We start from the raw sequence: 72089 nt of genomic DNA, 5'->3' as shown, positions 1-72089 counted from the left end.
TGAATGAACACCCAAGTGAAGAATGGAATATGTGTGGTAAATGGGGTAGAATATGCCTCTGACATGACTCAGGAAATAGTTAGGATAACTACTAAACAAAAATCTCAATGGACTTGATCATTCATGGGAATGTTTTTCTGTCCTGCACAAAGAGTTTTCCTTTAAGAGGATCAGGAGGGAGAGGTCCTCAGCATCCTTTTTGATGGTGCCACAGTATCGGAGAGATTTTCAGGCCTCTAGCATTTTCTGGGCTTGGTGAGGCCTCAAAGTGCCCTGTATCACCATCAGAACAACTCATGCAGCTGCTAGAGCTTTGAAGGCACTGTCTGCCACCAACACATCTAAACACCATCACTCCTGATATGGATTAAATGTAAAAATGACAGGCACGTGACTCTTGGCGTCATTAGCACCGGCATTTGGTTTGGGTTTTGTTCAGTGGCATTTATTTTCCCTGCTCAGTTAGATTTTGTTGTTATTGTTTCCTGCAGACAAACTGAAATTTATTTAACATTTACTATAAACTAAGAAATAATCTATATTTGGAATTTGTAGGGTCCTCAGAGGATAAACGCAAAGTGATAGGAATATTTTCACACTGTAGATTTGTACCCTATGCCATTTGAAGATCGAATAAACTGGGACACAAAGGACACGCTGGGGGAGTTTAGTGGAGAACTACTGAGTAAGTGGACGTGTTTTAGGGTTTATAGTAAGGGTCAAGGAACCATCATAGACTGTGGATGGCACCAGAACTCTTTACTTGTGAGGAGCCATTCGTATCTGAAGCCTCTTTAAAGGGCCAGCTGGAGAAGGTGGTACTACTACAATCTGAAGAGAGCTCGGAGGCAAGAACTAGCAGCTGGAGAATTGGATTTGTGGCTAGTGATTACCAGTGTCTTTGCTAGAACCATGAATGGATTGGATAAATGGTTGTCTCTTTCCCTTTCCCAATTTATATCTTATTCTATTACTTCCCATTGAGCAGATGCAAACCAAAACCAGACAGCAAGGGATAGTAACTTGTGAGCAACCTCCAGGACATAACTCTAGGTCTCAAAATGGAGATTTATAGGGAAAGGAATTGGAGTAGGTTTCCCAGATTTAAAATTAAAAATACAAGGTGTATAGTTAAGTTTGAGTTTTAGATATCAATGAGAACTGTTTAGCATAAACATATTCCCAATAAGATTTTGAAGCACAATTAATATAAACTCAGAGATAGAAATTGGGGTTCAACCTGAATACCAGAAAAGCAAAGCAGCCAGCCACTGACTTAAGAGTCAACCTCAGTTTGAAAATGGTGATCCTGCCTCCAGTAATCTCAGAATGAGACTGTGTCTGTAAGATGTCTCCTCCCATTTTATAATCCTCTCTAGGACTGGGATTAAAGGCATGTACCACTGGGATTAAAGGAATGAACTGTCTGGTTTCTATGGCAAACTAGTGTGGCTACTGGCATTAAAGGTGTGTGTTACAGCCTAGTCTATAAGACTGACCAGTGGGGTTGTTTTACTCTCTGATCTTCAGGCAAGCTTTATTTATTAAAATACAAATGAAATGCTACTATAAAATTTAGTATACAACTACACCAAAAAATACATTCTTTATATGTTCAAATATCACTCAGGATTGTGTATTTTAATGTGGTAGCTCAAATAGAGAATAGCAAGAAAAGATGTTTTATTCACTGTGCAGTTATTGCTATGAATGCCTGTATATATATCTCACCAAGAGTGGAGTTCTAGTTTTCTATGAAATCGAACAAATACTTTTTCATCTTCTTTCCAAGAAAAACATCTCTCTGGATTCATTGGGATGTATGACAGGGTCTCAGAAGGAACTTACTAGATTTCAGTTAGTAATGGGAAAACTGCCACATAAGTGGCATTACATCCCAGTAGCAAATAGGTGGCAGTCTTGATTAATTTATCAAAGAAAATAACCCCTTTTCTTTCAGAAAACAAGCCAGTATCAGTGAAGAAAATATAATGATAGTTGAATATAAAGAAGACATTTGGATTAATTTTGTGTAATTCATGTTCGACTATAGTTCTATAATGAGGTGTTTTTTGTGCCTTTATGAGTTGTTTTTTCTTTCAATGAACTATTTCTAAAATTAAAAATACTTTGCTATTGCCATTCTAAATATTCATGCTTAAAATTGAAGACTAGTAGTGAGGTATGAGTCTTAGCTATGCATAAAGAGTTTCAACTATGTGTGCATATTTAGCCCAGTGTAGAAGCTTTACACTGGCTTTGCATTAGGGTAGAATGAGAGAGGAACTTAAGCCTGGCTATTCTCACTTTATTCAATAAATAGAAATGTTAGCCAGAAATAGGGCTTGAACCAGAGACCTGGAATGCACAGGTAAATCTGTCTCACTTAATTTCCCCAAGGGGCTTGCAATGACTGTTATACAGGAAAGTAGCATGCATAAAACTAGCCAACCATTGCATCCATGTGTGCACACACACATGCAAGTCTGTTGGCTGTAAGTCAACCCCAGGCAGTATCCTTCATGTTTTACAGAGAGTTTCTCACTGGCCTAGACCTTGCCAAGTGGGCTAGGCTGGCTGGCCAGCAGGCCGTCAAGGACTCACGTGTCTCTGCCTTCCCAGTGCTGGGATCACAAGTGTATACCATTATACTATGACACTTTGTTGCTTGGATTATAGGGATCAAATTCAGGTCCTTGTGATTTCACGGCAAGTACTTTCGAGCTATGTCTCCGGATCCCCACAGCAGCTTTATGTATATTATTTTGCTTCATCTTTACAACAACTTTCCCCTGCTAGTAGATTGATGTGGGAGAATTGTCTGTATTCTGTCAATCATATTTTAATAAAACGCTGATTGGCCAGGCAGGCAGTATAGGCGGGAAAACCAGACAGGAAGTAGAGGTGATGCAATGAGAACAGGAGAATTCTGGGAAGCAGGGAGATTCCTCGGCCACTCCTGCACAGACCACCGAAGAGGCAGCATGTAACTTGCCCAGCTGAAAAAGGTACCAAGCCATTTGGCTATTGTAGATAAGGATAATAGGGTAATATGTGTCATAAGAACTAATAAGTAGCCTGACCTAATGGGCCAATCAGCTTTTTAATCTTATGGAGTCCTGTGTGTGATTTTCCTTGGGGTATGCCAGCAGTGGGGTACCAGGTGGGACAGAAACCCCAACAAGCCGGCCCTCATGTTACAGTAGATGCTATGATTGTCCTGCTTTTCAAATGAACCAGCTGACATGAAGACAGATTAAATGACTTACGTAAGTTCACAGAGTGTAGTAAGTGGCAGGATCAGCTTATGAACTGCAGACAAATATCAACACAGTGCTTTCACCACCATGTAGAACACCTACCAAAACATCTTGGCTATGGTTTCAGAGGTTCTCGGTATTGTGGAAAGATGTGGCAGAGCAAAGGTGTCCAACTAGTAGCAGCCAGAAGCAGAGCAAGGTTAGAAAGGAGACAGGACAAAGACACACCCCTGTGGCCTACTTCTGTCAACCAGTTCCCCATTTCAGGCCTCCATCATCACCTATTCAAATGTTAAATGCAACGATATGGCAAACACTCATAATTTTTCTCTGGAATCTCCTTCACAGAAATACCTGGAAGTATGCTTGAACTAGTCTCCTAGACATGTCTTTATCCAATCAAGAAGACAATGAAAATTTCTCACAGATGTGCTAGTACAAGTAGTGTTCTTACTCATACTGTGTACCTTCCGATCCAATGAGAGAGAGAGAGAGAGAGAGAGAGAGAGAGAGAGAGAGAGAGAGAGAGATCCCTTCCATTAGAGATGACCAGGAAAGGATTTGCTAAAGAAGTATTTCAACTGAGTCTTCTTGGGCAAGGACCAGGTTTAACATGACCATAGAGACAATGAGATCCACAGAGTAGATATTCTCAGACTAGTTAGATTATAACACAGCAAGCATGAAAATAGGGAGAACGAAGGACTCTAGAGAAAATTAGCATGATGAGTCACAGCCATGCTCAAATGGGCTTTGAATGCTACAGAGACAATTATTTTAAGTACGTAATTTTTTAAAAGCAAACTACTGTAAATCTGAGAAGGATAATAGCGTGTTGGACTGATGCCTTAGGAATCATGGAGGAGGCGGATCTGCTATGAATCTGGAAGTAATGGATTAGGGACATTGCATATATTCCTGGAGGCTTTGTTAATATGTATTTTTCATCTTATTGGCTTTCGCTTGATTTTTGTTTATGTATGTGTGTGGGAAAGAGACATACAGACAAAGAGACACAGAGAGAGGCATGCAGAGACAGAGACACAGAGAAAATGAAGATGAACCTGGATAGGTAGGGTCATGGAGGAGTTGTGGGAAGGAAAAGAATATAATCAAAATATATTGTAAGAAAAATTTCAAGAAACCTAAACAAAAGGAATAGTAGATGAGGTTAATCTATACAGTATATACGCTAAGATAAATGCAAAAATGAAAACAATTCTGATTCATAGGTATTATGAAGCAGAGAACATCTAGGTAAAAATTATCCTGCATAAAAATACCATGATGGGTTGTCTGTGAGACCCAAGTTGAAAACATTGTTTTAGTTCTCATTTTTCTCTTCTAGCAGCATTTCCCAATAGGAACTTTTGTCATGTACTGATCAAAGACCTAATAATTCTTGTTCTGTGATCTAGATATTCTGCTCCTGATGTTGTATCTGAAGTGGACATGTGAAAAAAGATATCTGCACTGCACATTCATTTGCAACATTACCCACAATACCCACAATTTGAAGCAACCTAAGTGCTTGTCAGTGACTGAATGGAGAAAGAAAATGTATACATGTGTGTGTGTGTGTGTATGTATATGTTTGTGTGCATGCTCCTGTGTGCACCTGTGTGCACAAGACATTTAGCACTGTTCAACACACACACACACACACACACACACACACACACACACAGTTGAATACTACTAAAGCTTCAAAACAGGGAAATTTTGTCATTTGCAACAACATGAATTAACCTAAAGTATTTCATGCTAACTGAAATAAGCCAGGAAAGAATGGTAGATAATAATCTGACTCACAGGATGAATCTCCAAGGTGGAACTCATACAAAGATGAAGCAGAAGAGTGGATATTGGGGTCTTGTGTTTGGAGGAAAGGTGAGATGTTGCCAAACGTACACGAAGTTTCAGCTGGATAAGAGGAAGAAATTCAGATCTACTGGGCATCATGGTAGCAACAGATAATAGTAATGTGTCTCTGCTTAGACATTTCTTTTGAACTTTAAAGATACATTTTCAAATTACTTTTGGTTACGTGTATGTGTCTGAATGTGCACATAAATGCAGTGCTCACAGAGGACTGAAGCGGTAGATTGTTCTGAAACTGGAGCTCCACACAATTGTAGCCTGCTTGATAGGAGTGCCGGGAACCTAAGTGGGGTCTCTGCAAGGGCAGTGTCCACACTTCTCCACGGAGCCAGCTCTTCAGCTCCCACTTCAGCATTTCCAAAGGAACAGAGTGCATCTCATGAAAATGCCAAGTACTATCTGGAAAGTGCTAGCTATTAGAGTTTTATAGAACAATTTCACTCAGTACATGTGTATCAAAATCACACCCTATACCATAAGTGTATGCACATTTAATCTGTCATTTACGAATCCCAGCGTAATAAAAAACTAAAAAATTAGGGGCTGGAGTCAAATAAGCATGAAAATTCTGCATGCTCTCGCCCTTCTTGGGGAGCTGCAGGCTACCCCTGTCTGCAGAGGCTCTGTCCCTTGACCACAGCTCGAACGATTTAATTCCAGAACTGCTTACAGATGGTGAAATCTACTAACAGAGGTAGAAACGTTTTGTGAGATTCAGGCAAGCATTATCTCCACAGTTTACCCTGCATTCCCTCTGGTAGACACTAGAGAGCAGTCCTTTCTTTCAAGTGTAGTAAAGACACACTGGATTCCTAAGGTTCGCTGGATACCTGCCAGAAAAATATTCTGCTGCAGTAAATATTCATACTGATGGAAGCAGCTGGTGTAGAATACAATTTGGGAGAAAAGCGAGGATGATGGCAAACGCAGGCAAAGGTAGCTGTAGGTCAGCAGCCTGGGAGCGCAGCTCCAGATGTTGTCAATTCCCTTGTTAACGTTATTCTTATCACTTGTTTATTCATCTGAACAAACTTTCATGGCTTCCTGATTGTTCTCTTGACCCCAGGAGCTTTAGTGATGGCCCTGAAATTGTGTCTTAGTGATTTTGAAGTTCCCTTAGTAATGAAAACCCCCAAATCTAGTTAATAATTTCATAACCGTCTTCCGAAAAAAAATCCTCCCCTGATTCCCACGGACTGAGAAGCAAAGATTGGAATTATGTGCATGACTCCCATGATGCTCTGTGGCATGATCTCAGCACACACCTCTATTTGTTATTTACAGTAATGAGGCTTGCTCTTTATTGCTTCTTGTGATCAGCCTGGTCTCTGTGACTTAAATGACCCTTTCCTTGTCTATCAAAAATTTATAAATTGGCCCTAGGTACGTATTAAGCCTTCTCTTAGTAGATTTTCCAGATGCCTCCAATGGGAGTTATTCCCAGTTGGACCCTTTAAAAAAACTGACATAAAATTGTATACATGCATGAGGTATCATGTGGTATTTCAATATATGTATGTATTGCATGGTATTTAACACAAATATGTACCATTTCTTTATGGCAAAAGCATTCAACGTTCTTTGGGCTTTTAAAAACTTACAGTGATTCTTGTTAGCTAAAGGCTCTCCTGTGTCACAACACACTACAACTTCTATCTAATTGTAGCCAATATCCATGGGTCAACCTGTCGCAACTGCTCTTTTCTACCTAGTATCCTCAACCTTCAGTCATTGCTGTTCTATTTTCGTGTTCTATAAGAGCATCTCCTTTACATGTTAAGCAGGGAATCCTTTTTGTTTTTCCCATACTCTGTATTGAAGTTTATTCTGGGGGTAGACTAGGCTTAAATGAATCAGTGTTTCTCCTGGTACCTTGAGGAATGTTTTGCTAACCTCTTTAACCCCTGTGATCAATCAATCCGTCAACAAATATTTGAAGGCCTACTCTGAACCAGGCACCAAAGCTTACACACAGTAGGGGCTCTAGTGATGTTTATAGACTTGGCATAACTCCTGGAAGTGGAAATTGGTTCTCTGATGTAAATCCTCAGGAGGTGATTCATGTCAACATTAGCATGACTGATGAGACCTGAGGTTGGATATTGTTATGACCATCCTAGCTGTGACTTTCTCTGAGACACTCAAGACAAATCAGCAAGTCTGGGAATGTGGTTCCTGCCTGAAGGAAGCAAAGACATGCAGGACATTTATAATGATTTTTCCAAGTCTCTGGCTTAAGGCAACCAGTATTAAGCTCCAACAGGAAGTATCTGGTCTTATTTCTGTATTTCAATTGTTATTATCTGTATATTGACACCATCTCAGTGAAGGAACAAGGGAATTCACATTTTGGATTTGGTCCTTCCTTTTCTCTCATGTGTGCAATTCTTAACCCTCATATGATATTAACCACCATGATACATGAGCATTTAGCATCTGTTTGAGTACTTTCAGAGCACCCCACTATTTTGCTATGGCTATTATTTATTTTGTAGTTTAAGAGATTGCAGCTCATGGAATCAAAGTGTTCTGCTAAGTGCCTTCGTGAAAACTGGACGCATTTGTGAACCTGTCACTTGTATCTAGATGCAGTGAATCTCTTCACTCTTATCTCGCCATTAAGTAGTTACTAAAACAGTGATTATGTGGAGTACATACTGTATTCTAGGTTACCTTGTAACTATTCTTCCATTGAAGCCTGGTAAATCCTTAGATGTCCCCTGCATATTGAAGATGGGGGAAATTAGGTTCGGGGGTTAGTAGTCATCCCAGGTCCCATAATAGGAAAAGATGGCTAAGATACAAATTCAAGTTTTCCTGACTCTGTATTTCTACTCAGCCACTATATTTCATCAGCTTCTCTAATACAGTGGAGGGCCCGAGATCTGTTGTGTGGAGGGTTTAACCACAAGTAGGAAATGCACAGAACACTCAAAATGAGAATTTACCTGAAAATCTCAGAGTGTGTGGTCTTTCCTCTCTAAGTGGCAGAACTTCAAAGCTCAGATAGTAGAGCGTGCAAGCTGGACAACCAGGCTCATGACCTGGAAGTAGTTTTATCCTCTGAATGCTGGCACTGCCACCTTTGGCTGTCTTATGGCACCTCCAGGAAGTAAGAGACTTTGGCTTGGCCTAGTCAGTGAAAAGGGAGCGATTGTCCTTTTCTTTTTCTTTCTTTCTGTATTTAGTATACTCACCAAAGATCAAGTTAGCAACTTCAAAGAACACCTTGGCAATGACAAACAGTGACTCTAATGCAAACTCTGACATCTCTCGAGTACATTCCAAACTAAAACAAAAGCTTCAGGCCCAGAAGGGGGTCCTTCAAAGCCTAATGAATGAATGCTTCCCTGGCAGATAGCAAAATCCAGAGAGGGAGGAAAGGGGTGAGGAGTTGGGGATGAAAATATTTATTTGGAATTTGATTGTTCACACAGACCCCATTACCCCTATGGTCTTGAGCTTGCTTTGAAAACACAAGCGGGCTAAAAGGTCAGGGTTTGATGGGAACTTTCACACTTGGACATTTGCTCAGCTCTTCAGAGAAGTGCTGAAATCAGTGGGAGAGTTGGTTCTCATCACCTTTGATTGCAATCACCACAGTGGTACTGTACAAAACGATGCTCATGACAGTCCTCTCGAGCCTCTGTTTGGGGACAATCTTTTGAAAAACATCTCCAAGCTCAACTATTTATACCTGATTAGTTTAGGCCCAAGGAACTCAGCTATTCAGGCCCATACGAGCATACCAAGGTCATGGCTATATAGAAATCAAAGTGACCTGGGAAATATTGAAATCTCTTTGAATTTTTTATGAGACGTGTTTGCCTAAGGTTTTTTATATGGGAAGAAGCTGCTGTTCCTTCTTGAAGGAGTGGAGAGAAGCAAATAGTAATTAAAAGTCTACGTTCTTATCTCCATGTTTTTATATGCTGAAATAAAAATAACACAGAATGATGTTGAATTCGGAGGGCTTTTAGCAGATTTTCTCATTTATCCTTCTCATTTTACAGCTAGGGAAATCCACTCCACTGACACACAACTCTGACAATGAATGAGTGAGATAATCAAATATAGATCCCAGGTCTTCTGATTCTTGTCCTGGAGTCTCCTGGACATATCTGTATATAGAACATGTGTGAAAAGCCACCTTGGATAGGTAGTATCTAAATGTCCCACCGATACAGCTGGGGTTTGTGTTGCTCACACCTCCAGAAGAATTTTGGGATTGGATTAGCTTAACAACTGCCCTCTTTGTCTAGCTCTCTCTTTCCCAGGCTCTTTAGCAAATACGCAAAGGTGTTTCATACCCATCACCCACACTGAATTTCTACTTCTCAGCTTACTGAGAAGTTCAGTTCTTTCTTCTTAACCCAAGAGCTTAAATACCGCTGCTGTCATCATCTCGGCTCTGGGCCACTTCTCTCCTTTGCATGCATATTTTAGACTAGATGTAGCACATGCTCTATTTTCTTAAGGTCAGCAATATTGATTGCTTTTTAATATTATTACAATATTCTCAGGACAATAGCTTTCCCTCATTTTATCTTGTGATTTTTTTAAATGTTCGACTTTAAAGATTCAATGATAAGGAAACCAATAAATGAAAAAATAACCAACAAAATATAGAGCTTTTAGCTATTACCAGGAACATGTAAAAAAAATCCAACCCCTTGAAATACACAAACAACACTCCTTTGTCTAAAAAGCTAGAACAAATGAAACAAAATAGAATGATATATTATGAGGTCTAAGAATGAGTTCCAAAAATAAAGTACATCAAATATAGATCAATAGAAAACAAACAAGACTTCATCAAGGGAACGCCTCTGTCCCTGTGGGTATTGTTTAACTAAAAATAACTACCTCAGAAGAAGAAAAAAATCATAAAGAAATCACAATGAACCACCAAACACTCCATCAAGCCATATTATATTGTGACCTAACTTACTTAAGAAAATATATCTGTCAAAGCTGTATAGAACTGAAAATAATTAGCATCACTGAGCGTATTCTGTGTTCCAGGTTCTTTATAATCTTTATAGCACTTCCTCATTTGAGTAACTCTAAACTATATGTGATGTTCTCCCTGTCTCATATAATGAAAATTTGAGGATCTCATTGGAAGGGTGAATGGCTTGTTTGCTTTCACACAGCAAGTAAGAACAGGGCAGAGACGGAAGTGCTTATGCATGGGACAACAGTTCTTTCTAAGCACAGGTCAGGGAAATTGCTAATGTTTCACAGAGTGATTTCTGTGATGACAAAAACATGAAAAAGTTCAAGGCATTTGTTTGTCTGTTTGTTTATGGGCTTACCTTGTAGCACACACTGGCCTCTGACTCCTGTTGCCTCACCCTGCAATTATAGATGTGACCCAGGATGCTGGGGGGGGGGGGAGAGGATTTGATTTAAAGTGGCAAGCAAATCAGCATCCTCTCTTATCAGTACATACAAAACCATGTCCTAAAGGCTCAGCTGAGAATGGAACACTGCTGAAGCTCATTTCAGGGCTGAATTTGAGAAAGCGATGTCCACAGCAAATGAGTAATGGCCTTTCAGATCATACCACTTTCCTGAAGCAGTCAACCTGCTAGTATTCGACACCCAGTTAGTTCTGTACTGTGCACATGTCTGGGTGAACTTTGACCTCATGTTTGCTTGCTACCTAAACTTCAAAATCAAGACCAGATAATACGAATACTGCTCAGGAGCTCAGTTGCACACAGAGTAACAGAAAAGAGGTTGGCATCAATATTTAATGTTTCCCTATTGATTTTTTTAAACTGGAGAATGCTATCATAACCACTTTCAAACCACATGTGGTCAAATGGAGTATTTCTACAGAACAGCTCAGGCTGCTCCAACAAACACCTCTTTGAGAACTGTTTGGATATGGCAAAAGAGCAGGCAGGAAATCAAACTTCAACAGTAGCATGGCTGTCACCAAGGAAAGACGGAAACAGCTCCCTCAGAGGTAATAGTTGCTATAGACCCTAAAGTCCTTGTGTGCATGGGGAAAAGTTAAGGGTTAGATCAGGGAACACCCACCCACAGATTCATTATTTTACATAGCTCACTTCTTTTGACAGAATCAAAAGATGGATAAATCCTTGGATCCTTGCATCATGTTTAGGTCAGATATGAGATTTGTTTTTAATTAATTAATATTTATTCATTAGTGATAAGGTCTCATCCTAGTTGGTTGAGAACTTACCGTATAGCCCAGAGTAGCCTTGAACTCACGGCAGTCTTCCTGTCTCAATATCTCAGTGCTAGCATACCAAGATGTCATCCATTTTTTACAGGCATGGTCTTATACAACTCAGACTGGCTTTGATCTTGCTGTGCAGTCAAGGGTGACTTTGACCCTTTTACTACCACTTCTCTAGTTCTGAGATTACAGACACGTACCACACTCGGTTTATGCGGCATGTGAATGCAGGCTTTGTATATGCCAGGCAAGAACACTGACAACAGGGCTATATCTCCAGCCCAGATGCATTCTTTAACTGCTCTTCAAGAGTATAGATGGTTGAGCTTCCATTTCCAGCCCATATTATTTAAGTGTTCCAAATGCCATATATTTGCTGCTGGGGTGGGGCAGAATCTAGTGGACTTCATGATCAGAGGTCAGCGTGTCCAGACATGATCAGTATCAGTAGGCTAGTAAGTCTTCCAGGAGTGATACGGTGAAGTAGCCTAGAAGTTAGAGTCTAATTGTCCACTGACAACTTCTGTTGCTTCTTTCCTGTAGCTGCTATTGGCTAATTACATGCACACACACCCGTACACTTTTCTTCTGCTCCCATTCTTCTCTTTCAGTTGAAGCTACCAGAGCCCCAACTGGTGTCCTGCCATTTTACTTTTCAGCCACCGAAACATGCATTTTTGTTGTCTAAAATTGTTACCTCCCCACTTAGTCTTTCCAAGTTCATATTAAGCAAATTTTCTGAATTTTTTCTGACTCTTCAAGTTTCAAGGTTTTGGCTTCATCATCAGTCCATGTGAATCCATTCAGACAAAGGTTAGTCAGAAGGGATCATCAGCAGGTAAGTTACATCTGCTGATATTTAGGCCTCTTCTTTAGAAGGGCTGCATAATAACCGTAGCTATTCCAAGAGTTGGCAATAAACTTTCCATCACTGGGGACCTTTAAACCAAAGGAAGTGATTCCCACATGGAATGTGAAACTGATCACAGGAATATTAAAATCGTTTTCTGTGTTTTACTTTCAGGATTTTTCCCCTTTGGAGACACACTAAAATTGCTTGCCTTTGAGCACTTGGGAATTGGGAGGACAGTGGGGAAGTGGGAGTGATAGAATTCTCGTGCACTTGCAGCATCTGTTTGCACAACTGCCTTCAGGGAAGGATTATAAGTCCTTTTTTCATTTTTTATTTTTTGTTTCTCTATTTTCTTTTATTAGATTTAAAAAAAAATACCAATCCAAGTTCCCACTCCCTCTCTTCCTCTCATTCCCTCCACACACCCTCCCACCCCAGCCCCATGCAATCCTCAGAGAGGGTAAGGCACATTGCCTTGTGGAAGGACCAAGGCCATCCCTACTATATACATCCAAAGAGAATAGGTTCCCAAAAAGCCAGTACATGCAGTAGGGATAAATCCTGGTGCCACTGCCAGTGGCCCCTCGATCTTCCCCAGCCATGCAACTGTCACCCACATTCAGAAGAACTAGTTTGGTCCTATGCTTGTTCCTTCCCAGTCCGGCTGGAGTTGGTAAGCTCCCATTAGATCAGGTAAACTGTGTCAGTGGGTGAACCCTTCATGGTCTTGATTTCCTTGCTCATATTCTCATTCCTTCTACTCTTCAACTGGACTTTGGGAGCTCAGTCCAATGCTCAATGTGGATCTCTCCCTCTGTTTCCATCAGTTGCTGGATGAAGGTTCTGTGATGATATTTAAGATATTTATCAGTCTGACTACAGAGCAAGTCAAGATCGGGCCCCCTCTCCTCCATTGCTTAAGATCTTAGCTGGAGTCAGCCTTGTGGATTCCTGGGAATTTCTCTAGAGTCACATTTCTGCAAAACCTATAATGGCTCCCTCAATCAAGGTATCCCTTTATTTGCTTCTGCTAATGACTTCACTTTCTTCATAATTTGCATCCCTGTGATGAAATCAAAACTAGCACTTGTTGAGTTCTTTGTATAAACCAAGCATCTTATTGGGCACTTCACAATTATTTTATTTTGTGCTCCCTAAAATTTAGAACCATGATGTGAGTGAGGAAATAAACAGTTAATAAGTATATCCTTAAAAATAGCAGAGTTGAAAGTACGCCAGGTCTAACACCTGACGTACGCTATTTCTTCAGCTACCCTTCCTTTTCATAGGTAAGATGATCAAAGTGGAGTAAAGCTGAGCACTCCACATGGAAACATCCATGGGCAGCAATACTTAAACTAGTCCTTCTCCATTCTTTCCTTCTTCATGGATAGTCCCATATGAGCTATGGGAAGAAAGCAGCACATCAGAGTCACAGCTGGCTTTGCCCGGATTGTAATATTGACTTGGCTGAGACTGTCAGATTCCATATAATACGGTGCCAGGAAGTATGCTAGGGCCAGAACGGATAGGAACACATAGTTACTATCCTTTGATGATTCTCAATCTAGTAGGCAAGGCAGATGCTCACAAAACTGTTAGGGAAAATGATTACAGTATTTCTACTAGTCAAAGAGCTGCAGTGAACGTATGTAAGTTACCTTTCTGTGCGTCACTGTGATAAAACACTGTGATTAAAAGCAACTAATTGAAGAGTTTATTTTGGCTTATGGTTCTGGAGAGGAAAGAATCCATCATGGCAGGAAGGTGTGAAAACAAGCAGCAGATAAGGCAATAGGAGTGGGAAGCTTAGTGGTCACATCTTGAACGACAAGTCAGAAGCAATGGGAGACTGGAAATTGCATGAGGTTTTTGACTTTCAGAGCTCTCTCTTGGTGACATATTTCCTCCAGCAAGCCCATTCCTCCTTAACCTACCCAAACAACACCATCAAATCAACTGGGACTAAGTATTCCAATGTCTGAGACCGTGGGAGATATTTCACATCTAAACTACTACAAAGAGTAATCACCCATGGAGAAATCTGACCAATGATGAGTATCTATAAGGAAGTGATGAGGCAACAGAGACCTAAGATGATGTCAGCCAAAGAAAGGAATACGGAGAAGTATCGATGCCGTGAAGCAGAGGGCATCATGTGTGATGATGGTGAGGAATGTCTTAGAAAAAAACATGCATTTAGGGGCTGGAGAGATGGCTCACAGGTTAAGAGCACAAGCTGCTCTTCTAGAGGACCTGAGTTCAATACTGAGCAACCACATGGTGACTCACAACCATCTGTAATGAGACCTAGTACCCTTTTCTGGAATGCAGGCATACATGCAGGCAGAACATGGTATACATAATCAATCAATCTTTTATTAAAGCACACTTTTAAGGAGATGTAGACCAATGGTAAGGTTCTATTTAGCCTAGTATGTGGGGACATGTATTTGATCCATGGGATTATGAAAACATGCCAATAAAATATAAAAATAATTTTTAATTTTTTTAAATAGAAAGCTTAATTTAAACTTTAATAGTTCTCTTTTGTCCTCAGTGATATATAATAACACTGTGAATGGGTACCTGAAACACAAATATTATCAAATCCTGTGTTTTTTTTCCTGTACATATATACCTATGACAACACCTACTAAGGTAGTAAGAAATAAACATTAACTAGTTGTATTAAGATAATAACAATTTAGTATAATATAGTTGAAAGGGTCACTACCTTGGCATTATGGGTCCACTGTCAGGCAACAGAAGGGTTACTTGCACACAAGAACTGCAATAGCACAGCAGTTGATCTCATAATGTAGATGGGTAGGAAGTAAGTGACTAACTTGCAGGCAGCACCATGAGTATGCGTAAGCCAAAGGAATGATTATCAGCCTAAGTGGGATGACATGAGATTTTTTTTTTCTTCTAAAAAATCAGGCTACGGAGAATGGTGTGCAGTTTAAAGTTTCTGAATTATTTATTTCTGAAATTTTCCATGTAATATTTTCAGACCAAGTTGACCACACATAATAAAGATGGTGAAAATGAAACTGCAGATAAGATGAGAATACCTACCAAATAGGCAAATCAGAGCTGTTGCAGCTAAAGCTGAAGTGAGGTCTTGGGTCTGCATCTTCTTTGTTTACCCTGCCTACCATTTCCCTAACCCCTGTGGTAACGCCCTAGAACATATTTGATTTGATTTTATATGTGGTACTGAGGGTAAAGTCCATGATCTGGCACATTCTAAGAAAGTACTATATCACTACACTACATCCCAGGTCTACCTGGAACACATTTTAAATATGCAGACAGAGGATGGTATGAGTTTTGAGAGTTAGAACCACTGGGTTCAAATCTTAGCCTATAAACCATATGATATTCAGTAATTTGAATAATCTTGATATTCTCATGTGTAAAAGAGAAATAATAATATCTATCTCACAACATAGTTTTGAGCATTAAATAGAATTTGTTTAGATATTTGTTAAAATTCAATTAAGTTCCAAACAAAGACTCTTTTTGATAAATTTCTTACCTTTCCAGGCACATCTTCTCTCTCTGTCCTTAGTCCTTGCTTCTCTCCATTTTCTCCAACAGAATTCTCAATCACAAGCAAAGGAAACGATTATACTTTCTTTGATTATTCAGAAAGTAACTCAGGAAGTTTGAGGTTAAGTACAAAGGTCACAAAGATCAGAGAGTACCACAGAAGCAAATTTTGACTTCTATATTAAGGAATAGTGACTAAAATGTAACTGTTGAAAGTGATCAAGTAAGAATACTGTTACAATGACCATTGAGCGGGTTGGAGATTGTCACTCTTTTCTTTGGAAGTTGAGCTGCTTGTTTCTGTCATGATCTCCAGGGATAGTAATTCCTCTTTGCTCCATAACTTGAAGATGAAAGTATTTAATATGGATGTACAAATAACCTTCTCACAGCAAAGCTCCAAGGGAAGCTGGTATTAAAAGTAAGAGATGGCAATGTTTTTGCTTTTGTTTTTTAAATCAAGACTGATAAGGAGGTGAAATTTCCTAAAATAGAGATTGGCATCATAATTTTTATACTATAGATGTGTGATATGCTGTACAGACCTATCAGAAATCATTCATTTGACAATGTCTCCCACTGCCATGCCAACCACTATTGCATGATTCTATGAATTTATTGCCTCATGTAATTCATATAAGTAGAGTCAAACAATATTTGTTTTCTGTTTGGTGTGTTTCACTTAGTGTAGGTCTTTAAGGTCCAGCTGTATTCTGACATGTATCAGTACTTCATCATTATTATTAATTTTGGTGGGGTGGGTTTTGAGACACAGTTTCTTCATGTAGCCTTGGCTGTTTTGGAACTCATTCTATAGACCAGGCTGACTTTGAACTCAGAGGTCCATCTGCCTCTGATTCATGAGTGCTGGGATTTAAGACATGTGCTACCACCACCTGTGTTGGAGGAGGGCACTAGTTAGTTCCCAGCAGTTTAGCCCCAAAATAATCACTCAGAAACTGTATTATTTAAATCATTGCTTGGCCCCTTAGCTCTAGTTTCTTATTGACTAACTCTTACATATTAATTTAACCCATTTCTATTAATCTGTGTGTTGCCACATGGCAGTGGCTTACCGGCAAAGTTTTGGCATGTCTGACTCTGGTGGCGGCTCTGTGGCTTCTCTCTGACTCCTCCCTTCTTTCTCCCAGCATTCAACCTAGCTTTCTCAGCCTACCTAAGTTTTGCCTTGCTATAGGTCCAAAGCAGTTCTTTATTCATTAACCAATAAAAGCAACACATAGACAGAAGGGCCTCCCACGCCACACCTAGAATGTCATTATTTTTTTAAGATTGAATAATATTCCATTGAGTACATATTCTATATGACACTTAGCTGTTTCCATCACATGTATTGATTCAAGCTTTTTACTGTTGTCATTAATGCTGTTATGAACATTAATGTAGAAATATGTATGTAAGACTGATTTCAATTCTACATACTCTGTATTAATAACCAATGATTGTCTTTGGGATTCTAATTAATGTGCTTACGTATAAAAATCTTATTTGGATAATCATCAATATAATTTTAGTACTATTCAAAACTTTTGTTATCACTCTATCTTCTCCCTATCTTTTGGGCTGTTATGGATATACAGGTCACATATTTATACACATGTGACATAAAAGTATTTTTAGCTTATTTCCTTCTGCAATAATTTTTTAAAACATATAAAAGGTAATATAATATCTTGCATAACACAATATACATGTATAATGTAACTATATAACTGTGGGAAACATTTTGTTATCTTCTAAGTTACCAGCCTAAGAACTGATTATTCTGATTTATTAACCTTCTGATATTACTAGCAGTCCCTTTTTGTGACTAACTGCTAAAAACATCTGTTTCCTTGCAATTAGCGACATTAGCTATAATCTTCTCTAAAACATTTTTCATGATAGCTGCCTATTTACCCACTGAAGTGAGAACCCACTTCCTGTATACCATTGCTCTACATCTACCCTGTTTATTTCCCTAATAAACAAGACTTGATCAGAATCCTGTCTTGTCTTCATCTTTTGTGTCTCTTGTCCCTTTTAATTCTCACCGCCCCCCCCCCCAGGGTCTCTGTTGACTAACCCGTAGGTCAGGGCATATAACTACTTAGTTGGTACTCATTATTTCTTATTTTCTCTGGTTCTTTTTTTTATTATCATTGTGGTACTAAAGATGAAACCAAAGGCCTTGTGCATACAGTAATCTGGCACTGAGCTATAATACAACCTAGTCAAACTGACAATAACTGAATTGAAATTTCTATGCAGTGTTCACTAATTCCAGCCTAAAGAGTATTAATCTTTAGTGCTTTTCTTGGGGTATATCTGCTAACAGTAAAATTAGTTTTTGTTCATCTAGAAATATTTTAATTTATCATTAATCCTCTAAGGATGAGTTTGCAAAATACAGGTTTTGTTGTTACTTTTGTTCTTGTTGGTTGGCTTTCTCCTTTTTCTTTGGAAATGGAACCCAGGGCCTCACATCTACTAAGCAAATTCTCTGAGCTTCAGCCGAAGGCAATTGGGTATTATCTCCCAGCACTTTAAATATGCTGAATCCATGTCTCCTAGGGCCCTTGGCTTATGATGAACAATCAACTATTAACATCATTCAGAATCCCTGGAGTGGTGAGTTGTTTCTCTAGCTGTTTTCAAAGATTTTTTTATTTTGCCTTGGGTATTAACAGTTTGATAATGATGCTTTTCAGTTACAGATTTCTTTTGTAACTCCCTTTCTGTTTGACTCCCTTAGAGTTTGTTGAAGTTCTTGGATGAATACATTATTTTAAATTAAATATGGAACTATTTTGAATATTATTTGTGTATTATTTCTCCTTTCTTCCTTGCCTCTCTTTTAGAACCTCCATTGTGATCATACTAGGATGCTCAGGTTTACAGTGTCTGAGTCACCTTTTAAATAAATGATATCTTTATAGGCATGCTTATAATTTATTAAAATTTATTTATTTATAAAATGAATATAAAAGAAATTATTTATAAAAATAAAAATGTTTACATAACGAATAAAAATATATTTCTCAGATTAGATCATTTCAATTGAGCTATGTTCAATTTCATTCCTGCTTTCTTTTGTTATTTCAAATACAATGAACCCTTTTTTAATTTCATTCACTGTACTTTACTACTCCCAAATTTCTGTATAATTACTTTTACAGTATTTTCTTTGTCTTCATTGATAGTACAGATTTGGAGAGCCATCATTTTCCTACTTTCTTTAAGCTTTTTAGCTGCTCATTGAATTGACTTAAAAGAGTTAACATAAGTTGAACACCTTGACTTTCTAAGGGTCAACTCTGATTCTCTGCTCTTAGTCACATGTGGGATGCAATTACTTGCTTTTATTTTTCTATTCTATGGAAAACGACATTTAAAAGTGACAGTGTGACAACTCTTAATATTCCATCTCCCCAAAGTTTGAGGTTGTTGAATTTTCTGCTCCTGAATCCCTAAGCTCTGTGCTCATCACATGTTTAACTTAATGTGTTAACGTGTGTTTCATGTATTGGTTGTCTAAAAATTCTTTAGTGATTTCCTTAATGTGGAATACAGAAAACATTGTTTTGTTGTGAGACTTTGGCTGTGTGTTGGACCATAACTTTTAAAACACTGACACATAGAATTTACAAATCTGCCTTCTTTTTACTTCTGGGTTGCAAAGAACATTGTTTGTTTAGACTAAGAATTTAGAATATTCTGAAGTAAAGGCTGAGAAAATTACATAACCATGGACATGAGAAGAACGTTCTTAAGTTCAAAGATTTTTAAAGCTCCTAATGGTGGTTCCATTTCCAAACTTCTCCTTATGCACTAATGCAGTTTGATTTTGCCCCTGTCATCCTTTACTTTCTGTGAGTTATTTGTATATTCTATGGCACCAGAAGCAGCCAGAAAGTAGACTAGCCATTTACATGTGTGCTTTCCACAGAACTAGGAGAGCACATGGTCCAGAGTATATTCCAGGAAGCATTCATTGAGTTGATTTTTATAGATTCACATGGTCTGAAATAAATAGCAATAGAGCAGCATTTGCTGGAACAGTCTTCCCAAAGATAACGAGTACATAATCCAAGGAAACTATATAAATCTATTTGAAAATACTAATGCTTGACTAAAAATAGGCAGTTATTATGTAGAAGAGATAGCATCAGAGAACTATAATGGCATGATGTAGCCCTTCATCTGGTAGCAGGACTTGTTGACTCTATAGGGACCAAAGTCTCAGGTAGAGTAAAAGTCACAGTATACCTGTTAAAGAATGAAAACAGTGCTCAGAAAATTTTTTATTCATTCTGTAGAAAAGTAGAGAATAAATACTTTAGAACATATATTATCTTGTGTGTGTATAAATCCCTCAGAAATATTTCTAAAATGCTACCATTTCATGCATTTTATTAAAAAAAACATGCTTTGCATTAAATTTGGCCCCGTATCCTTAACCCAATGTCTCCTCAATTAAAGAACAGAGGTTGAACTACTTGGAATAACCAAAAAGCAAGGGAGGGACTGAGAAATGAGCCAGACATGGGTAACCAAAATCTGAGTGAGTCGTGAAAGTACACACGTGCAAGGAACATTCCAGATAATCCCAGTAAATTAGGAGTAGTCGGAGATGTCTAACTATAACCCGTTGCAAAGTGTCAAGAATCTTCCATTAGAATTCATCCAAATAAATTGTTTGTAAAAATAAGAAAGACAGTGTTACTTAAGAGAATGTGGTAGTTTAAAAAAAATGTCTCCCAAAGTGGCACTATTAGGAGGAGTGGGTGTGACCTTGCTGGAGTAAGTGTGTCACTGTGGAGGCAATCTTTGAGGTCTTATATATCTCAAGTCATACCCAGTGTCTTAGTTCATGTCTTATTTCCTGAGGAATCAGGACTAGGATTCTCAGCTCCAGCACCATGTCTCTCTGCACTCTGCCATGCTTCCCACCATGTTGATAATGGACTAAACCTTTGAAACTGTAAACCACTTCATTAAAAGTTTTCTTTTATAAGAGTTGCCATTGTCATGGTATCTCTTCACAACAACAAAACCTAACTAAGACAGAGAACATCATGGAATTCATGACATCTATAATGTATCTACAAATCATTAATTAGAAGGAATTAAAGCTATGAAGTAAGAACGTTTTACTGGTACTTGTAACAGAAGTTAAGCTGTATAGAAAAAGCATGGCCTACCTAGATGTTGCTATTAGGAGACAGAGCTTTGACAGCAACTATACAGGTTCAAAAACCTAAAGGGAAACATCTCCACAGCACATATAAATAAATACATACATAAAACCTAGGTAGAAAAACAAAACCAAGTGGAAATTCATTTTTCTATTGGGCAAATTTCATCATTAACAATTTCATATGTATATATAGTGTGTTCTGTTTACTCTCAACCCTCATGTTCTTTTATCTTTAACCACTTTAATCCATCTATCCTCCACATTTAACACATATATCCCCATATTTATGCCTTTTGCTTTATTTTTCATCCCTCTGGCTTTAACCAGGATGGTCTGTATGGCAGCAGGTTTGCAACTATCCATTGATGCCTACTGGGAGGACATTTTTGTACAATACACAGCTGAAGGCAATGTCTGTCTTTTCCCCAGAATCTTCCTGTGTACTAAAGTTCAGCCAGTAGGAGAAGGATTCCATGAGCCTTCTTTGATACATGATTAGCTACTGATAGTACCAGCCTATGTAGGCCACGTATATGTAACTACAGCTGCTGTAAGATCATGTTTTCAATGGTTGTGCCAAGACTTAGAACATAGCATTTCACATTTCTTCTTCTGTCTTCTGTCTCCTACATTCTTTCAGATCTCTCTTCCATAAAATTTAGAAAATAAAATACCTTAGATAAGTGGAGTGTCATGTGCCTGTAATCTTAGCCCTAGGGAGCAGAGGCAAAAAAATTGCCAAAATTTTGGGGCTAGTTTTGTATACAAAGCATATTTCAAGATAGCCAAGGTTACGTAGTAAGAACCTACCAAAACAAAACAAAAACAAGCAAACAAGCAGACAAACAGACCCCCAAAAGCCAAAAAGAAAAAAAGATGAAAAAAGGAAAAAAATAAAATTTCTTGGATAAAAATTTTACTGGGTGACATTAGCAAAAGACTAGCAGTAATAGGTGAAGAATCAATTCACTTAAAGTAAAATGACGGAACTGAAAGACAAAGAGAGTCAAACTAGGATACTTAAATAGACCCTGCCATCGACTTAGGCACCAAGAGCATGAAATATAGAACAGGTAAGTTTTTATATGGGAAAAGAAAGGGAAGATTTATAGCATAAAATTACCTTGGTTGTGAGAACTACAAGGTGTTAGTTCCCCAGTCAAAGCCAAGGTTCTCTTTGTTCAGTAAGAAAGGACTAAGTGAACCAACGATGGGGATAAAATACACATTTGAAGGCATTATCACTAGTGAAGTCAAAGGCAGAAAGCACAGGAGACTGGAGTTCATGCTAAGTATCTCATAGACTTGGGAAACTCAAAGTCAAAAGTTGCAAAATTCAGGGTTTTGTAGAACTCTGGAATCTATTTGAAAATTTACAACAACCAAAAGGAATGTTTGGTGAGAGAGTGTGCTGCAACGGTGTGGTGAGAAACCACTGTGCCCTCTGCAGTTGTCTTTCAGCGATTCTCTGTATCCCGGATCTACACCTACACACACAGAATTCCACATTCCTGCTTGGTAGTACAAAGGAGCTATGTGGTTCTTATTCCAGAAGAACTGTGGTTGGGCATTTGGATCTGCCTGGCAGAATCCACAAGGTCCTGTGTGAAGACTTGCTTTTGCTTTAAACTTTGTTCTCCGGTAGCTTATGTCAAATGAATGTCCTTATCTTCAAGGGAGTTTAGTCAAGCAGAAGGACCATAGCCACCGAAGTCAGAATACTTAAGTTAAATTCTTGCCTTTGCTTATGCCAACTGCATGATTTTAGGCACATCAACGCAAGTCTTGGAGCCTTGTGTTCTCTTCTATAACCTAGACATAATAATAATTCTTACTTTTGGACTTGGAACTCTTGTTTTGAGGATTTGATGAAAAGATCCATCTTGGATACAGACAGACCCATGTGTTGTTCCTTTGATGATTCAATCAATGGCTCTGGGAAGTGGGAATAGACATCTTTTTGGAGGCAGAGAAAGGTTGGTTCTGGGGAGAGGCAAAGTTGTGCTTTTTAAGAGATCACACACAGTTGGGGAGGTAACTCACTGGCTAAAGTGTTTGCCACTCAAGCATGGGTACCTGAATTTGACTCTCCAGCACCCACGTAAAAGCTGAGTGCAGCAGCATATTTGTAAACCCAGACTGGGGGTGGGGGTCAGAGACAGGAGAATCCTTGGGGATCCCTGTCCTGCCATTGTAGCCAAATAAGCAGGTTCGGGGCCACCGAGAGGCACTCTTCTGTAAAACAAGATGCACAACATTTGCTAAAGTCAAACAACATCAATCCTGGTGTCTACATATACATGCACACACATGTGCACACACACATGCATGCTCACAGATAAATACAAGGCAAACTAGGAGGTCCTTGCTTTTTGAAATCTCCAAAAAGATTCTTGGGACTATCCACTGATTTGCCTTCTTAGGTCTAATTGCATTCAGGTCCTAGGATGCTGCTGCACGCTGAGAGTCTTCTGCCTAGGGTGCAGCTGGGCTCAGGAGGAATTCTGCTGTGATAAGCCTGTAAGCCCTGTGGACTCTCTTTGCATACTGCTTTCCCACATGAAATGTCTGTGCTTGAGTGAATCCCTCCCTGGTCATTCTAGAGCATGTTGCTATTTCTATTCAGGGAAGCTCTCATGTCCTCCACATTAACAATTACAGAAGTAAATGAATCGACTATTGAGTACCTGGAACCTTGTACATAATAATTTCTCTGCCTTTTTTGCTTTGTAATTATTATTGTTGTTGATTAGTATTCTTTTATCCCGCAGCGCTCAGAATGATTCGAGAAGAATAAAGGTCTCGGCTGAAATCAAGTGAATCTGCAGAGAGTGAAGCTTCATTTGCATAGCAGCTCCTTCTCCCTGCAGGGACAGCACACCCTGAGGTTGCTGGTGTCTTCACAAACACAGAAGCCACCAGCAGCAGACAAGACAAATGAAGCAGAGGGTGACTTTTAATGGCATGTATTTTTTCTAGTTTTTTTTTCTTTTTAGCAGCTTTAACCCATTTCGCTCCCCAAATCTCTTTAAAGATTTTATGTCATCCCTTGCATTAAAAATGTACTTAAAACCAAATGGTTGAGTAAACATTCCCACTGTGACAATGCTTCACTAGTTTCTGAATAACTTGGCTGGCTATTTTTTCTGCTTCTGCAGAATCAAAAGATTAAAGTCTCTTTTATTTATTTATTTATTTTTTTGGTCTTCGAAGACTGATTTCCTTGGGTGAATGCTTCTTTCACCTTTACTGAGGTGAATGACACCCTAAATTTCCACTGTAGCATGACCTATATAGGCATTGTGTAAAAGAACTAATTTGTGCCTGAATAAATGGGAGCTTTAATAGAAATATAGTGACAATCAAAATTGAGGAGACTTAGAAATACATTTTTACTGACTTTATGTATCCTATGTCTGTACCATTTCACTACAGACCTGCTATATTACAAGTTCATAAATCACATATTTATCTTAGGAGATCTGAAACATTGCTAAGCTTATGTTTCACTAAGTTTCGCTTAGTTCAGCTGTCCCCTCTTACAGTCTAATCTGTTGACTCAGGTAGTCTTTCCAATTGATTCCTTATCTGTTCATACCAGAGTTGTAAACACCCTATGTGTGTGTTGGAAAGCAAAGCCAGGACCTCTACAAGAACAATGTGTGTCCTTAAGTACTGTGACAACTTTCCAGAGACAGGCATCCTTTTCTTAAGGGTAGCCAGAGCTTGGAGTAAGCCAGGTACATAAGAGCTATTCCAATATTCCAATTGTCATGTTTGTAACATGAAGCGCTGGCTTGTTGGGATATCTGTTCCCGCCCGGTACCCCATAGCCGGCAAGTCCCAAAGAAAATCTCACAGAGTCTACATTAGGTTATAAACTGATTAGCCCATTAGCTCTGGCTTCTTACTAACTAATTCTTACATCTTACAGTAACCCATTATTCTCATCTATGTTAGCCATATGGCTTGGTACCTTTTTCAGCTGTCAGCTCACATGTTGCTTCTTTGGTGATCTGGGTAGGAATGGCAGAGGAAGCTTCCTGCTTCCCAGAATATTCCTGTTCTCATCACCCTGCCTCTACTTCCTGTCTGGTTGACCCACCTATACTTCCTGCCTGGCCAATCAGCGTTTTATTAAAATACATGATTGACAGAATACAGATAATTCTCCCGCACCACTTCCCCGTCTTTTTTTTTTTTTAAAAAAAAAAAAACAACAAAGGAAAATATCCATAGTCCATTTTTTGGGAATGTGCTGGTTGGGGGCACTGATAATCTTTTGGGGACCTAAAGAAAATTTTAGAGTTATAATCAAGTTCTAACTGGAGTATCCTATGAGTCTTGATCAACTCAGGCAGCAGTCTTGAACTTGTTCTGAATGTAGAGCTCAGACATTTGGGCCATCTGTTCCTACCGGAGATTTCTCAGGTGGTCTCCCTTGGTCAAACTGGATTTTTCTTAACTCAGAATGAATCCACAGACTCTCATTTTCTGTGGAAACAAAAGCAAAATCTCTTCTCCAAAGAAACATACCTTTTGACTTCAGTTTTGAAGCCAAGGTATTTTCAAAATACCTATCTTGGGTTAGTTCAGCAGCATTTATAAACAAAAGTCTTTTAGCAGCTGTTGCTCCTTCCTCAGCATTTAAACAATTCAAAGAGAGCATAATAGCATACAGTATCAAGATTCTCTGTGTATTTTCCATCTTTATGTGGCTTTATTTTAACCTCTATTTCTTTTATTTTTACTTTTAACTTTTGGCTTTTAGAGACAGGTTCTCTGTATATCTTTGTCCTGGAATAACTCTGTAGACCAGGCTGTCCTTGAACTCACAGAGATCCCTCTGTCTTTGCCTCCCCAGTGCTAGGATTACAGGTGTGTGCTACCACACCTTGAACTCAGAGATCTGTCTGACTCTGCCTCCCAGGCATTGGGATTAAAGGCACGTGCTACCACACCTTGAAGTAACAGAGGTCAATCTACCTCTGCCCCTTGAAGTCACAGAGGTCAATCTACCTCTGCCTCCCAGGCATTGGGATTAAAGGTGTGTACCACCATACCCTACTTCTCTCTTTCTTTCTTTTTTTTATTTTTAATGACTTTAAACTTTAGCCTGTATGTATTTTTCACACTGTAAACCATTTAGAGGTTTTTTTTCCTCTTTGAATCTCTCTTTACTGTATCTCTCTCTCTTTTTCTGAACACATGAGCCTTTAATTTACTAAGCAATATGGAGAGCCATGGCTCTGACATCTAGATCAAGCCCATTCCTTAGCTTTCCAACCTCATGGCAGAAGACTGCTGAAGCCATTTTTATTGCTACAACTCTATGGCGGTTCAAGGTCCCTGACAGCAAGCAAGCTGCAGCAGTCTACTCACAGACCACACTCAGTCAGACTGCCTGCCTAAAGGAGTCAGAGTTTGCCCTGGCAGGACAGCCCAGAAAGCCGGTATTTTAAAATGGCGCAGCTTTTTCCTGCTATGGCTGAAAACCCAAAAAGAATGCGTTCGGCTTTTCATCAACATCTGTTAAGTGTTTCGTGACAGGACCTCTTAAAAGAGCTGCAGAGTTTTGCAGCTAAATCTGAGTCAGGAAATCTCTCTTAGATGCTTGACTTGACTCTAGCAAGCAGAGCAGACCCGAGAAATTGCTGCTACCAAGAAAACATGCTTTACTCTATTCTTTCCCAAGCTTTCTCAAGCTTTCTGTGGATTCAGTATTCCATGTGGGTAGCAAATGTAACATGAAGGGGGCCTGCTTGTTGGGGTTTCTGCCCCACCCATTTCCCTCTCTTCTTTTTTTAAACAGGGTACCATATGTAACATGAGGGATCAGTTTGTTTGTTGGGGATTTCTGTCCCCGCCTGGTACCCCACAGCCAGCAAGCCCCAGAGAAAATCAACCACACAGAGATCTCTCTAAGTTATAAGCTGATTGGCCCATTAGCTCAGGCTTCTTGTTAACTCTTATAGCTTATATTAACACATTATTCTGATCTACGTTAGCCACTTCCTCCCCTCCTCCCAATACCCTGCCACTTCCCCGACTCCCTCTCCAGTTCTAAGAGCAGTCAGGGTTTCCTGCCCTGTGGGAAGTTTAAGTTCCTCCCCCCTACCTCCAGGTCTAGGAAGGTGAGCATCCAAACAGACTAGGATCACAAAAAGCCAGTACATGCAGAAGAAACAAGTCCCAGTGCCATTATCAATGACTTCTCAGACAGCCCCCATGTCAGCCACATTCATAGAATCTGGTTTGATCACATGCTCGTTCAGTCCAAGTACAGCTGTCCTTGGTGAGCTCTCATTAGGTCAGTCCCCTTGTATCAGTGGGTGAATGCACCCCTCGCAGTGCTGACTTCCTTGTTCATGGTCTCCCTCCTTCTGTTCCTCATTTGGACCTTGGGGGCTCAGTCCAGTGCTCCAATGTGGGTCTCTCTCTCTCAATCTCCATCCATCGTAGGATGAAGGTTCCCTCATTTGGACCTACAAAGTTAAGTCCTGTGTTCCAATGTGGATCTCTGTCTCTATCTCCATCCATCGCTAGATGAAAGTTCTATGGTGATATGCACAATATTCATCAGTATGGTTATGGGCCAAGGCCAGTTCAGGTACCCTCTCTTCTGCTGCCCAGGGAACAATCTGGGGAACTCTTCTTGGACCTGGGAACCCCTCCAGAGTCAAGTCTCTTGCAAACCCTAAAATGGCTCACTTAGTTAAGATATATACTTCCCTGTTCCCATATCCATCCTTCCTCCCTCCCCCATCCCATTCCCCCAAGCTATCCCCCATCCTCCCCTTCTCTCTAACCATCTCCCCTAACTTCCTCCCCTCACCCCCATACACCCAAGTTTGCTTGCAATCTTGGCTACTTCCAATATCCAGGAGGATAACTATATGATTTTCTTCAGGTTCACCTTCTAATTTAGCTTCCTAGGATCACGAATTATAGGCCCAAAGACCTTTAATTATGGCTAGAATCCACTTATGAGTGAGTACATACCATATTCCTCATTTGTGTCTGGGTTACCTCACTCAGTAAAGCGTTTTCTATTTCCATCCATTTGCATGCAAAATTCAAGATGTCATTGTTTTTTATCGCTGAGTAAAACTCTAATGTGTATATGTTCCACACCTTTTTTAACCATTCTTCTATTGAGGGGCACCTAGGTTGTTTCCATGTTCTGGCTATTACAAATAGTGCTGCTATGAACATAGTTGAACAAATGCTTTTGTAGTATGATAGGGCATCTCTTGGGTATATTCCCAACAGTGGAATTGCTGGGTCCTGAGGGAGGTTAACTCCTGGTTTCCTGAGAAACTGCCACACTGATTTCCACAGTGGCTGCATAAGTTTGCATTCCCACTAACAATGGATGAGTGTTTCCCTCACTCCACATCCTCTCCAGCATAGGCTATCATTAGTGTTTTTGAGTTTAGCTATTCTGACAGGTGTAAGATGGTATCTCAAAGTTGTTTTGATTTGCATTTCCCTGATCGCTAAGGAGGTTGTGCCTGACCTTAAGTGTCTTTTGGCCATTCGAAGTTCTTCTGTTGATAATTCTCTGTTCAGATCAGTACCCCATTTTTAATTGGGTTAATTAAAGTTTTAGTGTCTAGTTTCTTGAGTTCTTTGTATATTTTGGTGATCAGACCTTTGTCTGATGAGGGGTTGGTGAAGATCTTCTCCCCATCGGAAGGTAGCCTTTTTTTGTCTTACTGACAGTGTCCTTTGATTTACAGAAGCTTCTCAGTTTCAGGAGGTCCCATTTATTCATTGATTCTCTTATTGTCTGTGCTACTGGGATTCTACCTACGAAGTGGTCTCCTGTGCCTATGTCTTGTAGACTACTTCCCACTTTCTCTTCTATCAGGTTCAAAGTGGTCAGATTAACGTTGATGTCTTTAATCCATTTGGACTTGAGTTTTGTGCATGGTGATAGATATGGATCTACTTTCATTCTTCTACAGGTTGACATCATGTCATGCCAGCACCATTTGTTAAAGTTGCTATCCTTCTTCCGTTGTATACCTTTAGCTCCCTTGTCGAAAATCAGGTGTTCATAGGTTTGTGGGTTAATATCCGGGTCTTCTATTCGATTCCATAGGTCGACTTCTCTGTTCTTATGTCAATACCAAGCTGTTTTCAATACTGAGCTGTGTAATAGAGTTTGAAGTCAGGGATGGTAATGCCTCCAGAAGTTCCTTTATTGTATAAGATTGTTTTGGCTATCCTGGGTTTTTTGTTTTTCCATATAAAGTTGATTATTGTTTTCTCAAGGTCTGTGAAGAATTTTGATGGGGATTGCATTGAATCTATAGATTGCTTTTGGTAGAATTGCCATTTTTACTATGTTGATTCTCCCAATCCAAGAGCAAGGGAGATCTTTCCATTTTCTGGTATCCTCCTCAATTTCTTTCTTCAAAGACTTAAAGTTCTTGTCAAATGTTCTCTCACTTCCTTGGTTAGAGTTATCCCAAGATATTTTATGCTATTTGTGGCTATCGTGAAAGGTGAAGTTTCTCTGATTTCCCTCCCTGCTTCTTTATCCTTTGTGTATAGGAGGGCCACTGATTTTTTGGAGTTGATCTTGTACCCTGCCACATTACTAAAGGTGTTTATCAGCTGTAGGAGTTCTTTGGTAGAGTTTTTGAGGTTGCTTATGTACGTTATCATATCATCTGCAAATAACGAGAGCTTAACTTCTTTCCAATTCGAATCCCCTTGATCTCCTTATGCTGTCTTATTGCTATTGCTAGAACTTCAAGCACTATATTGAAGAGGTATGGGGAGAGTGGACAGCCTTGTCGTGTTCCTGATTTTAGTGGAAAGGCTTTGAGTTTCTCTCCATTCAATTTGATGTTAGCTGTCGACTTGCTGTAAATAGCTTTTATTATATTTAGGTATGATCCTTGTATCCCCAATCTCTCCAACACCTTTATCATAAAGGGTTGTTGAATTTTGTCAAATGCTTTTTCAGCATCTAATGAAATGATCATATGATTTTTTTCTTTCAGTTTATTTATATGATGGATTACATTGATTTGCATATGTTGAACCAGCCCCGCATCACTGGGATGAAGCCTATTTGATTATAATAGATAATTTTTCTAATGTGTTCTTGGATTCAGTTTGCTAGTATTTTATTGAGAATTTTTGCATCGATATTCATGAGTGAGATTGGCCTGTAATTCTCTTTCTTGGTTGTGTCTTTGTGTGGTTTTGGTATCAGGGTAACTCTAGCTTCATTAAAAGAATTTGGCAATGACTCTTCTGTTTCTATATTGTGAAATACATTAAGGAGTATAGGTATTAGCTTTTCTTGGAAGTTCTGATAGAATTTTGCATTGAAACCATCTGGTCCTGGCCTTTTTTTGGTAGGGAGGTTTTTGATAACAGCTTCTATTTCTTCGCTACTAACAGGTGTATTTAGATTGTTCACATGTTCTTGATTTAACTTTGGTAAATGGTACTTATCTAAAAACAAGTCCATTTCTTGTACATTTTCCAACTTTGTGGCATATAGGCTTTTGTAGTAAGATCTAATGATTCTCTAAATTTCCTCTGTGTCTGTGGTTATGTCCCCCTTTTCATTTCTGATCTTATTAATTTGCGTGTTCTCTCTCCGCCGTTTGATTAGTTTGGCTAAGGGTTTGTCAATCTTGTTGATTTTCTCCAGGAACCAGCTTTTTGTTTCATTGATTCTTTGGGTTGTTTTCTGTGTTTCTATTTTGTTGATTTCAGCCCTCAGTTTGATTATTTCCAGTCTTCTACTCCTCCTGGGTGAGTCTGCTTCTTTTTTTCCCAGAGCTTTCAGGTGTGCTGTTAAGTTTCCTATGTGTGCTTTCTCTGTTTTCTTTCATTGGGCACTTAGTGCTATGAACTTTCCTCTTAGCACTGCTTTCATAGTGTCCCATAGGTTTGAGTATGTTGTGTCTTTATTTTCATTAAATTCAAGGAAGAGTTTAATTTCTTTCTTTATTTCTTCCTTGATCCAGGGGTGATTCTGTAGTTGACTGTTCAGCTTCCATGAGTTTGTAGGCTTTTTGGGGTTAGAATTGTTGTTGAATTCTAACTTTATTCCATGGTTATCCGACAAGACACAGGTGGTTACTAATTTTTTTTGTATCTGTGGAAGTTTGCTTTGTTACTGAGTATGTGGTCAATTTTCAAGAAGGTTCCATGAGCTGCAGAGAAGAAGGTATATTCTTTCCTATTGGGTGGAATGTTCTATAGATATCTGCTAAGTCCATTTGATTCATTACCTCTATTAATTTCCTTATTTCTCTGTTAGGTTTCTGTCTGATTTATCCTGTCCATTGGTGAGAGAGGTATGTTGAAGTCTCTTACTATTAGTTTGTGTGGTTTGATGACTGCCTTGAGTTCTAGAAGTTTTTCTTTTACATAAGTGGGTACTTTTATATTAGGGGCATAGATATTCAGGATTGAGACTTCCTCCTGATGAATTGCTCCTGTTATGAGTATAAAATGTCTGTCTCCATCTCTTCTGATTGACTTTAGTTTGAAGTCAATTTTGTTGGAAATTAGAATGGCCACACCCGCTTGTTTCCTAGGTCCGTTTGCTTGAGAAACCTTTCCCCAACCCTTTACCCTGAGTAGATGTCTGTCTTTGTGGTTGAGGTGTGTTTCTTGTAAACAGCAGAATGTTGGATCCTGTTTTCGTATCCAATCTCTTAGTCTGTGCCTTTTTATAGGTGAGTTGAGTCCATTAATATTAAGTGATATTAATGACCAGTGGTTGTTCACTCCGGTTATTTTTTTATTTTTATTTTTTGTGTATTAGAGTTTGTGTGTTTCTCTTCTTTGAATTGTGCTTGTGAAGGATTGCTAGATGTCTGAGTTACTGTAGGCAGTGTTGGCAATGTTAGATTCCTTGGGTTGCGATTTTCCTTCTATTACTTTCTGTAAGGCTGGATTTGTGTCTATGTGTTGATTAAATTTGTTTTTATCCTGGAATATTTTGTTTTCTCCATTGATAGTGAACAATAGCTTGTCTGGGTATAGTAGTCTGGGTTTGCATCCATGGTCTCTTAGTTTCTGCAGTATCTCTATCCAGGATCTTCTGGCTTTCATGGTTTTCATAGAGAAGTGCGGTGTAAGTCTGTTAGGTTTACCTTTATAAATTACTTGACCTTTTTTCTTTGAAGCTCTTAATATTCTTTCTTTAATCTGTATGTTTTGTGTTTTGATTATTATATGGCGGGGGGATGTGTTTTTTTTTTTTGATCCAGTCTATTTGGTGTTCTGTATGCTTCTTGAACCTTCATAGGAATATCGTTCTTTAGGTTGGGAAAGTTTCCTTCTATAATTTTGTTGAATATATTTTCTGGGCCTTTGATCCGCAATTCTTCTCCTTCTTCTACTCCTATTATTCTTAGGTTTGGTCTTTTCATTATGTCCCAGATTTCTTGAATGTTTTGTGATGAGAATTTGTTGGATTTACTGTTTTCATTGATCAGAGCGTTTATTTTCTCTATGGCATCTTCAGAATCTGAGATTCGTTCTTCTATCTCATGTATTCTATTGGTTATGTTTGATTCTGTAGTCTCTGTTCGTTTACCTAGATTTTCCATATCCAGCCGGCCCTCGGTTTGTATTTTCTTCATTGCCTCCATTTCAGTTTTCAATTCTTGAATTGTTTCCATTACCTGTTTGATTGTTTTTTTTCTTGTTTTCCTAGGGTATCATTTATGGATTTACTCATTTCTTCAAACTTTTTTTATACTTCTCTTCCATTTCTTTACTCATTTCTTCAAACTTTTTGTTATTCTTCTCATCCATTTCTTTAAGGGAGTTATTCATATCCTGTTTAAGGGACTTTATTGCTTTCATAATGGCACTTTTTCCCACTTCTTCTGGATTAGGGTGTTCAAGTCCTTCTGTTTTAGGGTCGCTGGGATCTGGTGTTTTCATGTTGTTTTTCAGATTGTTGGAGGAGGTCCTGCCTTGGCGTCTGCCCATCTCTTCCTTCAGATGTTCTCTAATGGATCTTCTGGTACTGGGTCAGGTTCCTCTGCTGGGCAGGGACCTCAGTGACAGAAGGCCTACCTTTTCTCGGGCAGCCTATTGAAACACAGGAACTCCCTCCTGCTGGGTTGCACTTACAGCCCAGCCCCAGCCTCCAAGCTGGCTGAGCTGGGGGATTTTATGGCTCCGAGAAGGAAGGAAGGAATAGAGGAAGGGGTTCCTGGGTGAAAGCTGGGATGGGATAGGAGGCAAGAGGGCTTATCAGTGTGGAGCAGCCCCTGCAGAGTGACCTGGGAGTCAAGGGGGATGGGGAATGTCTGAGCTCCTCCTTGCCGGGCTTCTGCCGCGGGTCAGGTGCAAACTCACCCCTCTGATGGATCTTCTGCTAGAGAATCAGTACCCCTTGCAGGCCAGGAATCTCACTGAGCTGACACAGGGCCTACCTTTCTGCAGGCAGGCTATTGAAACACAAAAAATCCCTCCTGCCGGGTTGCCCTTACAGTCCAGTCCCAACGCAAGCCAGCTGAGCTGGGGGATTTTATGGCCCCGAGGAGGAAGGGAGGAATAAAGGAAGGGGTTCCTGGGTGAAAGCTGAGCTGGGATAGGAGGCTAGAGAGCTTAGTCCCTGCAGAGTGACCAGAGAGTCAAGGGGGTCGGGGAATGTCTGAGTTCCTCCTTGCCGGGCTTCTGCCGTGGGTCAGGAGCAAACTCACCCCTCTGATGAATCTTCTGCTAGAGGTTCAGTCAAGAATTTTCTTTTATTGAAAATAGATTTTTTGATATAATATGTTCTGGTTAAATTTTCCCCTCCTCCAACTCCTCCTCCATGTTCTCCACCTCTCCTCTTATCTGAATCCATACCCTTTCTGTCTATCTTTCAAAAATAATTACCAAGCTTTTTAACTCATTTTTTGGCTTTTATTTCTTTTTGTTTGCTTTTTAAGAGAAGGATTTCTCTGTGTAACAGCCCTGGTTGTCCTGGGTCTCTTTTTGTAGACCAGGCAGACCTGGAACTTATAGAGATCTGCCTGCCTCTACCTCCTGAATGCTGGGATTAAAAGTATAAGTCACCATGCCCAGCTTTATTTTATTTCTTAAAGCTGTCTCTAGGATGTCAAAAGGTGATTGATTTAATTAATCATATGAAATCTTATTGGACATAATAAAGGCATTAAAGACATAATATAAAGATTTAGCATGGTGTAATGGTTGCAATTTTAGCATCTAGTGACCATTTCTGACCTCCAGAGTGTGAACCAACTAAAATCCAAAATCCCCTGACTAACAGCATTACACCAAGGGCATTGACATATCTTGGAGAATCTCTCATTCTGTCTCTCATTCTGAAAATTAACCAGAAGTTTGCTTCACTCTAGGAAGTGCATAGTCCTAAAACTGGCTGAAGCAGTCAGAATAGTAGTTTTGTGGTACTTTAACTTGCCTCTTTTCATTTCTCCTTGCCAAACTCTAAGGAGATTTTGAAAACAAATCCTGAGGAATCGGGGTGAAAAGCAGCAGGGTTTTGGCAGTGGAGGGAGGAGAATGAATTCATAGCTCAAAGAAGAATTCCCAGAGAACTGGTGACATTTGACCAGTATTTCCTCTTCACCATGCCATTTTGGATCTGGAGCTCCTATTTCTCCATTTTATAACTACTCTTCTTATCTGATTCTGTTTTTTTTTTTAAAATACACAATTAACAGTTATAACAGCCATAATAGCTAGTGGTAGCTCATGGTGGCTAATTCTATTTCAGTGGCACTTGGAAAGGACATTCTCCAATCCCTTTAACTGCCTGCAGGCGGTGCCCTGTGCTCCAGGCTCCCAGCATTGTAAGCTCTCACCCAGGCTGGTGTGGACTTTGGTGGCGCAGCTGTCTTTGAGTCATTTCTGATCCTTGAAGTAACCTCTCACTACGTTGCTGTAAATGCCTCCCCCAAGATCTCATTGGTTCACCAAGCTGAACTTCGGTCATATTTGTACTTTGATCTGCCTTGGGCTCCCTCAGGTGTAAGCATTGCATTTCCCCACGAAAAATATTGCCACGCAACTCTCAGTCACCTCTAGGTTTATTGCAGTTGATTCAATTTTCTTCAGTAGGTGGGTTTTGTTTTCTTGCTAGAACTGCACATGGATATTTCAGACTTTTCAAAGTCCAAATATTTTTGTCCTACGTTAAGGGGTTTTACTCTGTCTTTTTTTTCAAAAGAAAATCTTCATAAAGAAAAATCTAGAGTAACTTTAATTCTAGAGATAGTTTCACTGTCAATGCATGACTTATTAACTCTTTTTCTACTGAATGTCTCTGTGATCAGCAAAGAATGTTCACTGAAAGGCAAAGTATTAGCTCAGGACTCCAAGACCAAGTTCTCAATACAAAGGGGATTTCTTAACCCCAGAGGGACAAAGGGTAGAGGAAAAGACAAACACAGAAGATAAAGAATGATGGAGAAGAAGGGTACAAAGGAAAGGGGTCGGGGATATTTGTCTTAGAGGGACAAAGGACTGCTCTAGATAGAGAAGAAACAGATGTGGCCCATAGGGAAATGACAGTTTATAAAGATACAAGGGGAAACCTATGTTAGAATGAGGTGTTTAATATGAATTGGGCAGTAATTAGGAGAGGACTTTTGATTGCTGTACTTCAGTAATTTGATAACTGGACCATGGTAGTCAGCCTCAGAAGGAGGAAGTGGCGAAATAAGAGAATAGACCTTAGTAGCTAGCTTTAGGGATGCAATCTTAGTAGCATTTTTTTTAGCAAGACAGAGGGAATAGAAGGGCAAGGCCTGCCAGAGATACATGCTCAAGTGGGCTAGCGTCCCTTCATCTCCTTTACCTTATGACGCTTAGGAATGTAATAAGTGAATCCTGTTAACAGATCAACTCACATGTTTTTATTGTACTTAATTTGTCCTCAAAAAGTTTCATTCTATCCTGTAAATATTTTTATTAAACTAATAGTGAAGGGAACCTCTGGTGAAACTTTCTGAAGTTCTTTATTTTTGTGTAGCTAACTTCTAAACTCTGTTCTGATACTCACAATTACTCTGGCCATCTGAACTCCAGTTTGATTTTCCCAACTTACCAAGTCGGCTGCGTTCTATTGTTGACTGCTCTCCTATTCTGTGATTCAGAATATTTCATCAGCAAAAAATTGAGGGAGGTTGTAGAACTCAGCTCATTTGTTTTCCTTCCCTCACATACTACAGTTCTCAGCTCAATATCACAGTCTCTTGCTCAAAATCTAAAAGAATCTATTTCATGAATTTTTCCCCAGTTGTTAGTTTTAATATTGGGATAATAATTGTGTTTCCTGAAGTCTATAATATCCAGACGTGAAACTCTTGTTTTTTTTTTTTTTTTTTAGATTTTATTAGATAGATCTAGAACGTCCTTTACTCTTGTAATATTTTGATCTACTGCTGTAGATTGAAGTTTCTGTGATCATTACCCAAAACGTGGTGTTTAAGAAAACCTCTTCACTCTATCAAAAGAGTGATGCCTACTCAGCAAGAGCCTCAGGCTGCTCCCCATGAGTGATCCAGAAGGAGGCCTTGTCATGACAGGGTCTGACTGCCCCATGTGTGTTTCTATCTGAAAACTTTCTCGTGTAAGGAAATGTAGAGTTTGACTTACTTCATTCAATATGGTCATCTATAATTCCATTAATTTTTTTCTGAAAGTGTCATATATTTATTCTACTATACTTTATGGCTGAGTAAAACTCATTGTGCATATCTATCACATTTACTTTTGTATTCATCTCTTGACAAACGCTTATGTTGGTTCCATAATCTGGCAATAGTGAATAGTGAAATAGTGTTTACTTTATAATTAAATGTGGTCAAGATGCAATTTATGACTATTATTATGAGAATAAAATTAGGATTAACTTTTAAAAGAATTTTTTTTCTGAGTAGTTAGTGAAAAATCCCACATTGCTTTGCTCTAATTGAAATTCATCCTCAGAACAATGGTCAGAACATCATCTAGTCACTGTGTCTACATAGAAGTAATGCTCAGGGGGCTTCCCAATTTAATTCATTTGAAAATATGCCTAGAAAACAAAACAAAAACCCCAAGCATGTATCTAGACAGATAAAATATTTTAAGGAGAGCAAGAGGAAAAAAAGCAGTTGAGTTCGGTAAAAATTAAGCTTTAAACCTTTCAAGATTTTTGTGGTCTTAATGTTACTTTTGATGAAGATATACTCACTAAGCAAGTAAAACAGATGCAACTAATTAGAATTAAAGTTTTGCCTTGAACATTTGGAAGCCCGTGCTGAAATTTTCTATTCCTGTACAGTAGCTATTTTCTATTTTCTAGTACAATCAACTAACAGTTTAAACTGTGTATTTTAAGATATATACTTATAATACAAATATTATTTACATTTTAATTAAGTTGCTAAATGACAATAGCTAATAATACAGATAGTAAGTTAGAAGGTAGAGAAAATAGGGCATTGTTGTGAAAGGAAAGAAACAATCGAATACATCACCTTCTATTCAGGTTTTTATACTCTTCCTTCTATAGCTGCCAGATATTCAACAGCTCATTAAAAACTTTGGAGCCCATAATTTCACTGAAGATGCTCTACACAAAATGTCCACTGCATATTATCTTGCAATATCCAATAGCTACATTGAGACCATGTTTTACTTGATCTTTCTTCAGTGCTCAAATCTATTGATCATCCATTTGAAACTCTGCTTCCTTGGTTCTAAACTGTTGCTTTCTCTTGCTTGCACTGGTTTAAAGCTTCAAGCTCCTCCTTTGACGTCTCCTTTTTCATGTCCTAATTGGCTAATGAAGTTAGTGCTAGCTGCTGTATCACTATGTCAATGTTTCAGCTTTCATCTTTGGCTCCCAGTTGTTCCACATGCACTTTCTAACTAAATGCGTTCATACCGTATCATTGTACACCTGTATGCAAACATTCCCCAAAGTGTACAGTGACAAATTCATTTCCTGAGCTCGAGGACTATATGTGATAACACACAAATGTGATAGTTTCCAGACTTTCTCATTCACCAGCTCTCCAAAGAGAACTCTGGAACCCAATCTCTTGCCTTACCATATCCTCAAAACAAACAACTATTTCTGCCTGAAAGAGACATCATTTATCTATATAATAAAATTCTGAGAGTAGAGAATATAGATAATGTGGACCACTGAAAAGGCCAAGAGAACTGCTTTCCTACATTGGAATTTGCAAGAGTTAGAATCTTTGGAGCCTTGCAGTGTCTGGATAATTGATTAGGGAGGAGACAAGGTTTTTAATGGGATTGCTAGAGATTTCAATTTGAGACATCCTCTGAAGTCTTTTAAGGAAAGTGAATAAATTAGATTTAGTTAGTAAATAATGATCACTTAATTTCCACTTCATGCAGAGATCAAGCCACACATGTCTCCATATGGAAATCTATCATAATCAAACATTAGAATATATAATCGGTAATGAATTTCTCCATGGGCATCTCAGATACAATGTATTCAAGATGGACTCTTTGCAGAACTTACTTTGTCTACAGCTGAACTTAGAGCAGGCGTAGTGGCTAAAAGGATAGAGTCCAGAAATGATCACAGAATTTGGAACCTACCTATATCAAATAATATACAGATAAACTAAGGGGTATTCCTGAATATATAAATTCTACTTGTTAAAGAGAATTTTGAAGTGTTAAAACAAGTGTATGAGTTAATATTTGTAAAGCACTTAAGCATTATTTGATAACTAATAAATACTACATGCATTAAATAACTCAAACAAAAATCTTCACCCTTAGTTCCTCCCTCACTCTTAGCATATATTTCTGACTGTCATCTCAGTGATGATAAGCCTCTGAGTACCTACACCAGAAAACTGGGAAACTACCCTTGACCTCCCTTCATTCTTCACCTCCAGTCACCTGCCGTGTCTGTCTTGTTATGTGCTGTCTTGTTAATGCATTGTTCATCATATGTCTTCAGTCTTGTCTCCTACCCCTTGAAAATGTCATATTGCTTCCTCATTTCTGTCCTAAATAGTAGGAATACAGCAATCAACAGAAAAGCAAGAAAATTTTTTGTGAAATCATAATTTAAGAGTAGAAGACAGACATTGTCTAACTGTGAGGTTTTTTTGTTTGTTTTTATTCTTTCAAGACAGAGTTTTTCTGTGTAGCCCTGTCTGTCCTGGAACTTGCTTTGTAGACCAGGCTAGCCTCGAACTCACAGAGATCTGCCTGCCTCTGCCTCCTGAGTGCTGGAATTAAAGTCACATGCCTTTAAACTTTTTTATTGATTTTTATTGAGCTCTACATTTTTCTCTGCTTTCCTCTCTGCCTCTCAAACCTCCCCCAAGGTTCACATGCTCCCAACTTACTCAGGAGATCCTGCCTTTTTCTAATTCCCATGTAGATTAGATCTATGTAAGTTTCTCTTAGTGTCCTCATTGTTGACTAAGTTCTCTGGGATTGTGGTTTGTAGGCTGGTTTTCTTTGCTTTATGTTTAAAAAGCAACTATGAACACAGGAGACCACTTCCTAAATGTAACCCCAGCAGCACAGACACTGAGAGAAACAATTAATAAATAGGACCTCCTAAAACTGAAAAGCTTCTGTAAAGCAAAGGACACGTTCAACAAGACAAAACGACAGACTACATAATGGGAAAAGATCTTCACTAACCCCACATCAGATAGAGGTCTGATCTCCAAAATAGACAAAGAACTTAAGAAATTGGTCACCAAAAGAACATATAATCCAATTAAAAAATGGAGTACAGATCTAAACAGAGAACTCTCGACAGAGGAATCTAAAATGGCTGAAAGACACTTAAGGAAATGTTCAACATCCTTAGCCATCAGAGAAATGAAAATCAAAACAACTCTGAGATTCCATCTTACATGTGTAAGAATGGCCAAGATCAAAAACACTGATGACAATTTATGCTGGAGAGGTTGTGGGGAAAAGGGAACACTTCTGCATTGCTGGTGGGAATGCAAGCTGGTACAACCTCTTTTGGATGTCAGTGTGGTGATTTCTCAGAAAATTAGGAAACAACCTATTTCAATACCAGGTAATACCACTTTTGGGTATATATCCAAAGGATGCTCAATTGTGCCACAAGGACATGTGCTCAATTATGTTCACAGCAGCTTTGTTTGTCATAGCAGCACCTGGAAACAACCTAAATTACCCTTGGCTGAAGAATTGATAAGGAAAATGTGGAACATTTACACCATGGAGTACTATACAGCAGAAAAAAGTGATATCTTGAATTTTGCACGAAAGTGGAGAGAGTTAGAAAACATTATTTTGAGTTAGGTAACCTAGACACAGAAAGGCAATTATCACATGTACTCACTCATAGGTGTATTTTAAACATAAAGCAAAGAAAACCAGCCTACAAATCACAATCCCAGAGAACTTAGATAACAATGAGGACACTATGAGAAACATAGATCTAATCTACATGGGAAGTAGAAAGTAGAGAAAAACAAAATGTCCTGAGTAAATTGGGAGCATGGGGACCTTGGGGGAGAGCTGTAGGTGGAGTGGAGAGGCAGGGAGGGGAGCAGAGAAAAATGTAAAGCTCAATAAAAATCAATAAAAAAAATTAAAAAATAGGGCTGGAGAGATGGCTCAGCGGTTAAGAGCATTGCCTGCTCTTCCAAAGGTCCTGAGTTCAATTCCCAGCAACCACATGGTGGCTCACAACCATCTGTAATGAGGTCTGGTGCCCTCTTCTGGCCTTCAGCCATACATGAGACAGAATGTTGTATATATTATATAATAAATAAATGTGTGTATTTAAAAAAAATCTTTAAAAAAATTAAAAAATAAATTTAAAAAACCACCTTTGAATGAGTACATGTGATAATTGTCTTTCTGTGTCTGGTATTTTTCCAGCTTCTTTGTGTAAGCATTTAGTCCTTTGAACTTTCCTCTTAACACTGCTTTTATTCTGTCCCATAAATTTGGGTATATTTTGTGGATAATTTTTGTTGAATTTTAGGAAGACTTTAATTTCTTCTCTTATTTCTTCCTTGACCTTTGGTGATTCAGGTGAGCATTGTTTAATTTTCATGAGTTTGTGAACTTTCTGAAATTAGTGTTGCTGTTAAATTCTAATTTTAATCCATGCTGATTTAATAAGATACATGGTGTTATTCCAATTTTTTGTATCTGTTGAGGTTTGCTTTGTTACCTAGTATGTGGTCAGTTTTGAGAAGTTTCCTTAAGGTGCTGAAATATTTGGATGAAATGTTCTACAGATGTCTGTTAAGTCCATTTGAGTCATAAAATTTGTTAGTTCCCTCATTTCTCTATTAGTATGTGGGGTTTAATGTGTGATTTAAGTTTTGGTAGTGTTTCTTTTACATATGAGGGTGCCCTCGTATTTGGGGCATAGATGTTCACTGTTGAGATTTCCTCTCGATGGATTTTTCCTGTGACTAATATGTAATGTGCTTCTTTGTTCTTTTTTGATTGATTTTAATTTGAAGTCTGTTTTGTTAAATATTAGGATAACTATGCCAACTTGTCTCTTGTCTTTCTTCCCAATCTTACTCTGAGGTAATGCCTGTTTTTTGAAGTGGAGGTGTGTTTCTTGAATGCAGCAGAAGGATGGACTCTGTTTTCATATCCAATCTGTTATTCTGTGTCTTTTTATAAGTAAATTGAGTCCATTTATATTAAGAGATATTAATGAACACTGATTGGTAGTTTCTGTTATTTTAGCTTTCGTTGTTGGTGATGTTATTCTGTGCATTTTCTCCTTCTTTAGGATTTGCTGCTGTGAGATCATCTATTGTCTGTTTTTGTGGATGTAGCCAGCTTCCTTGGGTTGGAGTTCTTTATGGTGGTACATGCAGATTAGGGCTTCGGGAGGCAGAAGGGAACAGGTCTAAGAAAGACCAATCCATTCCAGGGCTCAAGTCACACAGATACACACCCCAGAAATGACTGCCTGCTTACTTCTCCGAGGCTCCACCCCCCCATCAGTTAAATCAATAACGATGTTGTTTTAGTTCTTCTTTTTGGCCACTGAACATAAAATCCACCCTGATGGGAGTTCAGCACAACAGTCTTTGCAGCCATGTGATCGATATGATGTCCAGACTCTTGTTGAGAAACATTTGTTCCTTTTGTCTCTTTTGCAAGAATGAAAGAGAAATTATGATCTGTTGAGATATATATATATATATATATATATATATATATAACACATCAACAAGAAACCATTATGTGTTATTTCCCTGAAATGTTTCTCATGATCAGCCCTCACCCCTCTAATACACAGAGGGGTTATATGTGTAGAAACAAAGAATAAGACACTTTTGAGTAATGAAACTCTCATAAGTGGCGGGGACTCCAGGGGCAAAGGGGAGGTGTCAGGCTGACTCAGGAGTCGGGTGTAACCTTCTAAAAAAGCCTCAAGGAGACAGAAGCACCACGGAGCAGATATCCTGCTAGGTGAGACCTATAGCCTCGTGGATGCCCCAACTGCAGGGGCCACAAGCACCTGCATTTTGAATTTTTATGTCTCATGGCCCTGCCCCTCTGATCCTCCACATACACCATGAAGCCAGATGATCTCTGCCTAGAACAGGCTAGAACAAAGGACCAGAACTCACACTGGGAAAGACTTTTGAGGCCCTGCTAGGCTGCTTCAGGCAAGAGGTTCAAACCAAGGCAACCATCCAGGCAGCCCAGGAACAGGAGGGGGAAGGGCAGAAAAGCCTCTTCCAAGCTTGGGGAAAACAGCAAAAGTGATTGTGAACCTGGCTGGCTTCATGAGGAAGACCGGCTCCCTCAGCCACCTTATCCACCTGCTGGGGACACACTGAGGTAAGTTTTCAAAACAGAAGTGGCCTTAATTACTCCAAATCCCCTCTACATTAATATATGGAAATACGGGTAGATAGATTTATTATTTTTAACTAAAATAAATGTGAAGGACTCAGTCCATTCCCCTTTACTGAGAGCTGCTCAGTCCTCTGCTCTTAGGTGGTTCATGCCTTCAGGTGGACAGCCAGGCTCACCTCCTGAGGGAAAGTGGTCCAGGGACATGAAAGGCGAGCACACACACACACACACACACACACACACACACACACACACACACACACACACACACCAGGTGATCAGGAAGCCTTCCTCAGTCCTCAGTGAGACTTCTGTTTCTGACCCTGAGAACCTAAAGAATTCCGAAGGAGTTGGAGAGGGAGCTGGGGTTAATAGTCACCGGGCTTTTTATTGCAGCTGAACCAAACTGGGACTGGATCAGCCCTCGCCACAGGAGCACTCAGCACGGAAGCCCTGTCTGCAAGCTCAGCAGTGGGGCTTGGAGAGCTTGAGAGAGCTGGGAGAGAGCTGAGAGAGAAAGAGCTGGGGGAGAGAGCTGGGGGAGAGAGAGAGCCGGGGGAGAGAGCTGGGGGAGAGAGCTGGGGGAGAGAGCTGGGGGAGAGAGAACTGGGGGAGAGAGAGCTAGGGGAGAGAGCTGGGGGAGAGAGAGCTGGGGGAGAGAGCTGGAGGAGAGAGTTGAGAGAGAGAGCTGAGAGAGAGAGAGCTGAGAGAGAGAGAGCTGGGGGAGAGCTGGGGGAGAGAGAGCTGGGGGAGAGAGAGCTGGGGGAGAGAGCTGGGGGAGAGAGCTGGGGGAGAGAGCTGGGGGAGAGAGCTGGGGGAGAGAGCTGAAGGAGAGAGCTGGGAGCCTGGGAGAGCTGGGGGAGCTTGGCAGTTGTGGCAGTGCAGGATCTCATGGTCAGGCACCCAGTAGGCCGACCTGGCAGCATCTTTCTCCAGGCCTGGTGCTATATGCTTATTTATTTTTTTTAATAATTTTAACTTGTATATGTTTAAGGGAAATAACAGTATTTCAATAAGTTTAGAATACTGAAGTGGCTATTATGAGCAAAAAGTACAATATATACATTATCTCAAATACTTGTGATCTTTGTGATGAGCCCTAAAATCTGCTATTTTATAGCAAAATTCAGAATAACCTTTAAGTTATAAGTCCCTACTATTAAACACTCCTGGGTTATGTCCCTAAGAAGTCACTACAAAATCATTCAAGCCCTCTCCTTCTAGCCCTGTATTTAGATAATGTTGGTCTTTGTGAATAGCTCCATTGAGGCATAACGAAGTTGATCACTATAGTTCCAGAGTTGTAAACCTTCAACATAACCAAATTTCAGAGTTTTTCATTACCCCCTAAAGAACCCTCATACCCTTTAATAGTCTCCAGTGTCTACCCACCTTCCAGCCCTAGGCAATGCAAATCTTCAAGATTTTCTTGAGAGTTTATTTCTCTTAAGTTGGCTAACTTCTATTTGCCTTTCAGGCCAACTCCAAATGTCATTCCTTGAGGGAATATTTCCCTTCCCTGTCTGGCCAGTGTCAAATATCCCTATTGTAGTATCTGGTAACAGCCTGGACGTACAGTGTACATTACAATTATAATTTAATAATTACTGATTTGACTTTCAAATTAAAATAGATTTGCTTTATTAGGATATACGTTTCATGAATATTCTTATTTTGCCTGTTGCAAAGATTCATGATCAGGGCAGAGTTCATATTCCACCAAGTTTTTATATTATAAGTGACTGAATGCTATAGCTATTGAATGGATGGATGGATAAATGAATATACAGATAAAAGGAGTGAATGGTGTTTAAAAAGTCATCCTGAATATACTATATATACTTCCTCCAAGCTCATTCTGGCCTGATCTAAGTGGTGAAAATATTTCTTTATTATAAGCTCCCTTCCAAAGAAGCTCAGGAAATCTTTCATCCTGTACACACTATTTTATTTCTCCCATTTCTGGCAAACAAACAAGAAAGTGTCCAGTTTTGAGTTTCTCCAGATGAAATCTTATTCCAGACTTTGTTTCCTCATTTTTCTTCAGACTGAATATCCTGTGTAAATACCATGGGAAAGAAAAGTTTTGAGGGACACCTTTTTCATGTGGTACCCCTAGAGACATTTACTTAAACATGCCTCCACACAAATAAAATAATCCACAAGCAGTAATCATCTGTCTTGCTCTTGGAACCATGTTCCTTTATTCATATTTATGGTGGCTATACCCCAAACAGTGCATTTTCAGTGTAGTGGGAACTCAGAGAATGCTTTATAACTTGTCTTGACCCTTGCTACCTGTCTAATCTCACAAAACCTCACATTTCATCCTATGCCAACATTTCCTCTTATACATTCCTGGTCTACTAAGTGGCAGTTTTCAAAAAGAAAAACAATCCATTCTTCTGCTGATGTTAAGAGGGGAAGGGTTGATGCTGTGGGAAGGGGAAAATGGCTGAAATTGCAGGAGAGAAAATTTACGATAAGCACCACACAAAGCTTCCTGGCAGTGAGGTCTATTAGCTGTGGAATTGGAAAATGGTGGATGCACTTTCCCTCGAGATAGTGGCTGAGGTCTGAGAATGAAAAACAAGATGAGAGTAAGGCTCAAAACAAACCCATTTAGATAGCCATTAACCCATTTGCTGCATGAGGCATTTTGATGTCAGATGGATGAATATTCTATAACACCATCAAAAAATTGAGCACAGTGCTGAGAGCTCAAGTGATCCATCTTGCCTAGAGTACACATGTTGCACCAAAAGTAAATTGTATATTAATACTTCTCTGAAGAGCCCCAAGGATTTGGAAACATTACAACCAACCAAAATGAGCTATCTAAGAATGTCAGCTGTCACTGCATAGTTATGGCATAGAGCATGGAAAAATCAAGCTAGTACTCACTGAAACCTCACCCCTACTGGCTAGCAGGCATAGTTCTAGAAAGTGTTATACACAATATGGAATGAGAGACCACTTCCTAAATATAACCCCAGCAGCACAGACACTGAGAAAAACAATTAATAAACGGGATCTCCTGAAACTGTAAAGCTGTAAAGCAAAGGACACGGTCAACAAGACAAAACGACAGACTACAGAATGGGAAAAGATCTTCACCAACCCCACATCAGACAAAGGGCTGATCTCCAAAATATACAAAAAACTCAAGAAATCGGTCAACAAAAGAACAAATAATCCAATAAAAATGGGGAACAGACCTAAGCAGAGAAATTTCCATAGAGGAATCTAAAATGGCTGAAAGACACTTAAGGAAATGCTCAACATCCTTAGCCATCAGAGAAATGAAAATCAAAACAATTCTGAGATTCCATCTTATACCTGTAAGAATGGCTAAGATCAAAAACACTTATGACAGCTTATGCAGGAGAGGATTTGGAGGAAAGGAAACACTTCACCATTTCTGGTGGGAATGCAAACTGGTACAGCTGCTTTGGATTTCAGTATGATGATTTCTCAGAAAACTGGAAAACAACCTATTTCAAGACCCAGCAATACCACTTTTGGGTATATACCCAAAGGACGCTCAATTGTACCACAAGGACATGTGCCCAACTATGTTCATAGCAGCATTTTTTTGTCACAACAAGTACCTGGAAACAACCTAAATGCCCCTTGACTGAAGAATGGATAAGGAAAATGTGGAGCATTTACACAATGGAGTACTACACAGCACAGTACAAAAAATAATGACATCTTGAAATTTGTGAGCAAATGGATGGATCTAGAAAACATCATATTGAGTGAGGTAACCCAGACCCAGAAAGACAATTATCACATGTACTCATTCATAAGTGGCTTTTAGACATAAAGCAAAGAAAAATCAGCCTACAATTTGCATTCACAGAGAACCTAGACAATAAAGAGGACCCTAAGAGTGACATACAAGGATCTAATCTACATGAGAAGTAGAAAAAGACAAGTTATCCTGAGTAAATTGGGAGCATGGGCATCATGGGAGAGGGTAGAAGTGGGGAGAGGAAGGGACAGGAGCAGAGAAAAATATATAGTTCAATAAAAACAATAAAAAACATATAAGAAACAATATAGAATGAGAACAGTAATCAATGCCGCTAGGCTGCAAATCCTTAAAGCTATAATAACAACTTCCCTGCAAGTTATGTCCAGAAAGGCAATAGTGATACGGACGCTAGGGGAGGAGTCAACCACATTTAGTTAAATTTAAGGCCCATTCAATGAAATGGAACACATACCTGATATTGTTTATGAGGCCAAGAACCTGAAACTAGATAGGTCATGGGCCTAGAGGAAAATGGTGTTACTAAAAGTCTGCTAAATGAAAATAACAATGGCATGAAATGACTCCTCATGACTTATTGCAATATCATAGATCGGTGCATTGTTCAGCCTTCAGTAGAGAAGCTTCTTGCAGCAGATGATAATTATCACAGGTATCCAGAACTGAACAATATCAGTGAGAGAGAGTGAGAGGCTTTATAGTGCTTAGCCTTGACTGGGCTTTATCACACTGCTCCACTTAAGACTCAGGGATCTAGATCATGCAGAAGAAGGGGCAGAAAGACTGTAGGGACCAGAGGTGGTGGGTTGCTTTAAGGAAACAGCATCTTCCAGACATAACAGCGCAAATGCACATATGAACTCACAGAGACTGACAGCATACATCAACATACATAAAACCTGTGTAAGCTCAAGATGTAGAAAATCCCAGCACAGAGAAGGGGAGGTTGGCTCAGAGTCCCACCTCTAGTACAGAAGCTATTTGCAAATGCTATCTGTTCAGAGAAGGAAAATCATTTTCCTTCAGTGGCTTAATACTGGTCATATCAACCACACTCCAGGGCTGGACTCATGTTGAGGAGCAGTTGGCCCACACAAATCTGAATCTAGAGTTTTAAGTGATTTTTTTTAAGAGAGAGGAAAAGCCATGAAGTTAACTGAGTAGTTGGGTTATAGTGAGGTAACCCAGACCAAAAAAGAGGAATATGGTATGCACTCACTCATAAGTGGATTCTAGCCATAATTAAAGGTCTTTGAGCCTAAAATTCGTGATCCTAGAGAGGCTAAATAAGAAGGTGCACCTGAAGAAAATCATATAGTTATCCTCCTGGATATTGGAAGTAGTCAAGATTGCCAGGCAAACTTGGGTGCACAGGGGGTGGAGGTGGATGTAAGGGGAGATGGTTGGAGAGAAGGGAGAGGGGGAGGATTGGGGATGGCTTGGGGAAATGGGATGAGGGGAGGGAGGAAGGATGGATATGGGAGCAGGCAAGTATATATCTCAACTAAGGGAGCCATTTTAGGGTTTGCAAGAGACTTGTTTCTAGAGGGGTTCCCAGGACCAAGCAGAGGTCCCCAGATTGTTCCCTGGGCAGCAGAAGAGAGGGTTCCTGAACTGGCCTTGTCCCATAACCATACTGATAAATATTTTGCATATCATCATAGAACCTTCATCTAGTGAAGAATGGAGATAGCGACAGAGACCCACATTGGAACACTGGACTTAACTTCCTAGGTCCAAATGAGAAGCAGAAGGAGGGAGAACGTGAGCAAGGAAGTCAGGATCAAAGGGAACCTTCATCTGACGATGGATGGAGATAGAGACAGAGACCCACATTGGAGCACTGGACTGAGCCCCCAAGGTCCAAATGAGGAGCAGAAGGAGGGAGACCATGAACAAGGAAGTCAGGACCGCGAGGGGTACATTCATCCACTGATACAAAGGGACTGATCTAATGAGAGCTCACCAAGGCCAGCTAAACTGGGACTGAATGAGCATGTGATCAAACCAGATTCTCTGAATGTGGCTGGCATGGGGGCTGACTGAGAAGCCATTGGTAATGGCACTGGGACTTGTTTCTTCTGCATGTACTGGTTTTTTGGGATCCTAGTCTGTTTGGATGCTCAGCTTCCTAGACCTGGAGGGAGGGGGGAGGAACTTGGATTTCCCACAGGGCAGGAAACCCTGACTGCTCTTAGGTCTGGAGAGGGAGGAGGAGAAGGAATGGGGGGAGTGGGAGGGTATTGGGAGGAGGGGAGGAAGTGGAAATTTTTATAAATAAATAAATGAAGAAAAAAAGAGAGAGAGGAAAAGCCATGAAGTTAACTGAGTAGTTGGGTAGGATCTGGGAGGTGGGGGATGAGAAATAATATGATAAAAATATACTGTATGAAATTCGAAAATAATTAAAATAACAAAGTCAAGTCTACTCCTTGTCATTTCTTAGATGGGGAAACTGAGGCCAAGGAAAGGAAAGAAACACAGTGGAAAAGATACAAATATCAGAACCAAACCTTGGACCTTGTACTCTGATATCCTTTCCTTTTTTTTAAAATAAGGTTTATTTATTATTTATTTATTTATTAATTTATTTGTTTGTTTATAAAAATTTCCACTTCCTCCCCTTCTCCCCATACCCTCCTATTCCCCCCACCCCCACTCCTCCCCCCCCACTCCCTCTCCTCCTCCCTCTCCAGTCCAAAGAGCAGTCAGGGTTTCCTGCCCTGTGGGAAGTTCAAGTTCCTCCCCCCTCCCTCCAGGTCTAGGAAGGTGAGCATCCAAACAGACTAGGATTCCAAACAGCCAGTACATGCAGACGAAACAAGACCCAGTGCCATTACCAATGGCTTCTCAGTCAGCCCCCATGTCAGCCAGATTCATACAATCCGGTTTGATCACATGCTCATTCAGTCCCAGCCCAGCTTGCCTTGGTGAGCTCTCATTCGATCAGTCCCCTTGTATCAGTGGGTGAACGCACCCCTCGCGGTCCTGATTTCCTTTTTCATGTTCTCCCTCCTTCTGCTCTTCATTTGGACATTGGGGGGTTCAGTCCAGTGCTCTAATGTGGGTCTCTGTCTCTATCGCCATCCATCGTCAGATGAAGGTTCCCTCTGGTCCTGCCTTCTTTGCTCACGTTTTCCCTCCTTCTGCTTCTCATTTGGATGTATGGAGTTAAGTCCAGTGTTCCAATATGTGTCTCTGTCGCTATCTCCATCCTTCACTAGATGAAGGTTCTATGATGATATGCAAAATATTCATCAGTATGGTTATGGGACAAGGCCAGTTCAGGCACCCTCTCCTCTGCTGCCCAGGGAAAAATCTTGGGACCTCTCCTTGGCCTGAGAATCCCTCCAGAAACAAGTCTCTTGCCAACCCTAAAATGGCTCCCTTAGTTGAAATATAAACTTCCCTGTTCCCATATCCATCCTTCCCCCCCATCTCATTTCCCCAAGCCATCCCCAATCCTCCCCCTCTCCCTTCTCTCCAACCATCTCCCCTTACTTCCACCCCCCCCACCCCCAGTGCACCCAAGTTTGCCTTACAATCTTGACTACTTCCAATATCCAGAAGGATAACTATATGATTTTCTTCAGGTTCACCTTCTTATTTAGCTTCTCTAGGATCACAAATTATAGGCTCAAAGACCTTTAACTATGGCTAGAATCCACTTATGAGTGAGTGCATACCATATTCCTCTTTTTGGGTCTGGGTTACCTCACTCAGTAAAGCGTTTTCTATTTCCATCCATTTGCATGCAAAATTCAAGATGTCATTGTTTTTTACCGCTGAGTAAAACTCTAGTGTATATATGTTCCACACCTATTTTAACCATTCTTCTATTGAGGGGCACCTAGGTTGTTTCCAGGTTCTGGCTATTACAAATAGTGCTGCTATGAACATAGTTGAACAAATGCTTTTGTAGTATGATAGGGCATCTCTTAGGCATGTTCCCAACAGTGGAATTGCTGGGTCCTGAGGGAGGTTGACTCCCAGTTTCCTGAGAAACCGCCACAGTGATTTCCACAGTGGCTGCACAAGTTTGCATTCCCAACAGTGCTCGGCCTGAATATCTGTCTGCGCACCAGAAGAGGGCAGCAGATCTCATTACAAAAGTACAGTAATACAATTTAATGATGAGGATTATTTGTTAGATTTAGAGAAACTAAAGCTAGCTCTGAATTCTTTTTCTCTATTAGATACCAAATAGTACTCACTTCATTTCAAGGCCCTGTTGACAAATCCTGGGTGTTTTTTCTTTTTTAAATCCCTCTGTCTTGTTTTGCTTTATTTTGTTCTTGATTGCTTTTCTCTCTCCCTCTCCAGCAACCACTTCGTAACTGCTGCCACTTTGTAAGCTTCCCTGCTGCTGTAAGACTGTCATTGATTAATTGATTAATTTCTTTAGCACAGTGGTGCCCTTAGGAAAGAGTAATTCGCTGTTTCTTTCACTTTGCGATCTGCAGTCCTCCTGGCAGATGGAATGACTGCAGCAAGAGAAGCAGCTTAGATGCCAGATGGAGAGAGAAGTAACGCGAGACTTTGGGCTTGTATTTCTTTAAGCAGAGTGTTCCAGACTTTCTGGGTCTTTGAGGGACTCAGTGAAGGTGTTCATCTACACAATTAGCCTCTGATTGCTTTGCTATTGCTTTTCTTATGGTGACACCTGAGAAAATGGCTTCCCATTGATCATTTGCCAAAGAAAGAGGAGAAAGAAAGGGCACTGATGTTTACTTAACATTCACTATGTGCCAGACACGATCCTAGTAGACATTTTCATTAAATTAAGTACCAGCCTAACAATGATAAATCCTTCACTCTCAGGCAAGCTTTTTAACTAGGATGTGTGATTCCCTAAAATCATTTGGATGTTTCAATCCCTGAATCCTACCCAGACAAGTTAAGCTCAATTAGAGATGAGCAAGGGAAGTAAGACAAAAACCTGCTAGGAATGAAGACAGTAACCCAGCGGCCATCCCTGAATAAAATGAATGTAGGGGCTATAAATTATGATTACTTACTGAAAAATTGTATACTTTCTAATAATATGGAATAGCAGAAATGCTGTGGGAAAAATATCTGGTTTCAAGCTACAACTTTGTCACCCACAAACTAGTTGTGAGTCACCAGGGCTCTTCTCTGGGACTTAGTTTCTCGATATGAACATAAACCGTGCTTTGTTTACCTCTTCGTTGAGTAAATAGAAGAGGTGACAAAGTCTTACCAGACACGTTCCTGTGAAGATAGTAGTGGTTTGAGCCTCCAACCTCAATCAAAGTCTGTTGTTTGTATTGTTTGATAGTGGGCAATAGGCAAGATAATTTAGATAAAAAACATTCCAGTTGAAGAACGACTATTTTGTCAGACAAGTTTCAGGATATTTAATTAAATGAGATATAAATTCTGTCCTAAGTCTGAGTTCTGTGAGTCTCTGGACTTTGGAAATTTGATTGCAAGTTTCTGGTCTGAAAAAACAAAACAAAACAAAAAATAAACATACAAACAAAACTAAGATATCTTTTTTTCTGAAGATACAATGCAAGTATAATTGCCTTGCTACTGTGTATTTTATCAATGTATTCCTTCAAAAATATTGTTTGTGCCCACGTCTTGTAGACTACTTCCCCCTTTCTCTTCTATCAAGTTCAATGTGGTCAAATTAATATTGAGGTCTTTAATTCATTTGGACTTGAGTTTTGTGCATGGTGATAGATATGGATCTACTTTCATTCTTCTACAGGTTGACATCCAGTTATGCCAGCACCATTTGTTGAAGATGCTTTCCTTCTTCCATTGTATACTTTTAGCTCCCTTGTCGAAAATCAGGTGTTCAATGGTTTGTGGGTTAATATCCGGGTCTTCTATTCGATTCCATAGGTCGACTTCTCTGTTCTTATGCCAATACCAAGCTGTTTTCAATACTGTAGCTCTGTAATAGAGTTTGAAGTCAGGGATGGTAATGCCTCCAGAAGTTCCCTTATTGTATAAGATTGTTTTGGCTATCCTGGGTTTTTTGTTTTTCCATATAAAGTTGATTATTGTTCTCTCAAGATCTGTGAAGAATTTTGATGGGGTTTTGATGGGGATTGCATTGAATCTATAGATTGCTTTTGGTAGAATTGTCATTTTTACTATGTTGATCTACCCAATCCAAGAGCAAGGGAGATCTTTCCATTTTCTGGTATCCTCTTCAATTTCTTTCTTCAAAGACTTAATGTTCTTGTCAAATAGGTATTTCACTTTCTTGGTTAGAGTTACCTTAAAATATTTTGTGCTATTTGTGGCTATTGTGAAAGGTGATGCTTCTCTGATTTCCCTCCCTGCTTCTTTATCCTTTGTGTATAGGAGGGCAACTGATTTTTTGGAGTTGATCTTGTACCCTGCCACATTACTAAAGGTGTTTATCAGCTGTTGGAGTTCTTTGGTAGAGTTTTTTGGGTCGCTTATGTACACTATCATATCATCTGCAAATAACGAAAGTTTAACTTCTTCCTTTCCAATTCGAATCCCCTTGATCCCCTTATGTTGTCTTATTGCTATTGCTAAAACTTCAAGCACTATATTGAAGAGGTATGGGGAGAGTGGACAGCCCTGTCGTGTTCCTGATTTTAGTGGAATGGCTTTGAGTTTCTCTCCGTTCACTTTGATGTTAGCTGTCGGCTTGCTGTAAATAGCTTTTATTATATTTAGGTATGATCCTTGTATCCCTAATCTCTCCAACACCTTTATCATAAAGGGGTGTTGAATTTTGTCAAATGCTTTTTCAGCATCCAATGAAATGATCATATGGTTTTTTTCTTTTAGTTTATTTATATGATGGGTTACATTGATAGATTTGCGTATGTTGAACCAGCCCTGCATCTCTGGAATGAAGCCTACTTGATCATAATGGATAATTTTTCTAATGTGTTCTTGGATTCAGTTTGCCAGTATTTTATTGAGAATTTTTGCATCGATGTTCATGAGTTTGTTTGGATATCTCCCCGCTGGGAGAGAGGTAAAAGAAAGCTTGGTCTCTGATGGAAAATCAAATTGTTTGCAGAAAATACACTCTCTTCATTAGAGATACAAAATAAATTCAACCATTGATAAAACTGGAGGAGAAGTAACAGTTTTGCCAGACAGTCAACCTCTGTGTAAGGGGTATGGACTGTGAGGTAAACATTCACACAGGTGAATTCACGTGGTAGACACATTCACCAGGTGCCTACCAGCATAGGGCCTCCTTGACCATTCATTTTATTATATGAAACCCAGGTAACTGTGTTAATTAGTTAGGGTTCTCTGTAGGAACAGAATGTGTGTGTGTGTGTGTGTGTGTGTGTGTGTGTGTACTATTTGAGTTTTAATTAATTCCAGATGTAGACAAGATGACAACGTAAAATAGCCATCACACCCTTGAAATTATTCTTCATATTTTGCTGTAGAAGAGGTCAGTTGGTATTAATTACTATCATTCAAAATTGGCTACAAAATAAAATATAGATGTAGGGTATGCTTGCTCCATATTCTTTTAGCAACCATAGATTCCGAGGGCTTCAGTCAGGCTGCCATTTTCTCTAGACACGAACAGCTCCTCTGCTGCTTGGCAAACCCATTGAGAACTGCTGATGTTTCTTCATGAAAACCAAGTACAGAGTTTTAAGAGAAAGAATTGCTTTTTCAGAACTTCCGTCATGATGCCATTTTTTCCAACCTTAAAGAGATGGGATACGTATAAAAAGAGGTTCTTGGCCTGAAAAGTTGGTTTAGTTGATAGTGTTTGTTGTGCCAATATAAATCTCTGAGAATGAATCCTCAGCACCTGTGTAAAGGTTAGGCATGAAAGCTTACACTCAAGTTAATTAGCTCCATTAAATCACCAAATGTAGGATGTTATAGGAGGCTGCTTGTTTCTTTTCGGCTGCTCAGCTCAGAAATAACCATACAGAAACTATATTATTTGCAATACTTTTTGGCCAATAGCTTAAGTGTATTTTTGGCTAACTCATATGTTAAATGAACCCATCTCCATTAATTTGTGTATTGCCACATGGCTGTGGCTTACTGGCACAGTTCCACGGTTCTGGCATATCTATTCCCGGAGGTGGCTACATGGTGTCTCCTGACTTTGCCTCCTTTCTCTCAGCATTTAGTTTAGTTTTCCCCACCTAACTCTAATCTGTGCTTCACAGGCCTGAAACAGTCCTTTACTAACCAATGGTATTCACAGCATACAGAGGGAAATCCCACATCAACAGGATTCTTGGGACTCTCTGCCCAGATAGTCTAGCTGACTGCTGAATTCTGGATTCAAGAAGAGACCTTGTCCTCAAAAGCAAGGTAGAGAAGTTACCAATGACAATACCAGATGTTCACATTAAGCCTTAATATGCGTGCATGTGCCCACTCATACACATGTATGCACACACACATCTACACACATATGCAAACAAACATATACACACATAACACAAGTGCACATGCATAGGCACACAGAGACACAGACATGGTTCTTTTCTATTTCTGTAGCTATCTAACAAATCTGAATGTTTTAGAAACAGATTATTGTTCATTAAAAAAGCTTAAACAGAAATATTTCAGTACAGTTCTCTCAAGCCACCAACCCTTTTTTAAAAACAATCTTTTGATTCTTTCAGAATTTCACATCATGCACCTCAATCTCACCCATTTCCTAGTCTCCCTGTATCCATCCTTCACTCTTGTCGGATCCTCCCACCAAGGAAAACTTAAAAGAAAATATAAAAATGAAATAAAAATAAGAATTAAAAAATAAAATAGGAATAATGATATTAATTAAAAAAGAAAATTAAAGAAAAAAGCAAAAATAAAAAGCAAACAAAAACCCCACTTTGCTTATCTTTCCCACCTTTCCATCAACCCTTCTTTCATCTCGGTGGCATTGGGAACTGCTGTGTATTGCTTAGTATTCCCTATTGTCCAAACAGCTGTACTGGCAAATGTTCATTGTGTAATGTGTTGTTGGTCAGGATTGAAACCCCTGGTTTCTAGAACACCAATAATCTTGGACCCTCACCAAAACTCCTGTTGGATATCCTGCTGTTGCCCTGAGTCATGGAGATCCTGCATCCCTTCACGCATTCCAGCAGGTCATAGATGGGGTAGATGTTGGGGAGTACCAACTCAAATGCCTGGATGTGTGCCTGGGTGGTAGCTGATAGCTGAGTCAGTCTAGGCTGTGGGGACCACCAGCCTCAGGTGAGGAGGGGTGGGTTGACTTTCCAACGTGCTGGGGCCAACTCTCCTCCGAAGGGCAGGGTTTGCTCTTTGGTGAGTAAGGTTGCTCTTTTTGAGCCAGAGAAGGGTAGGACCAATTTAAAATGGCCTTCATACTGCTGCCACTTGGGGCCATGTTATTGTCCATGCCCAGGCTGCTGCCAAGGGCTATATCTGTGTCTATGGTCCTACCGCAGCCAGTGTCTGTGTAGATGTTCATGGCTCATGTTACCACTGAAAGCTGTGCAGATGCCTGGTGCCTGAGCTGACACCTGAGGCCGTGTTGGTGCCCAAGGGTCATGCTGCCACCAGGGCCAAACAGAACGGGGTTGCCTGCGCTTGCCATCCAGATCCATATTGGATCCAGCCAGAGCTGTGTCTGTGTCCGTGGCCCTATCACAACCAGAGTCTATTGTTGTTGATGGCTTTTATTAACCATCAAAGGCCGTGTGACTACCTGGAGTATTGGCCACCACTTGGGGCCCTGTTGGAGTCCAGGGACCATGCTGCTGCTAGGTCCATCCCGGAGACCTGCGCTTGCCAACAAGGGTCATGGTGATATCCGGGTCCAAGCTGCTGCTGCTGGCCCTGTCTGGGCTCATGGCCCTGCTGCATCTGGGTTCTATGTTGATGTCCGTTGCCACAGGGGTCAATATGAACCATGTGTTGAAACATGTGTTGAAGTATGAGGGCCACCAAACCTTTTAAAAATACTTTTGCTATTTAATCTGTTTTAAGAAACATTAATCTTCCTTATAAAGTAATAGTGCCAAGGCTAAATGTCTTGAGCAAGGGGAAAATGTTATTTATCCTTCCTTTTTCATAGACCCATTATCATTTTGTACATTGTCTTTCAATAAATATGAACAAACATTTTTTACAGACTTTTAAAGACTGGGTATGGATGTGACCATTTCTTACTATTATGTTTGCTCCCCATTTTGTCATGACAATTTTTAGCTTCTCCGTGTAGACTTCCAATAAGGATCATTTGTACAATTTGATGAATTTGGCAAGATTTATAACCTCATGAAAACATGACTATCATCAAGGCCCTAGACAAACACTATCATTCAAATCATTATCCTTTCCAGTTTCTTCCTGTTCGCTGATGGGCATTTGGGTGTTTTCATCGCTTGTTCGCTGTGAAAAACGCTGCAATGAGTAGAGGACAACAGTATTTTGGGGAGACTCTGAATTCAGTTGTTTGGGGACAGCATCTAGAAGTAAGAATGATGGATTAATGTGAGCTGTATTTTAAGATTTTGTGGGTCCTCCAAACTGCTCTCTCCAGTGGCTGTACCAATTTACATGCACACCATTGTAGCCAAGCTTCCCTTTCTCTGTATCCTGTTCAATTATTCTGTTATTTTTAAATAACATTTTGCTAAATATTTGAGAATTTCATACTGTTTCCTTAGATCGTAGTTATCCCACAACTCTTCCAATATTAACTTTCGCTTTCTACCCTCTAAACCTTGAATTTTCTTTTTTTCTCAAACTCACTGAGTCAAGTTTGTATTGTCAACTACTCTAGAGAGCGGGGCCTGCCCTGGAGTGTGACCCACCTAGCAGGTATCACAGCACTAAAAATAACTCACTCTCCCTCTTTTAGAATCTAAAAAATGTTAATAGCCCCTCAGCTAGTCAGCAAGTTGTGGGATTTCACATCCATCTGTCTTCCTTCATGCTGGAATTGTTTCTGGATTGAGCTCGCAGCGGTCTTGGGTATATAATTCCTGTTCTTATATGGAACTTCCCCATTGTATCCAAGAAAAAAAAATACGTTTCCTTCAAGTTATACACTACCTGTGCCACTTCCAATATTTCTGTCCCCTCTTCTCCCTGAGACTTGAGGGGGTGTGTGATAAGCGCACCCTGTTTAGGATTGAGAAGTCCACAGTCTTGTATTCTCTTCGCATTGACAAGTTGAGGGTCTACAGAGTAACTGCCATCTGCTGCAGGCAGAAGCTTCTCTGATGAGAGTGGATGAGAACCGTTATATGGACATAGCAACAGGGCATCAGGAGGCATTTTAATACTATGTCTATCAAGCGGAATACTAGTAGTAGGTGCTCCCATTGGGACTGTGGCTCATTCATTCTCAGGTCCTTGACTTCTTTAACAGTGCTGTGCATGGATTCCAGCCCATGGGCCAGGCCCTATATTCAATCACGGAGTAGTCTGTTATTGCCATATTGGTGCCACAGTTGCCCCCACGGAGCACATCCTGCCAGGCTTGTCATTATTGTAGCTCACATGGTTTGCACACGGATGAAACTGATGATTCCTTTCCTCCGCTGGTGGCACATGTAGCAGTTTTCAGCACCATGGAAATGGAAATTAGTCAATAGGGATTCAACTGCTCTTCCTGACCCCTCCATGCCTTCAAAACCGGGATCAAACTGGGGGATTCTTCTTCTTCTTCTTTTTTTTTTTTTACAAATTACCTTTTCTTTTTTTATTTATAAAAGTTTATTAATTTATAAAAGTTTCCATTTCTGCCCCTCCTCCCAACACCCTCCCACTCTCCCCACTCCCTTTCCTTCTGCTTCTTGTTTGGACCTAGGGAGTTAAGTCCAGTGTTCCAATGTGGGTCTCTGTCTCTATCTCCATCCATCGCCAGATGCAGGTTCTATGATGATATGCAAAATCACCAGTATGGTTATGGGCCAAGGCCGGTTCAGGCACCTCTCCTCTGTCCAGAGAACAATCTGGGTATCTCTCCTTGGACCTGGGATCCCCTTTATAATCAAGTCTCTTGTAAACCCTAAAATGATTCCCTTAGTTGAGATATATACTTTCCTGATCCCATATCCATCCTTCCTCCCTCCTCCCATCCCAATCCCCCGAGCTTTCCCCATTCCTCCCATACTCCCTTCTCTCTAACCCTCTCCCCTTCCAGCAACCCCGCCACAGCCCCCCAAGCACCCGAGGTTGCCTGACACTCTTGTCTACTTCCAATCTCCAGGAGGATAACTACATGATTTTCTTCAGGTTCACCTTCTTATTTAGCTTCTCTAGGATCACGAATAATAGGCTTAAAGACCTTTAATTATGGCTAGAATCCACTTATGAGTGAATACATGCCATATTCCTCTTTTTGGGTCTGGGTTAACTCACTCAGTAAAGCATTTTCTATGTCCATCCATTTACATGCAAAATTCAAGATGTCATTGTTTTTTAACGCTGTGTAAAACTCTAAAGTATATATGTTCCACACCTTTTTTAACCATTCTTCTATTGAGGGGCACCTAGGTTGTTTCCAGGTTCTGGCTATTACAAATAGTGCTGCTATGAATATAGTTGAACAAATGCTTTTGTGGTATGATAGGGCATCTCTTGGGTATATTCTCAAGAGTGGAATTACTGGGTCTTGCGGGAGGTTGACTCCCAGTTTCCTGAGAAACCGCCACAGTGATTTCCACAGTGGCTGCACAAGTTTGCATTCCCACCAACAATGGATGAGAGTTCCAACCTGGGGGATTCTTACACATCGCCAAGTTCAGCTGCCAGGGCACAGTACAGCCTTGACCCTCTCTAGATTACTTTATGCTGACCCTGAGGAAATACTTCCCAGAAGACTTTGCCTCAATGATTCTTGCCCCTTCTTAATCACAGCTGGGTTTTTTTTTTTTTGACCCTAAATGACCAATATTGATTGTCTCAGTAAAGCAAAGTTTTCACTTTACGGCTTCTTAATTTAAAATATCGATGGCCCAAAAAGTCTTTAAGGGACTTTCAAACTTTCTCTCTGAAATTTCACAAGCGAGCCATCACAATCTACCCTGCTCTCAACATGCTTATCTTTCAATCTCTGGCAGAAAACCCCACTCCGAGAATTCAGTGGATTTTCCAGCTCAAAGTTCAGATGACGTGACAATCCTTAGCAAAGGGCACAGTTAGGTTGGCCACAGAAGTATTCCATTCCTTGTACCTGTTTCAGTTCTAGCTGGGGTTTCTGTTGCTGTGATAAAACACCACGACCATAAATGACACGGAGAGGAAAAACCATTTCACCTTGAGTTCATAGTACATCATCCAGGGAATTCAGAGCAGGAACTCAAAAAACAAACCTGAAGGCAGGAGCTGAAGCAGAGGCCATGAAGGAGTACTGTTTACTCTGGTTTGCTCCTCATGGCTTGCTCAGGCTGCTTCAGTACCCAAGACCACAAGCACAGGGGTGACTCCACCTGCAATGGGCTGGGTCCTCTTACATCCATCAGCACTCATGAAAATGCTCCACAGACCTGCCTACAGGCCAATCCTATGGAGGCATTTTCTCAACTAAGATTCTGTCTTCCCAGTTGATGAGAGCTTGTGTCAAGTTGACATAAAAACAAGCCAGTGCATTAATGACATTCAACGTTTTTATCATATACCTGTTGGCTGCTTGGATGTCTTCTTTAGAGGAATAGCTTTTTAGGTAATTGGCTCATTATTTCATAAGATTATTTGGCTATTTTTTGGAATTGAGTTTTTTTTTAAATTTTGTGCATCAACCCATCACTAGATATATTGTTTTGATTTGTTTCTTTTATTCAGTAGCTCATTTTCTAATTTTGTTGATTATGTTCTCTTTAGTGAAGAAGATTTGCAACTTTACTTAATCCTACTTGCTCATTTTTCTTTTGTTTTCATAGTTTGTGCTTTTTTTGTTTGTGAAAACCAATGCCAACACTTTTCCCTCTAGATTTTCTACAAGTTTCATGTATTCAAGTTAACTATTTCATTCTTTACTTCATTGGGAATTAATTTTTGTATTTGTTATAAGATAAGGCTCAATCTCATGGTTTTACCTACTTTTCATTAATTGTCTTTATTTTCTTTTCCTCATCTTCTGGGAGTCATATTATCTATATATCAGGCTTCTGAGGTACACACACTCACTGATACATATTTTCATTTTGAAATCCTGTATGTTTCATTTTGCTTAGTTGTATTGCCATGTGTTTGAATTTGCTATTTTTTTCTGTTATTAATCTCACCCAGTATATTTTTGTCTGAAATATTGCCATTTTTATCACCAGGAATTATATGTTAGTCTGTTTCAAGTTGTTTCATGTTTGTACTTAAATGTTTGAATATGTGGGATACAATTAAATATGTCCTAATTGCCATATTTACAATTTTTGCTGAAACATATTTGCTGTACATACTAATGAGATTTTTGTGTTTTTTCTGTGCATACATGCTTTACACATTTTTCACTTACAGCCACCCAATTTCCTCCCTACGCTCTTCCTAATCACAAGTCATTACCATTCTACTTTCGGGTTGACATTTTTAGTTCGTGTATATGGGAGAGAATGTGGTGCATCATTTGGTGCATGTCTGTATTATTTTACTCTGTTTCTCTTCAGATGACAAATTTATTTTTTTATGATTGATAAAATGCCATTATATATATATATTATATATAAACCACATTTTTATTATTTACATGTTATTGTGCACGTAGTCTGATTCCATATCTTTGTTATCATGAATATTGTTACAGTGAACACAGGCACAGGTGTCTTTTTGATATGCTGTCTTCATTTCCTTTGGGTATACATCCAGGGTTTATACAAAAGTGAATCCTATGGCAGTTCTATTTTTAGGTATTTAAGGAACCTCTACTGTTCTCAGTGGTGGACACATTCATTTATATTCCCAGTGCAATGTGTAATAGTGGCCTTTCTGTACATTCTCACCAGTATCAATCATTTATTGCTATTATTTTTGAGATTGTAATGTAATTACCTCATCCCCATCTTTCTCCCTACAATGCTCCCCTGATCTCTTTAAAATTAATTGCCATTTTTTCACTAATTGTTGTTACATACATAAATGATGCTTCAAATGACCTCACATTTGAGAGCAACCTTTCAGATTCAGGTTTTCATATTTCTCTCTAAATTCTTCCACAACACAATTGTTAACTCTTCCCAACACGTGATAAAGCGTTCTGCACATTTCTGCTTCTTTGTCCCAGCTGCTCTGACTGTCTCTGTGGAAAGCCTTACTTACTCTTCAGATTAGTACTCAAATGAAAGGAAGTCTTCCCTCAGTCATGTCTCAAAGAAGAATCCACGATTTTTAAATTATTTTCAACAATATTATTATAATTAATAAGAATTTCAGTAGCTACCACTTATTAGTGCTGTTACATATTGACCCCTATTCCTCATTAAAAGTCTCTAAAACATAAATACTAACTCAATATTAAATTATTAGCATATGGAGAACTTTCTGACTAAATGAAGAAAAATAACTTGCATAAAGTCAACATAGCTAACACAGCTGAGCTGGAAATTGAACTTAGATTGCTCTGGTTCCTATTTTTGTCCCTAGGTCTGAGGGCTGAATCCAGGGACCTGTACTTGCTAGGATTTCAATCCCTTGGTCTGATTCTTAAGTATATGCCATTATTAATATTGATATCACTCTCCTGTCTAATATAAAGGTGCATGACTATGCTTGCACTTACTGCTTTGAAAACAATACCCTATTCACTGAAGTGAGTTCAGTATCTATCCCATTATCTGACACATAGTAGGTAGGCTGGCAGTCTGCACATTGTTTGACTATGTAAGTGAATGAATGTATAGAGCAGACAGAGGTGTGAAATGGTGAAGATGTGAGTATTGGCTGAGGTGGATCGCAGAGGACTAGCCTATGTGGAAAGGTGCAGAACGAATCCCATCAGGCCCCACTCCACTCAAGACTAAAATCCAGTCAATGTCATGAAGCTTGCTACAATAATGCACGTGCTTCCAGAAGTTTTCCTTAGCACTTCAAGTTGAAAGAAAATGTCTAGTCTTTCAGACATTTGGGGAAGATCCATTTCATATTTCAAATCTGTCTGAGGGCTTATGTGATTTAAGAGATATGTGACCTCAGAGCTAATCCTTATGCACTTGGCTTAGAATTTCAAGTCAAGTTAAATTTGAAATGCCTTGATAAATTCCATGGAGGCCAGAAAGCCTGAGAAACATTCTGTTTTCACCATCTAAATGTTGACAGTGTTATCCTTATGAAGTTAACTTTTGGGATGAATTTAGTACCTGTGAAGCCGCAAGATTAGGAGGCCGGGGAGCAGCACTGATGCTCTGCATTTGGACAGAGAAGGAGAAGTTGGCAGAATAAAAGAACGTGCTTTGGGACCTTTCACACATACACGTGCATGCTTTTCATGCTTCTTTGACCTTGCTTCTGGCCATCAACATATATCCAATGTCATAACGTGCTAGAGATGGGAAGGACCTTATGAATTAGCTAAACTTCTCAGGATCGAATGAAGAACCTAAGACCCACAGAAGGGAACGGCTTTCCCCAAGGTCTCAGGACTAGGAACTTTATCTGATATTTTAGTCCATTGTGTTCTCTTTCTCAGAGTGTCTCCACTGGTCCAGCTAGATGCTGTAGCACTTAGCTCAGTGAGTGGCACCAGCAGTCCCCATGCTTCATTGATTCCAGACCAAATGCCACCTGGAACAAACGAGTTCCTCAACTTATTGTCCAGTGTTCCCTTAAGAGATAAGCTAATCTCAGCTGAATTTTTAATATTCAACGAAAAACACCCTGTCATTTCTTTTACTAATTCCACCAACAATTTTCTCTTCTTGTTATGCACTCTGCCATCCCATTTCTAAGCAAATATAACCTTGTTTTCTTGGTGGGCTGAGTTCTCACACGAGTTCCTTTAGCCTCCTGCTCTTCCCCCTGCTCTCTACTTCCTCTGTCTTCAGTCCTTCTCCCTCTTTCCATTGTCTGTGGAAAATGTATCCTTCTAACCAGGAATATTTCCTGTAAAGGACTGATGGCCCAGTGGTTAGAGCATATACTGCTCTTGCTGAGGAGTGGAGTTTGGTACCCAGCACCATGCCCATCAGTTCATAACAAGTCCAGCTCCTGGAGAATTTGATACCTCTAGCCTCCACGTTCACCTTCACTCAGGTACACATAACCCTCCCCACAGACACAGACAAACATCCATATAATCAAAAATAAAATAAATCTTAAGAAAAGAATGTTTCCTTACCCTAATCTTTGGTCTGCCCTAGAGTCAGATACTCCTATATGATCTCATGTTTATCTCTCTGTCATCCCCTCTAGCCTCACATTTCTCTTTGCTTATATACATATATGTAAATATTCAAATATTTTCCTTGAAAAAACAAGAAAAAACACCTTGAATAAATATCTCCTTGCAATATTCAAGTTATCTTCCCCTATGCTTTTAAGTCTTCTTTTAAAACATAATTGTAATTATTATTATTCATTTAAAATTTTTCTTTTATATTTTTGAAATTAAAATGTGATTATATCATTTTCTCATTACCCTTTTCCCTTCAACCCTTCATACATGCTCCTCCCTCTTGATTTCTCTCAAATTCATGGTTTCTGACACCTTTTTAATGGTTATTTTATGTATATTGATTCATAAATATATATTCATAAATATACATGCATATATAAACCTATACAGTTTATATAATGTTAAACATATATGCATATGATTTCAGGGATGAGTACTTTTTTGAGACAAATGGCACTATTATTTAGCCATGTATAGTTTGGAACTTGCTATGTAGACCAGTTGGGTCTTAAAGTTACAGAGACCTTTCTGCCTCAGCTTCTTGAGTGCTGGGATTAAATGCATGAGCCACTGTACCCGATTCTTTCTAAGACTTCTCCACTTTCTTACTTACCATGCAAATCTCATTGCATCTCTTCACAAAAAGGCTTTGTACCAAATTGTAGATTATCTTCCAGGTGACAGATGCAATCAATAATTGTCCACTTTCAAGTTGTTGGATCTGCTTTCTATTGCTGAAATTATTTTTACTTTAAAATTGTCCCATTTCTTTGACTTGGATAATATTAGATTTGTGATTCTTTCCTCTTCTTTCTAGCCACTATTTTTCTGTCTTATTCGCCAGTTGTATTTTATGAGGCTGAGGTAACAGAAGCCTGGCAGTTGCAACTCTACTTCATGTTCCTTGAACATTGATTTTCCCCCAGGAATCTCTCCTTGGCTCACGTTCTCTCTGGATTGGATTTCCTTGTGTCACATCATTATGTACCATAGTTTTAACTAGGACTTGTGTGGCTGATTGCATATTCAATATATTAAGCAGCTCAGATATCATTGCTGACTCCTAGACCCCAATTCCCACTGACAGTACCCTCCCTGAAGACTGAACTCTTGTCTTATCACTGTGGTTGTATTGGTATAGTATAGGCACCCAACCGTTGTTTGTAAAATATTTCATAACAGCCGCTTGAGCTAGATTTCTCTTGACTATTACTTGACACGGCCCTCTTTGACTAATGCCTCTAGAGCTAATCACCAGCTACCAGATTTTTTTTCAAGACAAGAGTTTCTCTGTGTAACTGCCCTAACTGTCCTGAAACTAGGTCTTGTAAACCATTCTGGCCTCGAACTCACAGAGATCCACCTACGTTTGCCTCCTAAGTGCTGGGATTAAAGGTGTACTCCATCATTGCCTGACCCCAGAATTTTTACAGTATGTTTTTCTCCATCACTGACATTATTGTCAGTCTTGCATTTCTGGACTTTGTAAAATGCCCGTATAATGATAATAACTTGCTAATGGAATTCCTCCCAATATACTTGTCATATTGTAGCTAGATTAACCACTTTTATAATATTAGCCATATTTTTATTTTCCTTATTGCTATTTGCTAGCTTCTTCTTGCACATATAATGAAGAGCAGCCATATTAGCTTGGCTTTCAGTGATTCTGCTTTCCTGCTACTCCATATTTATCTCTTGCTATCCATTTTAACTCATATGTTTATTCTTCATCCACATTAGAGTTGTGCTTAAGTTTTTTAGTTCTGTAAATATATATTTAAGACACTGTGACCTTCACACTATGATTATCTCTGCCTAGAACACCTTTTCTCAATGCTTTTCCCCCATCACTTGGAAAGGATATACTCCTTTCAGTGATTCAAGGCTGATGGAGTCTTTTCATTCCCATAACCACAATTCCTGGCATAGAGCAAGTGCTCGCTTAGTGTTGCTTAGTGAATTAATGCACAAATCTATAAGGGTGATGGTTTTGTTTGTATAGCATATAAATATAAGAGAAGAAATAGCTTAAAGAAATAATAAAGCTGGAGAATTTTATTACTTAATTGAAATTTTACATACCAATTCCAGTTTCCACTCCCCTCCTGCTGCTCTCCTCACCTTACCCCACCCCACTCCCTATCCACTCAGAGAGGGTAAGGCTTAAGGATTGCCCATGGGAATCAACAAAGTCTAGCACATCACTCTGAGGCAGGACCAAGGCCCTCCCTACTATATCTAGGCTGAACAAGGTTTCCCTTCAAAGAGAATGGGTTCCAAAAAGCCATTTCAAGCAGTAGGGATAAATCCTAGTCCCACTGCCAGTGGCCCCTCAAACTGTCTCAGCCATACAACTGTCACCCACACTCAGAGGGTCTAGTTTGGTTCTATGCTGGTTCCTCCACTGTCAGTCTAGAGTCAGTGAGCTCCCATTAGCTCAGGTCAGCTGTTTCAGTGGGTGTCCCCATCATGGTTTTGTCCCCTTTGCTCATATTCTCACTCCTCCCTCTCTTCAGCTGGCCTTTGGGAGCTCAACACAGTGCTTCACTGTGGATCTCTGCATCTGCTTCTGTCAGTTGCTGGATGAAGGTTTTATGGTGATAGTTAAGATATTCATCAGTCTGACTGTAGGGCAAGGTCAGTTCAGGCACCCTCTCCACTATTGCTTATGGTCTTAGCTGTGATCATCCTTGTGGATTCCTGGGAATTTCCCTAGTGCTAAGTTTCTTGCTAGCCCCATAATGGCTCCCTTGATCAAAATATCTCTTTCCTTGTTCTCCCTCTCTGTCCTTCCCCCATCTGAATCATCTCATTCCCTCATGCTTTCTTTCCCCCTCCCCTTAAGAAAACTGGAGTTATCAGGTTTCTGAAATAAGAGAAAACTTTCGGCTTCATGGGAACCAAGGTGAAGTGATAGTCCTCAAATCAGACAAATTATCTGCTTCTCTTAGTTGGACACACTAGGAAATTTTAGTGAAACAACTTTTATGTTCTAATGCCATGCTTCAGTACCACAAACATATTTCTCACGCCCTTCTTCTGCTGTGAGAAGCACCCCTCAGATGGTTAATATAAAGGAACTCAGGAGAACTAGATTTATCAACTTCCTTTTCTAATATTTATTCCGCAAGCTGCACTGAGGAAATAGCAGGGCATAACTGGAGTTCTGAATTGTATATTAGCATAGGAAGTAGACATGGGCAAATCTCAGTGGTCATTAGTCTGGGCAAAGGCTTATAAAGGAACAGAATGGACTGCATGAAAGGAGATAAAGGGGAGCTGGGAGTATAAGAAAAAAAACTCGCAGGCAGACTTACAAACATGTTTCTAAATGGTTCAAATAAAACAAAATGCCTTCCAAAAGTCACAATTTAAACAAAATAGCAAAAACAAAAATCAGAAAACAGATGCCCTCCCCAAAATGCTTAGGTGGTCAAGATATAAATAGTTAAATGTTGAAACAAGCATCATTGTCCTGTATATTTGCTTTCCATTGTTGTTGTAACAAAACACCACAAAAAGCCCCTTAAAATATCAGACATTTATTATTTCTACAGTGTGCAATGTCAGATGTCCAAATGTGTTTCTCTTGGCTAGGCTCTGTTGTCCTTTCAAGCTTTAGGGAAGAATCTGTTTTCTTGTCATTTCTTGGCTTGTGGCCTTTGCTGTCACTTTCAAAGCCAATAGCAGTCAGTCAAGTCCTTTTTGGGCTGACATGTCACAAGTCTCTCTATGCTCTCTGCCTTTCTTCATCTTTAAGGACATGCATACGTCCACTGGGTTGATCTGGAATACTCTCACCTATTAAATACCAAGCTGAATTCATTCTATAAGCTTCATTCCCATTTTCTATATAACCCCAATATTTGCAAGTTCAGGGAGTTAAGACGCAGTCACATCTTTGGGAAGAAAGTCTGTTATTTGATCTACCACACCTGGCCTACTTAAGGTAGCACCAGGATATGAAGATGAGCTATAATTATGGAGAGATAATTGATAGGGTCTATTTCATTTTTCTGAAGGCTGATCATACTTCATAGAGGTGCTTAACATTGTTTGCTCTTGTGCCCAAAATATTTCTTAGGTACTAGATAAAATAAATTACTTGATAGAATACTGTTCCCAGTAATGTCTGTGCTTGCATGGAGTGTAAAGGTGGATGGATTGTGATGATCAGGTAGTTTCATAGTTCTATACTTTCAGAGTAGAGATCTCAAGGATCCCCTGAGGTTCTTTTAGATCATGGCAGGAAAAACCAACTGATCTGTGAAATTTTTTGTGGCTTCTTCACCCGATTATAATATGGAAGGAATTGTTGAGCTAAGTCCAAAAAGAAGACAGAACCCACACAGAAAGATTTAACCAAATGAATTTTACATTCAATAATCATGTATTTTGCAACCCCTAACTACATATAATTGAATTTAAATCGAGTCAAATGTGCTCATTTTGATAGTCATCTTGCTAGTCTTTATAATGAGAAATTCACTGCAACCCCACACAGACACAGAGAGGCGGCAAATTATGTGAAGACAGGATTGTGAAATTACCTGACACATATAAAGGCTTAGGCCAAAAGCACACCCAATGTGTTAGTTCTACTTTCAATTTTCATTGCATTGCAATTTTAATTAGAATCTGAAATGCTAAATGATGCTCAGAAGTGGTCCATTACGGGAACAAAGATGAAAGAAGGTTGCCACAAACAGAACTGACTTTGTTTACCTTCTAAATGTAAGAAAACAAAGTGCAAAGAAAAACAAACTTTTCTATCTCATTATCTGTCAAATAAGATCCCTCATCAGCGAATTCCATGGGAAACATCATGAGTTTAGAAGGCACAGATAGTAGGTATGGTAGAATTCTTACAGACAAAAAAAAAAATAAACCCATACCCAAATAGAATGCCTATTCCACGGTTAACTTGTGCTGACTTTTCCATTACTACAGGTACTTCAATGAGATAAATAGATCACCTGGAAGCTGAAGGATGCCTTTGGGAAATGAAGACATAATAGGAAGCCATGGTTCACTTCTGCCTTTGGTATGTTGTACACTCAGCAGTGACTGTAGTCAGATAAGCTTCTCTGGGCTGAAGTCCACATTATGAAACCATGTATTTCTGCCTCCATTTCTGCAAGGATAACTACAACATTCATATTGGGCAAAGGCAGAGGCACCTGGAGAAACAGACTAACTACATGATTTCTACAAAACAGGTAAATTGTTCACAATGTGATTCCCAATAGGATGCTGAAAAGACTTCAGTATAGCATCTCTATCTGGTCAGCTATGATAAATCAAGAAGTCTAAGTGACCAGGAAGCTTGCTTAGGAAACAAGACCATATGCATAGCCTTGACTAAATCGGAGACATCAAATTTGTCAACTAGATGACTCACTCCAGGCATGGATTAGGCCAAAATAAGGACAAAAATAAAGATCTAAAGACTCACAGAATCTGAAGAATCCCAATGTTTTGTGTTACCACCATCAAAGAATATATTAATTTGCATCATTAATTAGACCACATCTGAAAGAGCAACTGCAATACTATTATAACCTGATTAAGTTTATAATAATCTGATATCATTCAGTTACCTTTCTTTCATTTAGTTTTGCAAAATGCTTGTTCTGGAAGTACTGTGGTTGATAGAAGCAGTTTTAATGGCTAACATTCCTTTTGTTGCTAATGCGATTAGTCATCATCAATAGATGCGTAAAACAAGGTGGAGTATAGACCTGAATTGAACCTCTACTTGTTATGTAAACTGTATAATCCTGAACTGGTGGAGTACAATGGCCTTTTGCTTATCTTAATATTGCAAAGTATATTGTCCAGACTCCAAGGTCTGATTATTCCCTTCTCTTCCACAAAATTTATGTTAGACTATTGCTTATAAATCTAGTGAGGGTTTGAAGTCAGCAGCGCAATCAGAAAGAGAAATTCAATATTGTATGGGGGAAACCACAACTAAATTGGAGACGGTGAAAACAAATTCAAATCCATGTCATGGTTCGTATCATCAAATTCTGCAGGAGAACTGCAAGTTGAAGTCATGCTTTTGAAAAGATTTTTCCCTTAAATTTATGTGTGTTATGTATGCTTGTTTGTCTGTATGTACAGAATATGTGTGCAGATTCCTGTGTGGGGCCAGAATAAGGTGTCGGATCACCTGACACTTGAGTTACAGGTATTGTAAGCCATGTGATGTAGGTGCTGTGAACCTAACCAAGGTTCTCAGCAAGAGCAGCAAGTGCTCTTAACCTCTGTCTTAGTTACCTATTTTTGATTGCTGTGCTAAGTTACCATGACAAAGGCAACTTATGGAAGTAAGAAATTGTTTGGGGGATTGCAGTTTCAGAGGGTGAGTTCAATGTCATTATGGCAGGGGGCATGGAGGCAGGCAGGAAGACATGGTGCTGGAGCGGTATCTGAGAGATCACATCTTGAGACACACGCAGGAGGCAGAGAGAGACAATTGGGAATGGTGCGGGATTCTGAAACTTCAAAACCCACCTAGTGACACACCTCCTCCAACAAAGTCACACCTTCTTTGAATCTTTTCTATGGAGGAGGACTAACTGTCTATGTATTGCTTTCATTGGTTAATAAAGAAACTGCCTTGGCTTTTGATAGGACAGCAGCTTAGATAGGTGGAGTAGACAGAACAGAATGCTGGGAAGAAGGCAATAAGGCAGTCGCCATGACTCTCCTCTCCGAGACAGCTGCAGGTTAGAATCCTCTTGGTAAGCCACCACCTCGTGGTGCTACACAGATTATTAAAAATGGGTTAGATCAATATGTAAGAGTTAGCTAATAAGAGGCTACAGATAATGGGCCAAGCAGTGTTTAAAAGAATACAGTTTCCATGTAACTATTTCGGGTAAAGCTAGCCGGGCGGGCGATGGGAAGCGGCTCACCACTCCTTTTACACTTTTCTAAATAAACAGCTCATTTCAGCAATTGGAGACCAAGTACTCAAATACATGATCCTAGGGGGACCATTCTTATTCAAACAACCACAACAGCTGAGTCATCTCTCCAGGTCTCGATGCCTTTTCTCAGAAGTCAATGAACACATGAAGGTAAAGTTGGCTCACAGTCTAATGGAGATGGAAGTAAAAACTTGCTAGATCTTCGGTCCTCACTGCCTCCCTACACCAACATAGCAAGCCAGCTCAGTGAGAATATGACCGAACTGCAAAAGTACATACCATAATAATAGTGACTACTTCATCTCTGTCTTCTGTGTTTCATGTAAAAGTCTCCTGGAGATGAACTTAGCCTTGAGCCATGTACCAAGCCACCATACAGTATACAAAAAAAATCTGGTATAATCACGCTCCTTGTCAGGCACTAAGTTATTTGTAGTTACATCAATCAAGTTCTGACCTTAAGAATATTCATTCCCAAGGCAGGGGAGGCAGTTATATTATATGCTAAAGTATACTGTGTTCTGACAATATCGTCAGCTATAATTCATAGGAGATACATAACAAGTGAAAATATTTTTGAAAGGCACAATGGAGGAGCTAATTCCTGAGGCAACCATTGAAAACTTAGTAAAGATAAGCAAGTGAAGAAAAGGAGAAAAAGAAAACTCTAATAAGAAAATCTTTAGAATGGACCAGTGCAGCATGCTTGGGAAATGAGTGCCCGCATTAGGAGAATAGAAGAGATAGTAATATTTCCTGATGAAGAATCTGAGTGCCATTTTGGAGAAGCTGGGCTTCATTTTATGAGTATTGAAGTATCATCTCAGGCTGTAAACATCTCAGGTGCAATGGCCAGGAATGGAAGCAATATTGTGATCTAGTTAACACTACAGGTTTGAAACGGTGCAGTGGTGATGGAAAGAATTACCAAAAGGTAGACTTGGGAATGAACAATGCAGAAAGAGGACAAGATTTGAGGTTGGAGTGGTAGAGAATTGATGATCATGTGAAGTTACAGACTCCTGTGCCTCTTCTGTTACTGTTAATGCATGTCATGAACAGCCATGTGTGTGTATATATATATATGCATATATATGCATACATATGTGTATACAAGTATATTTTATGTATATATGTAAATATATATACATATTGGTTTATACCTTAAGAGAGTTGTGGCTGAGATTAATTTTTTTATAATAGGCATGCTGGCAAGAATTCAAATCATAAGAGTGCACAGC

This window comes from Myodes glareolus, chromosome X (assembly GCF_982192425.1).
Source record: "Myodes glareolus chromosome X, mMyoGla1.1, whole genome shotgun sequence".
In the NCBI taxonomy this organism is placed as follows: Eukaryota; Metazoa; Chordata; class Mammalia; order Rodentia; family Cricetidae; genus Myodes; species Myodes glareolus.
Note: the sequence above shows the minus strand (reverse complement) of the source record.